General features: G+C 39.5%; 4 protein-coding genes across 4 annotated transcripts; 3 read left to right on the top strand and 1 right to left on the bottom strand.

The window, feature by feature from the left end:
* The first annotated feature begins 5,343 nt into the window (after positions 1-5,343).
* mmp20b (matrix metallopeptidase 20b (enamelysin)) lies at positions 5,344-12,886 on the top strand. Its single transcript, XM_030067953.1, has 10 exons — positions 5,344-5,472; positions 6,203-6,441; positions 8,259-8,407; positions 8,624-8,749; positions 8,836-8,994; positions 9,088-9,259; positions 9,625-9,758; positions 9,877-10,033; positions 11,904-12,007; positions 12,786-12,886. The coding sequence occupies exons 1-10, from the start codon at positions 5,344-5,346 to the stop codon at positions 12,884-12,886; spliced, it is 1,470 nt and encodes a 489-aa protein (XP_029923813.1).
* Positions 12,887-13,662: 776 nt separating this feature from the next.
* Positions 13,663-27,571, top strand: LOC115369687 (uncharacterized). Its single transcript, XM_030066359.1, has 21 exons — positions 13,663-13,782; positions 14,730-14,983; positions 15,249-15,397; positions 15,583-15,714; positions 15,938-16,099; positions 17,582-17,693; positions 17,830-17,972; positions 18,188-18,344; positions 19,622-19,725; positions 20,194-20,289; positions 22,592-22,665; positions 22,915-23,031; positions 23,298-23,425; positions 23,603-23,751; positions 24,129-24,254; positions 24,690-24,851; positions 25,939-26,125; positions 26,248-26,378; positions 26,511-26,676; positions 27,276-27,379; positions 27,468-27,571. Exons 1-21 carry the CDS (start codon positions 13,663-13,665, stop codon positions 27,569-27,571), a joined length of 2,877 nt encoding a protein of 958 aa, XP_029922219.1.
* Positions 27,572-29,916: 2,345 nt separating this feature from the next.
* On the top strand, positions 29,917-43,616 carry tbrg1 (transforming growth factor beta regulator 1). The gene is made up of 15 exons (XM_030067047.1): positions 29,917-30,203; positions 30,824-30,987; positions 32,721-32,778; positions 32,894-32,976; positions 33,377-33,413; positions 33,780-33,842; positions 34,150-34,380; positions 34,658-34,728; positions 37,370-37,611; positions 37,742-37,878; positions 38,144-38,290; positions 40,272-40,369; positions 40,906-41,016; positions 42,098-42,246; positions 42,859-43,616. Exons 1-15 carry the CDS (start codon positions 30,132-30,134, stop codon positions 42,945-42,947), a joined length of 1,752 nt encoding a protein of 583 aa, XP_029922907.1. The 5' UTR covers positions 29,917-30,131; the 3' UTR covers positions 42,948-43,616.
* Positions 43,617-51,453, bottom strand: siae (sialic acid acetylesterase). Its single transcript, XM_030067049.1, has 10 exons — positions 51,201-51,453; positions 50,001-50,162; positions 48,930-49,084; positions 48,124-48,262; positions 47,681-47,873; positions 47,382-47,464; positions 46,670-46,803; positions 45,984-46,138; positions 45,002-45,188; positions 43,617-44,439 (listed from the first exon to the last, which is right to left on the bottom strand). Exons 1-10 carry the CDS (start codon positions 51,247-51,249, stop codon positions 44,188-44,190), a joined length of 1,509 nt encoding a protein of 502 aa, XP_029922909.1. The 5' UTR covers positions 51,250-51,453; the 3' UTR covers positions 43,617-44,187.
* Positions 51,454-71,769: the final 20,316 nt, after the last annotated feature.

Here is a 71,769-nt window from a genome sequence, read left to right on the forward strand (position 1 = left end):
TTCTTAAGACAGAGGATGTTTGATTTTGGGTTGCTGTGTCTGCACTTGGCCGCTCCTTCCTCTGCCAAACTGCAGGCCTGTGAACCGGAAGGGTGTAGCTGTTTCAAAGGAAAAGCACTGGAACAGCTCCGTTTTTCAGAAACTGGCACCCAGCTAGAGATGAAGGCTCAATCAGGTCTGCACTTTGAAAATGTCGACTCCATACTCTTGTTTGATTTGTGATGGAAAATTTGTCTCTGCTAATATACCCACTTTTTTCTTGCAGATAGCGGGCGTCAGCAGAAGTTGATATGCCGACTGAGACTGGACTGGAAATATGTAGAAGTCTGCCATGCATAAAACCCATTCTTGTGGTCTTGAGATAAAAATTACAAATCACAAGATGTTCCCACGTACCAGTACCACAGAGAGGGGTATGCAGGGACATTTCCAGGTACTGGTCCAACCAACAAAACAGGGAACTGCTCCCTGAAAATGGGGACATCTGGTCACCCTACTATAAAAGAACCGTTGACCTATTTAACATTTACACAAAACAGAGTCAAAGTGTTTCTGCTCATCCCTATGCATGTCTTGCAGCTCCAAGAAATTACTAGCCTAATACTCAGACTGAATTAACATTCCATTCCCATTCCATTATTCAATCTGAAATTGCCTAAATGTTAACCAGAATGATTCAGTAAAGTAGGGTTAGCATAGGGCTAGGCCAACAAGTTACTTCCTCTGGCTAGTCTGTTGTTAGCATAGGGCTAGGTTAACAACAGGCTAGCCATGGAAACTAACACCCTGGAACAAAGCCAGGCTATTTCTAACAAACAGACTAGGGTCCTTTCCAGTGGGACAAGTTGATGAATCAAACTTGTGTTAAATCCTGTCAGCAGAATGTTAAACGTCCGCTCGATCGGCCACCTTCAGTGCAAAATGCTGCTCTGCTTTGAGGGTTCTTTAGTTTTAATTTATTTGAACAATACTGTCAATGTAATGTCTGTAGTGAACAATAGTGTCTAAAACTTTAACGCCTTGTATTATGAGCCATAGTTGGCTAATATGCTATGATCTCTCTGGCTCTAGCCAACCGTACAATGGTGCTAATTGGCCCAGGTAGTTTTTCAGCCAAAATCAAAGTTGAACTGAGCAACACCAGGCCCATATGGATCGCTTAAAACAGTGCACAGGTCTGGAACCAGGCCAAGAAAGAGACAGCAACGACTGTGAGGGGAAACTCAATCTCCAGAAAGACAGGTAAGAAAGTGAAGGGCGCGGCGCTCTGGTGGCTCACCTAGTCGAGTGTGTACTACATTATATCAAGGCTGCAGCGGCTGCATCTGCTCTTCTTGACATTACGCTGATGAATGATGTGGTGATCCTGGTTATTACAAGTCTGTAATAACGGCAGCTACAGCAACAGTTGATTTTACACAGATAACTTGGTGCTGCACAGCATCTTCACTTTGTATCGCAAGTCAGTCCTGCACATGAGGTAGGAAATTGTTCCCAGAGACATAGAGACTAAACACTCTGAACACAACTACATAGAATAAATTACTTTCACAGTGATTATCTTGGGTAAATATTAATCCTATATGTTTAAAAGTGAAAGAGAGAATCATTTTAGTCATGTGTCCTCAGAATGACTGAAGTGATGGATAACACCACTTGACATACTTGCTCATGGCACTTGAATGTTGGACTGAATAAGCGATGGATCCTGTAGTGTGACCAGGCCACAAGTGACCTGCAAGAGATATGGGAAAAAGTTGCCGCTTCAAGCAAACCAAACTGTACTGAATGGTTAGCATCCATATCTTCACCCTCAGTGCAAATGAAAGCAACACACCCAGTCTTTTCAGATCTCCAAAAAACAGAATAGGTCAGAATCTAGTGTGTTTGTGAATACGGCTTGTGAGCCTGGTGTCTTGCGCACTCGTTTCGAACAAAAACTATTAAAATTGACACCAATGCAAAGAGCACTACCCGGCAGAGCTCATGCAAAGAAATACAAATATACATGCCTTTTCACACCTTTTCACTTTTCACACCGCGGAAGATACAGTCTCCTAGAAATGAGAGACCGATTTTATATCTCCACTTCGCTACACTGCTATATAGTGAAATGTGACTTAAGCAGTCCTTGTGTCATAACCACTGACTACACCAGAAGTCTCCTCCAGAGGGGTGTGTATGAATTTGTGTAAAAATATTAAGGATTCACCACAAGGACCTAATGATGCCCCCCACACTTTTGGCACAAGACTGCAGAAAAATCACTAATGTTTAGAGTGCTGCGCTTGTCATAATAAACCAAATAATATTTCACAGTATTGCACAAACATGATGATATCATGATGCCTTTGCAAAAAAAAAAAAAAAAAAAAATGCTGTAAATGAATGGAAAGTGGATATGGTCAGCAAGCCTAAACAGGCATCAGCTACAATGAAGGAAAGACATGGCGGTGGAATCTATACTACTGCAATATTATGTAAAAGCAATATCATTAATTTAGTCCTCACAGATGAAATAACACAAGGGGTTTCATAATAAACAAAAAGTGAGCAACAACTTTAAAATAAAGACAAAATCTACTGCTGTGCTGCTGTGGTGTGCGCTAAGCAAATTCCAGACAGCATATTGATAACACAGAGCTACCACCAGAGGGCAGCAGCGACACATTATCAACAATGCCAGTGTGTGTTGAGGAGTGGCCGCATGCAAACCTCCAGCTATTTCTCTATGGCATGTCTCTCAACATGTCTCAGTGTTATATATATAACCTGATGCAAAAAGGTTGAACATCAACAGAGGTTAAAATAGAAGAATATAAATAGAGTACACAATTCTTTTATGTCAGATTTGCGCCACTGTCAAAACAGAAAAACAGGCTGTTTTTGTGACTGACCTGAGTTAACCTGATGAAAGGGGAAAGAGAGAACATAAACTGCTGTGTATAAAAGCACATTCCAGTCTTTTAAGGACTTGCAGAAATGCCTGCATTTCACGAGGCAACAGTGTTTTAAAACTAGAAATGTCAATATCACCACAAAATGAATAGCCATGATACAATGCAACACACTAAAGCGCTCACAAAGAGAAGTATCATCTTACAGTTGTTAAGTGGGCCGTAAAGTTGAGATTAAGATGCTCTGTGAGAAAAACATGAACTTTCAGGCGCATGCCAGTGACTGGGGGACATTTTGTATCAATGGTGAACACATGTTTTGCTGATGTTGTTTGCTTTCATTGCATGTGGTTAAAAGCAAGCTGACAGTGGTGCAGGTTGTGCAACGATGTACATGTGCAGTAGGTAGCATTGCATGCTTTCTGGCTCACAAGCCTCAGGCAAGAGATTGTGAAACTTCTGAGAGGAGCAAAATATTATGTTTGTAGCTATCACTGCAGAAAATCAGTGAGGCTTTTTGGGGACGAAGGAATCTCTTTACTGGTTAAGTTCTGGTGTTGGTATTGCTGTTTGATTAAAAAAGGTCTCCAATTGACATTCTGGAAAAAAATTTGAAACCCCTCTAAAATTTGTAATAAAACAGCAAGGCACTATGATTTGTATATTTGAATGTGTTTAGCAGGTTATTAGAGGCCCAAGAGTTGTGCATGTAAATGAGCATCCAGACACAATGACACCAATACTGGGTTTTTATACCTTTTATACCTTTGATTTGTTCAGGAGTATAGTTAATGGTGTGAAGCACTAACAGTTATCTTAGGACAAAGGAAGAAATAGGGCCATGAGAAAAAAAAAAAGTTAAAACATGGTGTGTTTCTGTTAGGACAGGATCTTTTTCAGAGCGAGGTGTGAGAGGCAGACATGAAATGGCATGAACAGATGAATATGTAGGATATGATGGAGGCTGGGACAGAGTGCTGCTGACTGTGGTGAGCGGGTATATAATTGATATTGGTTTATGTACTGCATGTAGGTTTCATTTCCATCCTGCATAGCTTCCTTTTGCTGTTTTTTTTCTAGTGATCTGTGACGCCCATATCAGAAGAAACTAATTTGTTTGCCTAATTTGTATTATTGCACACGAGGAAATATGCTTCACATGATAGATATTGTTAATCTCAGCTAGTTTGTGTGAACAGCTCTGGCAGCGTGTGAGTGTGAAAGTGTATGTTTGGGGCACAGCAGCAAGGCTTTTGCTGGTTTAATTACCATGGTGGTTGGAATGGTCTCTCCCCGCTTGTAACCTTGCAACTCCACGCTACGCTCTTAGATCACTACTGCCTTAAATGACTTCATTATCTCATCTGTTTGACCATAAAACCAGAGCAACAAAAATTCTTCAAATCTTTCTGCGAAAGAGCATGATATATCCTGGAAAAGTCAGCTCATGTTCCCCTAGTAAAGGAATGCTCTTGGTCCCATAAAGCTCCACAACGCCCAATCAACCCTAATTGTAACCTGAATTTACCAAGGCACCGCCCGTCCCACTCCAGCCGTCCTGGCTGGCAGCCATTTTCTTTTTTGAAGGCCCCAAATGTATCCCTACAATTAGAGTCAGTTTCAGTTCCTTTGCAGAGAACTCTGTCATTGAAAGAACTTACATGAACTTGCTAAAACAGGACAAGAATGGATTTTGATGGTGTTATTTTGGGAGAGCTTGCAGAATGCGTGGGACTGTGGCAGTGCCGCCCAGCATATTGTGTTGCATCAGTCTGGATGAGGTTTAGATGAGGTGGCCATTCTCCACAGGAGTCCTGTGAAGGAAATTCATTTATCACAGCTACTTGGTTTGTGACTGTGGAAATATCAACATAATTTTCTTTGCTGACCACATTCATAGTGACAGTAATGACAGTAGATCATGCAGAGTAAATCTTTTTATATCCCTGCATGCTGTAGGTGGTTTCGCCATTTCTTCGGGATTAGCAATGAGTCAGCAACTTGCTTTCTAAAAACTGCCAGCAAAAACACTCTGGGTATTAGAGACTTATACCCATCACAACATCAGCTATTAGCAAAGTTGGATGGTAACACATTATTTCAGTCCTCACTTTATATTGAAATTGAAATTAAAGTGTTGAGATTGAAATTGTAAAGTGAATAGCATATAAATGCAGTCAAAGGAGCACACATATATGACATAAAATGTTCAAATTTTCATTCCTTTCTTTTTTCTTTTCTTTTTTTTTTTTTTTTTCTTTTTGCTGTCCTTGGCTCTAAACCCCTCCCTAATTCCATAGTACTGTCTGAGGCTTCCTTGGCTTTGGCGTGGTATGAGTCACAATAACCATTTAAAAGGCTTTCTCATTAACCAGAACTTGCAACTCCTTGTGTTTAAACTAGGCCACTACAATTCCCGTAGTGTTAAGTCTGTGAAATGTATGTCATGTTGCTCTCTTGCTTCTGTGCCCTGGTCTTGGTTGTGCCTGGTCCATGTTTCACGGCTCCCACAGTTATCCCGGAGGAAGAGAAGTCTCCTTCCTCAGAACCACAGACTGACTTGAAGATCGCCACAGTAAGTGCGTAATTGCATGAGCTACATTAGAGATATGTGAGTATGTAACAGTGCATCTATTGTACAATTTCAAAACCTGTGAATTGTCATAAATTATACTGGATTAGGGCTAAACTAATTTGCATGGGTCCATGCTGCCATTTTCTCCTGCATGTGAGATATTGAGATAACGTTTTTATCTGTTCTTTTTTGTGTGGGTGGGAGGCGGAGGTAAATAAATGCACTGCCCTCTGTGTCTCGGTAGCAATTACACTGTATGGTTTTACTGATTCTTTTCAGCTACTCCATTTTTTTTTTGCTCTTGTCATTTTAATTGTATCATTTTTCATGGTTATAGTAGTTGTTGGTTGAATGTGAGTTGCAGTGTTAATGTTGCATGCCAGGTTTTTATTCTTATTGTAAGAAGAAGGATTTAAAAAAAAAAAATGTAATGAAAAAGACAAAGTATGGCTCTAAGTACTGGACAGTTGGTGCTGTGCATCTGTTCACCAAAAGGTTAATGCATTTATGTAAAAATTAGGAATTAAACTAACAGATGCAGTTTTAATGGATGCTTTTATCCATTTTTATAATACCAGGAATGCATAAATATTCAGGATGTGTAGCCTCAGGGGGAAATAATCCTTTTACCCTGGCATACTTTGTATTCACTTAGCTGCACAAGATCAATTGATTTCACTCACTCCTCAACACAATATGATAAATGCAATAATGTTGAATCTGCTGACAGGAATACCTTAAGCGATACTACAACCTGAAAAAGGAGCCTTTCGGGCGCAGGAAGAGGAGCTGGCCCTCCTTTACCTCCAAGGTAAAAGACATGCAGGCGTTCTTTGGGCTCAACACAACAGGCGCTGTGGACTCAGAGACCCTGGAGGTGATGCTGAGCCCTCGCTGTGGTGTGCCAGATGTGGAGGAATACAGTCACAACCTGGGAACACGATGGAACAAGAATGTCATCACCTACAGGTATCAACTTTTACCTCTGTTCAGCTCCAAAACGCAGAGATACTGATGAAACTTTTGCTCTTTTACTCTCTAGTGCAGGGCTGAAATACTGATTTAAATACATGCAAATCTAAGACTGAGTGATGAACAAGCTGAGTTGTCCTGCAAATGCAAGCTGTGCCAACTGTATAAAAAAAAACAAAAAAAAAAAAACAAACAAACTCAGGTTTACAGGAAAGATTTCTTTTTTTTTTTTAATTATTATTATTATTATTATTATTTTATGCATGGCTTAAATCATGCATGGCTTAAGCCTCCTGTTTTTTGTTTTTTTGTTGTTTTTTTTTTGGTTTCCAGTCATTCCACTAAAGTATGAAAATGAACTTTCAGAGACTTCAAACTTTTTCCACCCCGATATTCTATCACTGTAATGAAGACTAGGCAATATATCAATATTTTATCTGGTACCTGTCAACACCTGTCATATGGCATACGTGTGCAATACAAGGGTTCACGATACTTGGCTGCTGACTTTAAATGTATTTCTGTGATAACTGTGATTTTTCGAAGTATTGCCATTTGATATTGTAAGTAAAATAAAGTTAATAAAATGAACAAAGAAAATTTAATTATAAATAACACTAAAGCAATGATGTCACATACTACATGAATTAAATTTGTGGTTAGTTGGATGCAACTAATGTCTTGTAATTTAATTGAATTTTAATTTAATGTAATTATTTTATGTAATAATTTTAATTTTAATTTAATGTAATATATATATGTATATATATATATATATATATATATATATATATATATATAAAATATAAATTAAGGACAATATATTAAAAAAAACACGAATCATGAATTGTTTTTTTCCTCATTCCTGGTACATATTTTGTGAAAGCACCAATAGTCATCCCTACAATATCATAACAATATCGACATCAGGGTGTTTGGTCAAAAATACTGTGATATGTGCTTTTGTCCACATTGTTCAGTGATAATTATAATGAAGTCATCGGCAGTAATTTTCCTAAAAGCAGCAGCACTGTTGTGTTTTGATGTCTTGAATTTGGGTGGAGTGAAACGGTCCCTTCATGGGAAAATAGTTCCCTGGAAACGTTTACACAGCAAACTCTCAGCTCTCAATGGTGAAGGCCTTGTTAAGGGATTTTGATTATATGCTGTGAAACCTTTAGTGCCCCTGCATGATTTGAGAAATGGTTTGTTGCAAGGTAAAATGTAGCTAAATTGTAATAAATTTGCCAGACTTTCAAAATCATTGGAATGGTCCTTTAAAGGAATTATACATGGACATTTTGAGTCATGGAACAACAACCACTAATGCCTCTGGCTTAGATGTGGAACTGGCACAAATTATTAGGGCTTGAGATGCAGGCTTTTGTGAATATCTGAGGTATTCCACAATGACAACAACCTACTTTAAAGTCAATTCTATACAATATTCTGTGATCAACAGCTTCATCTAAGCTAAGTGGAACAGAAGTGTAATAGAGGAAAACTTGTCATAAAAAAGTTGAAAAGTCCTGAAAAAGTTGTCCCTTGTTCAGAAATGTTGAGTTTATTTGCAGCAGCTTCCATGTTCATACAGTATGTTGAGAATATGAGTGGATCTTGCCTGTAAATGTTTTGTCAGCCAAGGTCTTTTAGATTCCCTACTGTCCCTTAAAAAGTACCTCAAATTGTTTTAATGTTTTGCTATCCATCATTTTTTTTAAGGATGAAGAATACAAGCAGTGGACGCCTGCTTTTAGAATGACATTCATCAAACCTTGGCTACATAACATGACATTTCCTTGTTGCTGTTGCAGCATTGGGCGGTACACTCGAGATCTGCCTCGCGGCACCGTGGACTCTCTGGTGGAGTCAGCTCTCAGCGTCTGGGCCAGAGCCAGCAGTCTGACTTTTGTCCGATCGCCTACCCGCAATGCTGACATCATGGTGGAGTTTGTGTCCTATGGTGAGTTTCCTGTTTATTTAAAATGGGACACCTATAGCAGATATTATGGCAGATTTATGCATGTATACATTTCAGTGGACATTTTCATCCAAATTAGCATTGTGCCCTTTGCTGTGACCTCCTCAGATTTCTTTAGTCGAAGTGGTTTGTAATTTTCTTTTGGCATAGATGTTACATGTTTTCCCTATGGTTTCTATTTTATGTTGTGTCCTTCAGCACATGGTGATTTGTATCCATTTGATGGACCCAGAGGAACGCTGGCGCATGCTTTTGGTCCAGGAGAGGGCACTGGAGGCGACACACACTTTGATGACGATGAGCACTGGACCACTGGAGGAAACGGTACTGAACTGAGCCACCTTTGTTCTCCAAGTTCTTGTCCTGCAGGAATTTGACTTTTGATTTTTATTATTCTCTCTGTGCTGCAGGGTTCAATCTGTATCTGGTAGCTGCGCATGAATTTGGCCATGCTTTGGGCTTGAAGCACTCCAGAAACCCAGAGTCCCTGATGTATCCAACCTACAAATACCCCCGTACACTCAGTTTATTATCCAGAGAGGATGTAGCAAATATCAATACACTATATGGTAAACAGTTTCTTTGTTTCTTTCTTTGTTTCTTTCTTTCTTGCTTGCTTGCTTGCTCTCTATCTAAATGTCTGCTGATGTGTGTTACTGTAGGTCCACTCAGAGGTCGTCCACATTACTTTCCAAGGTACGGCTGGAGCTCTCAGTACAGCCCATGGCTCTCTGGGCCTCAGTATCCTCGACTAATGCAGAACAAATGTGCCCCGGACGTGACCTTCGATGCAGTGTCCACTGTCGGGGATGCCACCTTCTTTTTCAGCGAAGGGTTTGTTGATGATTTTTGTTTACTTGAAGAATTAATTAACAAAAAAGCAATAGATCCTCTTTGGAAAAAATCTAATGTTAATCTTTCAGTGTCCTTAAACTGCTCTGACAAATATAGTTTTCTCTGAAGGATTAGTCTTAGGAAATGAAGCTTTACAATGTAAAAATCTTGTTTTGGTCATTTATCATTCTCTGAAGAGGGACATCTCATTTCTAAATTCAACTCCCAGTTTCTTAACCATAATTTTTCGTAGTTGCATCAGCATGTTAAAATGTGTCTGTACTGCATTAAAACATTATTATTACTAATGTGATACACATTTATCTGAAATGTTTTCACCTAAATAATGATCATCTTCCAATAAGGTATCTCTGGATTAAACATAACGAGCAATATGACATCAAAGAAGGTCCCATCACCAACTTTATGCCCAAGATTGAAAGCAGCATCGATGCTGCGTTCTGGGTGCCTCGCAGGTCCACCGCTTACCTCATTCATGGTAGCTAGCCTGTTGCTATAAACTGCACTGTAGAATGCATCAATCTCTCGTGTCACTTATGGAAAAAACAAAAATCAGTTTGAACTTGAAATCTGACTTTTTTCATATATTTTGACAGAATCCATGTACTGGACAGTGAAAGGCTCCCTTGTTAAGGGAAAGCCTAAACCGCTCACCAACTTTGGCTTTCCAGTCTGGGTTCAGGACATTGATGCAGCAGTACACATAGTGAAAACAGGACGGACCCTGTTCTTTATCCATGACATTTACTGGAGGTAAGATAACATGTAAACAACACTAATCCATTGGTAATGAATCTCTTACTATTATTGGCCCATTGGCAGACAGGGTCGGCGGATGGCTGTGTCTGTCTGTCCATCCATTTGTTCAACACTAATGGGGCAACATATCTCAAATTGTGCAGATTGCCATAAATTGAGTGAGAACATCCATACAACCCATAGGATGAACCTTGTCAGTTTTGGTGCCACAGAATTTTCAAGTGTGCTCATCTGCAGCCTACAGCTAGTACAAAACACCTCCTTGCAGTGGGGCACACGCCCACATCAATACAAGAAACACCCACACAGATTGAGAAATGCCCATTTATGCACACAAGAAATTCCCAACCCACTGAGGTTAAGGTTAGGGCAAATTATAGGAGTCGGTGTGTCTTGTTCTGCATACAAGATATCAACAAATACAATTTGTGGATTGCCGTGATGTTTGCTGAGTGCAGTTGGTTCATACTGATTGTGGTTGCCCTGTGATCTTTGTTCTAGTCTAGCGCCATCCTCAGGTCAAACATTTGACTTGTACAGAGCACATTTCTGCTTTCATGGATAGTCTGTAATTTGCTGAAATTTCCTCTAGCACCAGCATCAGGCCACAATGTCAAATTTTCTATCTCAGAATCTATTGGGTGGATTACCATGGAATTTGATAAACTGGTTCATTCCCCCAATAGGATGATTCATCTCAATTTTGACCTTGTGATTTTTCCTGTAGTGCCATCCTTAGGCCAAAATCTCAGAATTTTGGCTACTAAATCACTAAATCTAATTAGCAGATTGCCATGATATTTGATGAGTGCACTCATATTCCCCAAAGGAGATTCCTCTTCATTTTGGTGACCTTACAACAAACTCCTTTGTCTCAATAATTGCTATTCTTCAACATGCACCAAGCCAGAAGGGCATCAGCCATGGCAAGCCTGCGTTGGTTCCAGACTTTTGGGTTGGATTCACTTTTCCTGACTCTTATTTCTACACTGACTCAATTGTAGATGACTGAGACTTTGACTGAGACTCAGAGTCAACATCAGACCTGTGACTGTGCTCATAATGGCAAAAGCTGCCAGGTGATGGTAAGGTTTTAACTGAGCATCTTTCACACTCACTTTGAGACCCATTCCTATTTACTGATGCACCTGGTTTGCTGATTCTGATCATGTATGTCAGTCGTGCGCTTGGGTGTGGATGCTCAAGTTTAGGATTGGGGAATATTTTTTTTTTCTGCAAGTGCACAAGAGGCCAGACTGCTGCACTGTGCAATAGTAAAACACAATATCACACATCCAAAATTGTGGTTTATCATGAGCTGCTGCTTTGAGAGATGCTTAGGGAATGGAAATAAATTACACTTTACACTTAAACACTTTGCTACTGATTTAGCCTCAATAAATTACTGTTTTGAGTTGGAATTGAATATCCCAAGAAATTGTGTTAAATAGAAATACTGGCCTTTGGTAAGTGTGCAAGGGGTTTCCACAAACATTGGTACCATAGATATAGAAGGCACTCAAGACTGGACTTGAACATTGAACAAATTGGCTTAGGCTTAACTGAGTACAAAGAGAGCAATTATATGCGCATCATGCACATTGGGTGCAAAGCTATCAAAAAGCTGTGTTAGTGAAGGAAAAAGTAACGCTTCAAGCCACAAATTTTATTAGAGACAAGGTTTTGATCTGAACTGGATTTGGGCATCACACAGACAAATAAGGGCTCAGTTTGAACTTGAGGTTTGATGACGTGACCATACTAGCAACTTTGAACAACTGTTTTTTATTAGAAAAAAAGACAGACCTAGATGATTGTAAGTAATTTCTTCTGATATACCCTGCTTATCTTATATTTTCTTCAGTTACAATGAAAACCGAAGAATTATGGATATTGGTTACCCAAAACTCATCAGTGAGGACTTCCCTGGACTCAACACAACAATAAGTGCAGCCATTCATAAAGAGGGTGAGCTTTTTTTTTTGTTTGTTTGTTTGTTTTTTTTGGTTTGTTTTGTATTGTTTTGTTTTCACTTCTCAATGTATATTTTCAGCCTACACTGGTTGTTTAGTGTGCATTTATTTACAGGATGTGATGTTTAGATAGCAGACGACATTGCCAGTGATAGAGAGGAAAACACCCAAAGCTATAATCTGAAAATGTTCCACAGCAAACCACCTAATATGCTTAACAAGAACTGGCAGACAGGTTGATGCTGAGCTTAGTAAGAGCAGTAATCCTATTTAGTTTTAGCAGGTACTGCAATTCTGTCAGTGCCTTTAGGGGCTTTTGCAATTCATATTATTACTCCTGGAGTAAGAATGCTGTTTCACAGATGTGCAACATCAGTTGAGTTGCTCTGAAATTGTTACCAGAGTCATTATCAGGTTCACCTCAATCATTTGACCTGTGTAATTTATATTTCACATATGTAATTTACTCACTTTATCACTTAAGCGACATAAAATGATACACTGTAATTTCAGCAAGCACATGCAGACAGTGCTTATTATCATTATCATTTTCATCATTAGCTTATCATCATAGTACTCATCACCACCATTACACCCACACCTACTAACAACAACAACAAAACAACATATAGCAACATATAATAACATATAATAATAACATATAAACACAGCACAAACTATGTACTGTTTTTATATGCATTTTATATGCAAAGCACCTTGCATGCTTCTTCATGATTTGTTTCTTTTTCTTTTTTTCTTTTTTGTCATCTTAGGTTTCATCTACTTCTTTATCGGACCACAAGTCTACAAGTACGACTACACCCACAAGCATATTGTTGGAGCTGAGAAAGCAAATACCTGGCTTGGATGTTGAAACATTTGTAAATCCAATGGATGCAATGAAGAAATTTAATGATAACATTTATTAAATTAATTATAGCAAACCTTGAGATAAAAGCTGTGTTTTTTCAGTTTTTAGTGAAGATTTATTTATCTATAATATCTGAAAGTGTTTTTTTTTCTTCTTTTCTTTTTGTCACAATAAAAAATTGACTTTAAAAGGTATAATATGTGTGTGTGGTTTTAGGATTTGCAGCACAGTATAATAATCCCCATGTTCCAGATCCACGTCTGTGGTGAATTTATTTGAAAACCGTCCAGCAAATCTGCTACACATCGTCCCTGTATTACAGGCTGATGAATGCACATTATTTTACACTGAGACTGTAGGATTGCCTCACCTTTAGCTACATTTCTTTGATCAACTGAATACATGAATATACAGAGTAGTCTCCAATGGGCTTTTGTTGAGATTTCTAATTACAATATGCCCAATCATAAATGCCAACCTCATCTGAAATCTATTGCAAGAACTGAGTCTACAAGCAAATGACGAACATCAGCTTTATCAAATAGTTCCTGTACTCTAAAACCCAGTGTGAACACATGGCAAATCGTCAGACAGTGTGTAGACACCAACTGAGATTGTGTTAACCACAAAACCTCCAGAAAATTTGGGAAGGTAGACCCAGCCATAAAGAGAGGATTGAAGGCTTTTGGGCCATGTGATTGCCCAATAACCTCAGGAATGCTTGTATATAATATCTGAAGGCAGAAGAAAATGAGCTTATTATGACGTTCATTTAAAAGATGAAGTTGTTCTGGACATGGATACCTGTGCTGGGCTCTCTGATGTTTGTGGATATCTTGTGGATGTTACCAATTGATCAGGATGAGTGGCTGAGTCCTGAGGACATGGAGCTGGCTGAGGTTTGTGTTTCTGAAAGACTTTATACTTGTAAGAGAACCATGAAGAAACAAACAAATATCACAAAAAATTCACAGAGATTGCAATTATATTAAACAGTAATGAATTTTAGGCTCCAGTAAAGAATCCAGTAAAGATATATTAAAGTAAAACCGTTTAAAAGTGTATGCACACGGTTTTGTTACTGCACATTCATTCAAGAAAGACTCTTTTTCTAACATTAATATAGATTTGGTGCGGGTTTAGCATTAGACGGCTTTCCTGAGTCCCACTGTGATGGCAAAGGGTACCTATAATTCATAAATAAGTTTATCTCATCATGGATCTATGATTCTGTGTTAAGGTTGTAACTTCATTTAGCAAAATAATGATATAGTTTGGCTATTTGAGTTTGCCTCGGACTAAAATGTAAAACATTTCTGTGCAGATACCATTAACAGATTTTTGCCAGCAAGCCAAACTCAAACCACAACATCAAGCTGAGACTTGCTATCTGTTTTTGCTCCATGTAACTGTCCTATCTATCTAAAATGAAGTATTCACAAAGCTTCAATTTCGGTCTGCAGTGATAAGCAAGGTCTTCTCAGGAGTGTCATTTAGGGTTTATGGCATTACTCTTGCGTCAAGCATAGCTGAGAATATACAGTGTACTATAAAATGTGTATGCTCTTGTATAAAACATAGCTAGTGGCAACAAAATGTAATAATTTAAAATGTAAGGAACATCACTTGCACAAACGACGGACAAGCCCTTGCAAGTCCTGTTTGGAATGACAGTGGAAACCACGCTGATGTATCTGAAGTATCTGCTGCACATGTATAACAAGACATAAATGATTCAGATAACTTTCAGGTAACTTTATAGGAGAAATCATAAGACTTCAATCAGAGAGTGAGATCTGTGAGAGTCTTTAAGTATCTCCCACACCTAAACTCCTTTCAAAACCAGGGCTACCTCAGGATGTTCTACAAACTGAAACCCCACAGCAGCAGTGGAGGCGCACGAAGAAGGGTCAGGTCCAGTTCAGACATGGAGGAGAAGATCAGGGAAATGCAAAACTTCTTTGGTCTGAAAGAGACAGGCCACCTGGATGAAGAAACCCTGGATATAATGAGGGAGCCGAGGTGTGGTGTTCCAGATGTGGAAAACTTCAGCTTCTACCCTCGAAAGCCAAAATGGAAGAAGCACAATATCACATACAAGTGAGCTGTTCTGTGTTACCTGTGAAACATGTCTGTCTTACTGTTTTCATCGGTTTCTTTTAAAGTAAAGCTGCAATACTCAGTTACTCTAAAGGGGCTCATTGGAACATGCAATGGTAGACTTTGTCCAATTATTCATGTATCTATTACATTAATATTGCAGAGGATGTGTGCCTGTCCTAGTAGCTTTGGGACTTAAGTCTCCTTTACTCATCAATCCAGATGTTTCATGTTTGTGTTATACACTTTTGTCAATGGCATGCAGGATTGTACAATACACTCCAGACATGAAGAGAGAGGAGGTGGAAAGCATATTTCGTTCAGCCCTGAAGATCTGGAGTGATGCGGCACCACTGACGTTCACCAAAGTCAACAACGGCAAAGCTGATATTGACATCTCCTTCGTCCGAAGAAGTACGACTTCAATTTTTGAGAAGCTGTTTTGTTGGTTAAGATACATGCAGTGCAAAATAGAGTAGTTTGTTATGTTTAAGATATGCCAAAGAAGATGAAGGTAATGCGATGTTTTGAATTAACAATGTCCATCGGACACTCTTATAAACCCTTTTTCTGTCTGGTATCTGTCTGGTCCTTTGAAGCGCATGGAGATTTCTTCCCCTTTGACGGGCCAAAGGGTGTGCTGGCCCATGCCTTTGAGCCAGGAGAAGGGTTGGGAGGGGATGTGCACTTTGATGAAGATGAAACATGGATGAAAGGAAAACAAAAGCAAGGTTTGTTGTAATCGAAACATCCTCTCAATAACATCCTCTCTTCTCTTATAACAGAAGCCTTGTTCAGATAGCAATTGAAACATGGACAATAAATGTAGGCCATGACCTAAAAACTTCTTGTGGTCACCAGCTTCTTGTTGGTCATCATGAATTTTTCTTGCAATGTCATCCTTCAGGGGACAAACAAGAATCTGTCTGATGAATGTGTTGCCTGTTATTTTAGGATACAACCTGTTCACCGTTGCAGCCCATGAGTTAGGCCACTCACTGGGTTTAGCTCACTCTAAAGACCGCTCTTCTCTCATGTACCCCAATTACAAGTATTTCAGCAGTGCCCATTACACTTTACCAAAGGATGATGTGCTTGGGATCCAAACACTGTATGGTGAGTAACAAGTAAAAAAAAATGTACAATGACCACTATCATACTAATGGAAGTGTAGTTTTTAAGGCATGGTGTGTATTATGGAGGTATCATGACATTCAAAAGTCTGACTCCTCTACCAAGAGGTTTTCTCCATCATAATTTATCAGAAAATAATGCAAACATTCAATTTATTGATATGTCTCAAAGGAGATTGTATGTATTTATTTTCTCAATATTTGCTATATCCACCATTTGCTTTAATCACAATGTGTCAGCATCAATTTAACATGCAGAATCTGAGAATCCACATTATCCCAGCTCGTTTTAGTGTCCCAGAAAGAGGCTGATCATGTTACAGGAAGTTTCGCCTTTCCCTTGTCAAATGTTCCTAAAGATGTTCAGTGGAATTGAGGTCTGGTGACTGCGGAGGGAAAACCATGCAAGTCAGCACTTCCTTGCTAAGTCTTGCACTTAGGCCTGGCGTAGCTTTGATCCACGTTTATGCTCACTGTCCTGCTGGAAATGAGTCCTGTTCGGCTCAACTTTAAGCCAGGAGGGATGGCATGCCTCTGTAGAACAGAATGGTACATCTCTGATCACTGTGTAGTTGATCCTGTGCAAGCCAAATGCTCCATAATAGACAAAACATCTCCACAACTGGATATTTCCATTACCATGATTAACTGTAGGTTTCATGCACTGTTGCATCAACCTCTCACGTGAGCGTCTCCTAATATATGTAAGGTCTCCAATCGAAGGTCATACTTGGATTCATCTGTTAACAAGATTCCCTCCAGTCCTCTACAGTGAAATTTTGGTTTTGTTTGGTACATGTTAAATGTTTAGGCTTGCTTTGTCATCGAAGATGTGGCTTGGAAACTGCTACTGTCCCATTAAGTTCACAGTTTGCCAATTGTCTTTCGACTGTCCTTGTGCTGGAGAGGAGCATTCCCTGTTCAGCTGTATCATGGATGCAGATGCTATTTTTGTCACATAAAGACGTTAGCTTGAATGTTGAGATGTTGTGGTCACTTTAGGCATACCTGGTCTTGCTTAGGATGGAAATGACTTGGTTTCTGAATATCTCTATGTTGTAATGTACTGTCTCATTAGACGCTTTCAGTTTAGCTGCAAGTTTATGCTGGGATAATTTTACAGATAAATATTCAATCAGTCTTTTTTCAAAGGACTGGCAGAGGCAACAGTAGCCTAATGTTCAGAGGTCCATATCAATTTAGTCAATATCTGGTTATTAGTTGCTAAAAGACCAAAACAATATATGGTGTGAGAACAGTTTGTCACAACCCTAGAAAATGGTGTTACTCATACATCTTTCAACTTCACATGAGCATTTCTAAAAGATCTTATTTTTTAATTTCCAATTAATATTTTCTTAAATAAAATAAGTGTTTACTCGGTTAAACATTAGATTCTATAAATAAATGAACTCAGACTTTTGGACGCTACTTGTAAATATACTGTATATGCATTGTTTCCTAGGTAAACGCACTAGCACCATGGAGGCACAAAAAAACCCCACAAAGTGTGAGTCCGACTTCTCTGTCGATGCAGCAGCCGTGATTGGAAACGAGATTGTTTTCTTTAAGGACAGGTATGTTTTACAGGTGTATGCATCGTGTGGTTGAGTGAGGTGTTTGAATATGCTTGAACAAAATGTAAGTCACACTTGATTCACATGCATGTACTGTTAATGTTTAAAACGTGCACGTTAACTTGTTTCAACACAGGTACATGTGGATGAGAACAACCTGGAAGACCTACTGGAATTACCTGAGAGAGGGGCCGAGCAGCACTTATTTGCCGAGCATTAACTCTCACGTAGATGCAGCTTATGACATCCCAGCCAAAGGCGTGGCGTACATATTCACTGGTAGTGTAATGGGCAGTCTGCAAGGCATCACTTAGGCCTCGGCATGACAAAGCTGGATTTCCAGTAGGAGAACACAATGTTGCACTCAAATTACAGCCTTGTGCAACTTAAGTGTTGCACTTCATGCAAGAGACTCATTGAGCTTGGCGGCCCTTGTGGTATGATGCTGTTTTTCAAATGTTTCAAGATGCGGTGACACGGCTATGTTTTTCCAGGTCGTAAGTATTGGGTGGTTCAACAGCTTAAGATGAACAGTCATGCTGGCTCCATCTATGAGTATGGCTTCCCCACCAAAGTCAAGCAGGTTGACGCCGCTGTGCATGTCAGTCAATATGGGAAAACACTCTTCTTCACGGGAGCTTTCTATTACAGGTAAATGTGTTCTGTGCCAACTTTGCTCGAATGCATCACAAAAATGCATCTGTCCATATCTTTAATAATAATTTAATAAAGTATCCCTCAATGCCTCCTACCTGTACAATTAGGCCTCCTTGAATAAAACAGGCAGTATCCCACCACCAAATAGTTAGACTGCCACCTAGTGATTTTTTGATGCCTTCTGACCATTGCCATACAAATTAATGTCACACTCCAGCTACTGATTAAACCTATAAAAAATAATTTCTGTTAAATAGTATTACTTTTTAGAACTTGTTTCCCATGAAAAACATCCCTTCATGCCTTCAAACAGGAATGATATAACTTATCTCATAATTTAACTTATATAACATAAAGTATGCATGTATCTATGAACATGCAGAGTCCCCACCCACCCCCCTGCTTGCTGGCACTCCGGCCAGTAACTTGTATCGAATTTGACAATCTATCCATGTATTTTTTTTTTTTTTTTTTTGGAAATAAAACGCTCTAGTGACTGGATGGGCTGATATTAATGATATGCAGAGCAACACCCTGTCAGTTGGGTCGGCTGAGGGATTTGTGCCGTACCAAATCAAGCAGGCCCAGTGTCCGTCTTAATCTCAGATTTTAGGGATGTGCACAGCCACCTCCACCTTCAGTAGAGGATTGTGAAAACACATCTCATGAAAAAATTTGCACAGACACAAGTCAGAATAGTCAAGGTCAGACATTTTAGGAGAAATGAATGGACCAGGTTAACTAATTTATACTTTGACTGGAGGCAAAATTAAACTAATGCTCAACATTTGTGAGAAATAATAATAAAATTCAAATCTGGTAACACTGCCATGCTGAAAAAGAAAACCCTAACCATTTAAATCCTTATTTTTCCTAAAATTTCCCCGTAACAAACTTCAAAGTTAGAAAGAAAAAAAAAAGAAAAAAGAAAAAACACATAGTACAACAACATCATATCCATATTCTGTGTCTGCTGGTTGTAATGCTGCACTGAAGGCACATACAATTTATATTGTGAAATAATCAAAACCAAACTGCTGGTCTTTTATAGCTGCACCATTACATCAAACAGAAAATATCTCCCTGTTTTGTTTATCATTTTCCCTGTAAGTCAGCAGGACATATCTGGTATGTCTGGAGGTCAGGGTCAAAGTAGTAAAATAACATTTGAAAATAAAAATAACACCTGGAAATTGTAAAACCGCACTAATCCTGGTTCGACAACACTCTAGCATATGCTTAGCTATATTTGAATGTATTTCAATTCCCAGGTATGATGAACACAGAAGAAGGATGGACTCAGGCTTTCCCAGACTGATCCAGATGGACTGGCCAGGCGTCCTAAGAGGAGTGGATGCTGGGTTTGAGCTGCATGGTAAGAAAGGCAACTGTGTCGTTATTCATCACGTTTGTATAATGTAGAGCCAAGCGACAGGATACAATTAGAATACAATAGAAATATTGTTTATATAGCTTGTTTTATCGTACGTAGGTGGCAAATGGTGGGGTTTGCCACAGAGGATAATACGGAAAATCATAGCACAGTGCTGTGAATTCAGTGTTGTAGCTGATAATTTAATCTGACAAATATAGGCAGGGTGTAGCCCAAGTAAAAATAAGCACATCAACAACAAATTAATAGTATTAAACCCAGTTAAACCACAACGTAATTCGTCGAGTAGAAATCATACCAAATACAGCTCAGCTTTTGTGTCCACGTTTCATTTCTAGTTAAACACAACATGAGGGGAGAATACACACCTCATAATTCAGCACATTGCACACGCCTTTGCATATTTTTGTAATTTGGAAAATTAATGCTTGCATGGTTGTCTGTTCACAGGTAGCATCTACTTCTTCAGTGGATCAAAAGCCTACCAGTATGACTTGAGGCAAAACCGGATGGTGAATGTGATTTCAGCGAATGCCTGGCTGGGGTGTTGATACGGTCGGCAGTGATGGCGGGGCAACAGGTTTAAATGATTAGTTGCAGAAAATACATATTCGCTGTATGTCATGCAGGTAATCAAGTGAAATTCTGTAAGGGAAAATGTAGAAAAAACAAAGACAGGAGGTGTTAGACTGAAAGATCCCATTACAATGTTTGTCACGTCTGAAACTGGATCATTACATTCATCTTTAAAGCAAGTATGTACCTGCTTTTTCTTCAGGCAGTTGCTTACATCCCTGAAGTCCCTCTGGGGTACGATGGTGCCAATACATCTCATGTGCAAGCATGTATAAAGTACTTGTGTCTTTATCAAATACAAAGCTCTTGCATTTGGGGTGTGGATTTAACTGTTGCACTTATGTCTGTTGCTTCTAAATTTTACACCCAAGCCAGGGTAGCTCACTAAATGAGACTTAGACATATATCTAAAATAAAACAAACAACTGCTTTGGTGATTTGCTTTTCTGTCTTCTCTTCTGGAATCTTAGGAGAAGATCAATATCAATTTAATTCCTGTGCATCCAGTGTAACAATACCAAAAGGCCGCTTGCTAACCGAGCTAGATCAGTGCAGGCACCAGCTTAACGGCTGTGAAATGATGGAAATATACCCTCCAGCATCTGCAGCGTTGACTTAATTAAAGTGATACTACCCATATAGTGGTATTTGCTGCTCCATCCAAGAGTAATAGATCCTCCATGTTTGATGCGTCAACACTTTCCCTGTGGCAAGAATGAGTGCTTTACCACAAGAGTTCTTGTCCAAAATGAATGAAGTGGATCCGGCTGAGCAAACAACATGATTTGAGCAGTGACTCAAAGTTTTAAAAATTGGTTTGAAGGATGCACAGTCACCGTTCTGATTTTATAACTCAGAATTATTAGTTGTTGTTTTTTTTTTTTTGTTTTTTTGTTTTTTTTTTTATCTTGCTTGTGTTGGGTTTGAAATTCAGAACTCTGAATTTTTTCCACAGTTTTGAATTTGAAACTCTGATTTTTTTTTTCTTTTTGTCATAGTTGACATGTTCTGTGCTACAAAATTTTCTACTGGCTTCCGTATCAGTGTGTGAATGTGTGTGTGAATGGGTGAATGTGAGGCAAAACATTGTAAAGCGCTTTGAGTGGTCAGTAGGCTAGAAAAGCGCTATAGAAATGCAGTCCATTTACCATTCCATATTAATTCTACGCCACATGTTGACCATACGCTATAGAAGAAAGGCTGTTGAGTTTGATTGGCAGCATAGAGTTAGTAATCACTGCACCCAGCACATGGATGGATTATTTGATAGCTGCATAGATCGGAGCCTGTGAAACAACTAATATCTCATTTTTATAAATTTATTTTTACTCATCATTCAGACACAAGGTGTGTTATTTAACTAGTTCAGCTTTAGAGATGCAGGGAGGTGTATTTCCATCACTAGGCTAGTGAGTAAGATTGCATGTTCATTTGATGTAGGATAACCACTTGATGTTTGTGTCTGGTACAAATAACCTTGATTATACTGTAGACTGCAATGTGTTTAGGATGCATCACATTTTATTTCAATAAAATTTTATTTCCTTATTTTTCTTCTGCAGAGTTTCATTATTGCCCTCCAGACTTTTGTCCCGTCGGAAAGTGAGGCCTATATGTAACCATTTAAGCAGCAGCATCCTGTCTGCAGAGAACATTTCCCCTTTGCACTGACACCTGATATCATAACTGTCTTTAATCACAGCTACAAGGTTTCAGTTGAAGGCTGAAGGGACGCTCTTCTCTGTTAAAGCTCCACTTTGTAATTTTGGCTGGTGTAAGTCAAATTTAGTCAGAATTAGTCTACATTGATTTATTAATTTGGGCATACACTGTGATGACACAGACAGAAAAGAGGAAGATGTTGAAGGAAGTTGTGCAAGTGGGATAATGATACCCTGAAAGCTGCTAACATCTTGCTTTAAAAAAATAAATTGAAATGACAGCAACATAAAACTCAACTGAACCATGCACCAGTTCCTCCTGTTCCTAGCACTGGAAAATAAGAACTCCTCCCACTTTATTATCAGAGGGGCCACTCTTTTCACCCCTTCCCCTCTAGCACAGGGGCTTGTCCTAACACTCCCTGGAATGCTCCAGAGGACACTTCTTTGGCAACTCGTTCAAGTTCTACAGGAACAATACACACCTCAGGCTATCTTGGTAAACTATATAAGCAGGTAGATGAAGAGAAAGAAAGCTATACATCACAAAATGGGCTCACTCACTACTTTTGGGATAGTGTTGCTGGCCTGCTCAGCTCTATGCCATGCAGCTCCCACCACTGCTCCAGAGGTGACAAGCAGCAACAGAGCATCAGCTTCACCAGAAGATGAAGAACTGGCTGAGGTAATGCACCGAACTTTTAGAGAAATTTAGGAACTTTCAACAAGATAGATTGTATCCAGTTTGTGTTCACCTTTAATTCTAATTCAAGTCACTGGTAGGAGCTGCACATGAAACAGGTTACACAATCTGTTTCAGCCTTTAGGAAGCTGAGACATGGATAGAGTGTTGTTTCCTATAATTCAGTTTACATGTGATTGAGAAAAACTATCCCATTAAAACTAAAAACTATCTTCTTTCTCTGGATATCAGCAATACCTTTCTCAGTTCTACACTGATATTGGGATGACCAACTCCTCAACGAGAAGCATCACCAAGTCCTCGCTCAGCGAGAGTCTAGAGGCCATGCAGGCTTTCTTCGGCCTGGAGGTAATGATGATGAACTGAGATCTCTGGAAGTTGAATCATAGGCTGTTGCATGTCATTTCAAAAGGCAGTCATAGAACAATATTTGAAGAAAAACACTGAAAAATACATCCTTTACTGTTTTGTGACTGAAGCTACCATGAAGCACGTTTTTCAAATGGTGTATATCTAATTTTAATCATTTTTTCTATCAAAAAGGGCAATAAAAAAAGACATGTAGATCTTTATGTAGTGGTTGTCTGACATCACCTTCTTCCACTGACCACCAGGTGACTGGTATTTTGGATAATGAAACTGTGGAGGTGATGAAAGCACCCAGATGTGGTGTGTCAGACATCAGCCGATATGGACACTTCCCTGGGAGACCCAAATGGACCAAGAGGCTGATTACCTACAGGTACTGTCACCCACTGTCACTGCATACCGCTTTTCTCCTTCAACCTGTATACTGCTATTAATACGGTGCACACCTGTACCTCTGCATAGTGAGCTCTCGGCTGCCAATGTACAGTCTAAGGTGAGCATAAATATAATTTCTATCCTGCATTAAACCATCATGACCTGGTTTGAACAGGATCACGCAGTACACTTCAGATCTCAGTCAGAGGCAGGTGGATGCAACCATTGCTCAGGCCTTCCAGCTGTACAGCGACGTCATCCCGCTGGACTTCAAACAGATCTACAGTGGCACGGCTGACATCATGATCCTCTTCAAGGGTGGATGTGAGTCTAGATGAAGCGGGGGGTCTTGACATGCATACAGAACCTCTCACAGGAAATAGATTGAAAAACATGCAGAAAATAGGAGCATTGTTTTGTTTGACTTATTTGAGTGATAACAACATTACTATGTTTACTATTCTGTCTTGTGATTATGGTTACACCAACAATGTCAGCTGTACTCACTTTTTAATGAATGATTTATACAGTTGGAATACATATTTGACCAATCAGATTGCTTTCCTAAATCTACATGTTGTCCTGGAATTGCCTTTTCAATACAAGTGACTCAATCTCAAGACTCAAGAGTCAATGCATTTGTGTTCAAGTATACATTCAAAGAAGCTACTGATTACATTATCTCCTTTGTCTTAAAACAGATCACGGGGACTTTTACCCTTTTGATGGACCAAATGGTGTGTTGGCCCACGCTAACTCGCCTGGACAGGGACAAGGAGGGGATACACACTTTGATGATGATGAAACATGGACTCTAACCCGAAGAGGTAAGGGTCCTCTGCCACGTCATTTTCGCAAAAGTGGAGCTGCCCTTACCAGAGATACTAAAGGAACTGTATCTCACTGAAATTATTACAATGGTGTATAATTACTTTAATTTGTGTAAATCTGCAACTAAGGCGCATGGATTTGTTCAAGTTGAATTTTCAGATTAATATAACTTTTCCTTCTTTCAGTTAAGTAGATGCTGCTCAACAAAGACCAGGAATCATTTTTTTTTTTTTTATTCTTAAATGCTGTACATCATTGGGGCAAGGCTGATGTCACACATGCATAGAGAAGGGTCACTGATTGACCTGAATTTGCCTCTTGTTGAAAATTACTTCAGAATCCGATGTCTTTTGAATGAAATCAGCATGGTACCTGACCATCTTTCCATCTTTGAGCCTTGTCTTATTAAATGTCACTGTGATTGTAATTAGGTGTGAATCTGCTGCTGGTGGCGGCTCATGAGTTTGGCCATGCCCTGGGCCTGGATCACTCCCGGGACAGACGCGCCCTGATGTTCCCCACCTATCAGTACGTCAACACAAACGGATACAAGCTGCCAGATGACGACAGGCGTGGGGTTCAAGCCCTGTATGGTAATGAAACCCATTTGACCCCATGACGATGATGATGATTCATTTAATTTAATGATCAATTTAAACAAAGGGTTCACATTTATCAAGTGTGCCAGAATGCTGCTGATAAGACAGAAACTAGTTTTCCCCAAACAGTGAACAACAGACCTGTTAATCACTATGCTGATACTGTAGTTTGCAGGAATTGTAAAAATTTACTAGCACCAGATTACTCACCAAGCTCTGATTGGGTGACTTGCTGCCTCTCAATTCAGTTTGCCGAAATTCAAAAACTAATTGTTTTTGAATCCAGCCGTTGCATTGTTTTTTTTGTTTTTTTTTTTTTGCTAATTTGGATGTAGTCCTAAATGGTTAGAACATCTACGGAGGTGATTGCAATGGAAAAGGCAGTGGTGTTGCCAAAGTCCTTGTTTTACACTGAAAGTTGCTGTATTGCATTGTATCAACAATTCATTAACAATGCTGGTGGGCAATGACTGGTGTCGCGGCATTTTCAGGAATGGAGATCAGAGGAGACTACAGTTTCAATTTGCTGATTTATGTTTAGAATCTCAGTTTAACACAGACCATTACAAAGTGAACCATATAAAACTATATAAAACCATATAAAAAGGCAGTGGTGTTGCCAAAGTCCTTGTTTTACACTGAAAGTTGCTGTATTGCATTGTATCAACAATTCATTAACAATGCTGGTGGGCAATGACTGGTGTCGCGGCATTTTCAGGAATGGAGATCAGAGGAGACTACAGTTTCAATTTGCTGATTTATGTTTAGAATCTCAGTTTAACACAGACCATTACAAAGTGAACCATATAAAACTATATAAAACCATATAAAAAGAAATCACTGTCAGTATTGCTTGGTTCCGGGCATTTATGATCACTGTCTTAATGCTCACACCACACATATGTTTGAAGATAACTAAGAGTTAAGGGTTTTAGTGAACAGTCTTTCACTATGACCCACTTGATCTGACACACAGATTGCTGAAATGGCAGTGTTTTTTGTCAAGTGCTTGTAACTGCTTGGTTTCATAATCATGCTCAGTCATTACTTAAAAACGTCAACATTTATTTTACGAATTCAGGCAGTCGTAGGCCTGAGCCCACGGCACAACCGAAACCCAAACCACCTCCTGTGCCAGAGCCAGAGCCGGAGGAGCCAACAGAGGATCCCGACCCTCCAACCAACCCCCGAGATGAGCAGTGCAGCCGTGACCTGGTGTTCGATGCCGCCACCTCTGTCAGGGGAGACCTGTACTTCTTCAAAAGCGGGTACATTTTTCATCTTTGTGCCTCTGTGGTGATCTCATTTATATGTGGAACTCAAGCACACATTGTTTCTCTGATCTGTCTTTTTTGTTTGGTTTTGTTCTGTTTTTGCTATTCATAAACAGTTACTATTGGAGGAAGAGTACAAATTTCCGAGGAATCCGTTTGACTAAAGTGAGCTCAAAATGGCCACAGATCAACCAGGTGGATGCTGCCTATGAAGTCCCATACAAGGACCTGGTGCATCTTTTCGAAGGTAATTTTGAAACTGTTCAGCTGTTGAGTTAAGTGAATATAAATGCACAATGAAATATCACGGGTCTGATTGATTCACTTCCTGTGAAGCTCCCACATGGCATAATTGCTTCCATTTTTTTTTTCCCAACAGGTCGCCAGTACTGGGGCATAAGAGCTTACACAAAGTCAAAAATGGCCGGCTATCCAAAGCCCATCACTAACCTTGGCCTCCCCTCCTCAGTGAATAAGGTGGATGCAGCTGTCTATGTGCCAAGCACGGGCAAAACACTCATGTTTGTGAATAAGCAGTACTGGAGGTGAGAGTGACAAGTTGTGTTTTCAGATTATTAATATTACAATAAGTATAAACAGAGTAGACAGTATACTGTACAGAGAATAATTAATAGTGGGAGTTAAGCAATGACTGAAAAAGGCACAGGCAGAAACATAATGCTTATGTAAGCCTGTCCTACTTTCTTATCAATTTAAGCTACCTTCCAGAAAAAAATAAATGAATAAAAATCATTCACACTTGAAACCCTCCAAAATAGCTTTATATATCATTCTTTTGGCAACCAAATGGGAGTTACACATTTGGAAATTTATATTAGCATTGTTCCCTAATTTAACCCTAATAGAAAAACATTTCCTTTAGCTTTTTGTACAATATTACAGTATTACGGGACATATTTTCACTCCCATATTGGAAAAAAAAAAGTTTATACACAGTCTGACAGTGGCTTTGTTTTAGCTCTGAAAATAATTTGCTTTATTTTATGATATACTAAATATTTGTGAGGCATAACTAACAAGCAAGCATTTCCATTAGTCTCTCTTTAGGTCTGTTAGTATAACAAAGTAATCTGTTCGCATTTAAAAAATATAATTTAATGAGACAGCTGATATGCTTTTGCAGCTATGATGAGCGCAGAAACCAAATGGACAGTGGCTACCCGAGAAACATCAACTGGGACTTCCCTGGCATTGGCTCCAAAGTCGACGCAGCCTTTGAGAATTTTGGTGAGAAATTCAAATGCACTCATGTTAACAAACTAATTCATTCCACATAAGTCCAACAACACACTAATAAAGTGAATATCCCCTGTAGGTTACCTGTACTTCTCAAATGGCCCACGGCAGAGTGAGTTCTACCTGCCGTACAAGAGAGTGAATCGAGTTCTCCTCAACTATGGCTGGCTCAACTGTTACTGAGGCCTCGTGGAAGACGCAAGGCCTTCTGTTCAATAAGTCCAAAATATAACTTGTCTTTGGACGGAATCCCATCAACATGAATCAAAGCTTCGCAGTAATGTGTAGGGCTTATTCTTGTATAGTGATCAGTTCTCTGAAACCTGCCAGAGGTGCAGTGTAGCCTACGCTTGGCTGTTGATTTAACAGGAATGAAAAGATTCAGGGTCTAACTGGGGAGCTGTCGTTCGGTAAATACAATTCTATCAATTCTGTAAATGATCTCTGCCCTGCTGTTTGTGCGTGTGTGTTTTGAACCTGCAAATGAATGGATTGAGGGTGACTGTATTTCTTGTGCCGAAAGGTTTCTGCTTGTTTGATTTACTATCAGTGAAGTTGCATAATTGGGGCTGTAACCTGAGCGGTAATTAGTTGTTTAGATGGCTCTGTCCCGATTGTAAACTCCTCTGAATATAGCCTAAAGATTCAAATAAATGTTCAAACAGAGTTATGTAAAACTGCCTGGGCATCTTTTTTTTTTTTTTAACCGTGCCCTGGAGCAACAGCAGTATGCAACTCGCCTGCTGTTTTTTTATTTGATTGTGCCATCTTGCCATGTTCACTCAGAGTGGAGGAGACTGACACCATCTGTGCCTCACCTCTGGACGGTTTTGTTGTCAATAACTCTCATGTGACTTGCGTGCACTCCAGCAGCTGCAGTTTTAAAAATGAGGACCGGTCAAACGGGTTGTTTAGCTCGGTGATCCACGCGATGAGGTGTACAGGGAGACCTGAGTCACCGCTGTTTTCAAGCACGTGCAAATACAATTTAGGATTTTATAGTGTTGTATTGCATGTGTGCACACAGCAGTATCCCTGTGTTGAAACAATTACAGGCCAAGGGAATGAGCAACTGCGGTGAGAAACAATAATCTGGGAGGGAAGGATCAACATTTTTAACTACTCCTGGAAATTCGGTGGCTTTAAGGAAAGGATGACAAATAGCTCCTTCAGATTCAGGGGGAAATTAACCCTGCCACCTCTACCTATGGATGATCTAACATAATGCTAGTATGGTCCGCTTGCAGAACGCCTCTCTCTTGGCAGCACAGTCACCCACAAAAATCATTTTATCCAGTATCAGCTTCTGACAGTGAGACAAATCTCTTTAAGGGACTTTCATTTCATTTGTTCCATCATGGGATCATGGCCCTTATAGACTGTAGGTGTGGCATATTTATGCTGTGCAAGATGTCCCTGTAATCTGAGTGTTGTTCACTGCACATAAAAACAACCACACAAGCATTTAAGTCTGTACCACATAAGTCATTTTGCAATGATGAAGGCTGGGGAGAGATGTGATTTGGAAAGAGTTCATGTGATTCTGAAAATGTGTTTTTATACACGTCAGAGGGATGATTTAGGTCACCGTCACTGAGATTATAGTGTTCCCATTCGGAGGTGCCAGATAGAGAACAACAGCACAAAGCGGGAAGAATGAGAGAGGAAGAAGTGGAGTATTTTTGAGTTATCTTGACCTCAGAGACAACTTTCCATACCATCACATTATCAGCTACTGTACAGTTACAGAGCAACCACAGCCGAGCATGAAGCTGCCGGCCTGCAGAAGAGGCCGAAAGGCTTCTGGAAACACTGACTCAGGCAGCTGCATTTTACTTCATTGTCTACAAAATGTGCCTATAAAAAGCAAAATAATAACTTTGCAAGAGCATTGGTACTTACTTTCAGTTATTTTGTGTTTCATGATCCAAGAATAATCCACAAATTGACTGACAAAATGATTCTTCTCGTCAAAGTTTTATTTACTAGTCAGCCAAAGACCTTTGTCAAAAATACCCTTTCTGAGGATATAATTTCAGAATTAGGCATGCTTTGAATTCGGGCAAGCCTGTTGGATATTGTTTGTTATTCAATTATATTTGTTGGACATTTATGTGCTTCATAAACAAAACCTCTTAGCCTCAAAGTGTGTGAAGTGAAGTTTTCAAAGGTGATTTCAGTAAAAAGTTCAAGTGCATTTAGTACCCTTAATTACTGTTACACTTAAACACCACACCACAATACTATATTACACACATATTAGAACACTATAGCTGATTACTATTACATATGACTATAATTTAGGTTACAGCCTGTGCCTGAGGACCTTTAACCTTGCAAAACAGATTCATACGTTGTTCAAAAGTTAATTTCAAACCTGCAGTGAACAATGTAAGTATTATATTCTCAGTGAGTTCAGTAGGAACTCCGCATTAAGGCTTTTCTGGTCCGTTTCTGAAGAAAACTACATTTCCCTGCACTAATGAAACGGATATCCGGGGAATCAGTGTTCCCGATTAAACGTCCGGTAAAACCAACCAACCGCCTTGTTTAAGTTCCCTGCAACAGTTACTTTCGATTAAGGGCTCTTTTGCTGTCAACAGTCGATTTTGAAGCCAAATTATTGTAGCAAAAGCGAAGAATTGGCGTGTTTTGTCCGTAGATTCATTTGGAAAACACGCATTTCAGACGGAGGCGTCGTTAGCGTGTAGCTAGCTCGGTCGCACCGTATGTAAACAATGAGATGGACACAAGTGAGGGCTCCCCGATGATACACGGAAAAGAGCAAGCCAGAGCACGAATTGAAAGAAGTGGGGTAAGCTTTGGTAACACTTTTATCCAAGTGTGTGTGTGCGTTTACCTGTAAGCCAAACCCTTGGCCTTACATACTGTAGTAACATTAGTTAGCAACAGGGTAACGTTAGTAACACTGTAACGTTATCTGAGCTAGCTTACTGTGTTTCTGCACTGCTGCAAAGCTAAACAGCAACACTGTGAGCAACGGTGATTAAACTGGAAAAAAAAAAAAAAAATCATATCAAAATGTATTTTCTACCCTCATGAAAGTGCTGTCGGCACTCAGATACTGTATATCATTAAGTGGAATTAGAGTTTGTGGATGTTTTGTTTTGATAAATTTAAATTTAGCTACGTCTGACCATTAAAAAGTGTTAGTATTACAAGTGTTAGCCTTTCAGTGCAGTTTTTTGACAGTCTGTCTACCCGCAGGGACCCGGGAGAAGCTCAGCTTGCCTTAATAAGACATGAGCTCCCCAAAAAACATGATTTGAGACATTCTGGGGGGTCTTTAAAATATGCATTGACAACATGCAGTGTTTTTTCTTCCATACCTCTAACGTTAAAGCTGTCTCATTGTATTGCTGCTAGTAAGCCATGTGTGTGAGAGAGACTAATGAATGCGTGTTACTGTTTCAGCCCTCCACCAGCAGTAACCAGGGCAGAGGCACGGCCCTGTCTCCTATGGAGTCACTCAACACTTTTGAGTCGGAGATAGAGGCAGATGGACAGGGGAACTATTCTCTCTTCCCAGCTTTGGACAGCATTCCCAGTCTGTCAGGGACATCTGAAACCCTTGAAAGGTTGTTGGAAACAAGTTTGATTATAAAAATGCTATGAAATTGAGACTTGTAAAGCATTTTCAGCTTATGCTGATTGCTTAAACCTATACTAGGCAAGATTTTGACTAGCATAGGTGTAAATGCACCAATTTTTTATCAGTCTTTTCCTGCTTTTGCCTCACAAAGGCTCTGTTCCCACCTGGTATTAACATCTGCCACGATAAAGCACCTCTAGGTACAGGTGTAAACAGCAGCAATGCTTCCTCAATCCATCCTGAGTGATCGGATCTTAGGATGCATACACAGGTGGCCTGGGATGCTGTTTTCCACATAGTATTTGAGGTGTAAACAGACGTATGTCCTAGGATGCATGGAAGGACCACATACTAACCTGACGTCCGCTGTCTTGTCCAGCCTGACACCCCCAACACCAACCAGACCGTCACTTTTCCAACAAAGAAAATGTCTTGCCTGACTTTGCCCAGCAGCTGCACTTGCAGCTGATGGATCAAATGCAAACTGAATTACAGGTCAACTATAAAGCAGCTGTGAATAAAAACAAACTGTCTACCCGCAGGGACCCAGGAGAAGCTCAGCTTGCCTTAATAAGACATGAGCTCCCCTAAAAACATTATTTGAGACATTCTGGGGGGTCTTTAAAATATGCATTGACAACATGCAGGGTTTTTTCTTCCATATATAATTCGGAGGCCACAGCCTTTGTTAAATTTCATGCCCTGGAGCAATCAAACACATTGTTTCTAACCCTGGATATGACAGAGTTACTATAGGAATGCTACAGAAATATCAGAGGTGGTCGTGTGAATGTGCATGTTGCAGTTACTACAGAAATACCACAGAAATATTACAGGTTAATTTAACGTAATGGAAGAATGAAATAATCTGAGCCTGAACGTGATCAGATGTGAAATGCATCTTCTGTGATTGACAGCCACATTAAAATGAGGCTTGAGTGTGCAAGGATGTTCCTTTTGTTAAATACCTGATGGCTGTTAAATGCCATTTTATTTTTATTTTCTGCATGGAAGGAGGACTAGCAAAGTAAATTTCATTTTATGGCCCCTCTCTCTCTCTCTCCTTCTCTCTCTCTCTCTCTCTCTCTCTCTCTCTCTCCCTCTCTCCCTCTCTCTCTGTAATGATGCGTGTTTATTTGCCCATAGAGCAGGAAAGTGGGCAGGTGAGACGCATGTGGAGACGCATGTTAGACTGAGAGCTGTCCACTTGTTTTCAGATTACCAAAGAGACATTTTAAATCAGTTGGGAAGATAGTCAAACTGGGGCTTAAACAGGAAATAGTTACCCCCCCGCTGCATTGTGGAAATGCCAATGTAAGAAGCAGGTCTAACATTTACTAAACCACTGATCAGCACATGCTCCAGTCAAGGCAGGGCAGGGCATGTTTGTTTATCTAGCATCTTATTGCCCACAGAGGTTATTCAAGTTGCTTTACAGGCAAAAGATAAGGAAAAAGAAAATAAAAAAAGATTTAAAAGTATGAAATACGATAAATAAAAGTAAAGAAAATTTCATACACATTAAAAACCAAGCTTTAACAAAATGAATAAAAGCTGTGATTACTCTAAACCGTTACTAGTTTATTGCACATTACTGACATGGTGAATATGTAATTTTTGAATTGGTACCATATTCAGTATTTTGGATGCCTGTGTGAAAAGGACATGCACAGGATTTGTGTGTTACACCAGATGATGCTGAAACTTTTCTATATGCAGTGAACCTCCCAGTGATATCGCGGAGAAGCCAAACCTCACATGGCTCGATGCAGCACAGGTATCTTGCATTTCCTCAGTACGTTTCTGTGCAGCAAGGGATTTTTTTTTTTTTTTTTTTTTTTTTTTTGCCAACCATTGATAACCACCCCCAACTCTTTTTTCCCTTCATGTAGATTGTCTTGGAGGAAGCTGGACGTCCTATGCATATAAAGGAGATTAAACAGAGAATCATCGACAGGGGACTCGTTCAATCCAAGTACAGCATTCCTATCAATTTACTACACATCAGCTTACCCAGATTGTCTTGTGAATATCTGTGCGTGAAATTCAAATCAGGAAACAATGACCCAGGCTGTTCTGGTTGTTCAGCTTGCATTTTCGATCATTTAAATCTACATAGAGATTAGGGTGGTAGTGAGATGCAAGAAATGTACCCGGAAGTTTTTCTGTGACAGTGGGAATGACATGAGAGAGTGAAAACAGTGTAATTTAAGGGCAATAAAAGGGTCACTAAATTGTGGTAACAAAAGGGTCACTATATTGTGGTAAGGGTAAAGCCATAGGTGGTTCTGTCTGTCCTGTCTGGTCTGCAGTACTAATAACAGCTATCTCTAAGTCTGTAGTTAAATAGGTTATTCTTGCTCTCCTCTTGGCAGTGCAAAGTCAAGCCTGGAGGCTGTTATGTACCGTGAGGTAAGAAAAATGACCTCTGCTGTTGACTACAATATATTACAAGTACAATATATTGCATTCTGCATTTCCGTTGGATCAGTTAACACATTGCTCATTTATATTTTTTACTTATGATTATATTTCCTTTCTCCATGTTTTCTCATCCTGTTTCTTTCATGTTGCATCCCTTTTTGAAAGAAAGTGAGACATTCATGTGCTGCAGTCAGAAAGAAAAGGATGCTTTGTGCTCGGTTGCACAAGCCTTGAACCTGTCTAATTCTGGTGAAATTTGAACAGACTTTGGTTTAGTTCAATCTCAGCTTCTAGGCATCGAAGTTTGGCTTTTCCAGCCATGTGCCTTGGCTTCAGTGTCCCACTATGTTTCAGACTCAAAAAGGCAGCAGGAGATTCAAGAGGATTGAGAACAGAAACGGAGTCTTTGCACTGTTGGTGAGTTACGTGGGATACCAAGAGGGAAATGCTCCTTAGACTTGGTCAGACGTAAAGAGAGAGTGGAAAGAGATAACATTAGAGTAGAATCAGAATAGAGAGAAGAATGGTTTTAAGTTTTAATTGATTGTGTCCATTTTTTCAGAAATTTTCATTATTTTGTCATGTTTAACAGGTTTTGTTTTATCATCCTCATTTTACTCTGAAGTCTCATGTGTCATCCTGAAGGCAGAGGCATCACAAGCTTCCTGTTGCACCGGGACAGATCTTGCTCTCTCTGGTTCTCTCTCCCTCCATCCCCTCACAGAGCAATGAGGAGCGTCAGCAGGCTCTTCAGGCCTTCAGCACCCAGTCTTTCCTGGGCTCCCCTCACCAGACGACCAGCTCCGGCTCAGCTGCCTCGGTGCCTGCCTTCCCCTCCCCCACCAGCTCAGCCGAGCATAAAACCAAGATGAAAAGAGGCCCACGCAAAAACCAGAACGAGAAGTACCGGCTCAAGTACCTCAGGCTGCGCAAGGCAGCACGTGCCATGATATTTGTGAGTAAACTACTGTGTTTATTCAAGAAATAAGTACTATGGTAAATTTCTAAGTATGTTTCTTTCTGGTAAGCATTTATAAATGTTACTTGATTTTTTTTCTAGTCATATCATTGACTGATTCCTCAATCATGCATGAAAATGCAAGAAAATCATCAGTTTTAAGTTTTTGCTGCATGTGATGCTTTGTACTTTATATTTATATAAGTTTTCTGATACACATATTAAGCACATGCTTAAAGGAGTTTTCAGTGTCCTAAAGGTAGTTTCCCTGCAGGAGAATGCAGCCCTCTGTGATGAAGTTGCTCACCTAGAGGAGAAATTTCTGAGAGCAAAAGAGGAACGGAGGTGAGCAGTTCGCCATAATAAGGAGGAATTAGTAAAAAATGAGTTTCTATGTCTACTAGTCTGAACATGAGCTTACGTTGGGTTAGAAGATTCGCTAGTAATTCTGGTCAATGAGCAATTCTTGTTGCATCATTTATCAAATAGCAAATACAAACTTTTAGTCAAATGACATTTCTCAAACAGGATAACATTATGTCTTACTAATTCAAACAATATCCATCTTTTGCCTTAATCATAGCTTGGTTATGTTTGGTGTTAATTAAACACGTAGAATGTAAGAATCTGCATTATCCCAGCTCTCCTTTACAATGTGTTGTGTTTTTTCCTTTTTCAAATGTTTCTAAAGATGTTCAGTGGAGTTTAGGTCTAGTGAGGGAAAGCCATACCAGTCAGCACTCCTCACTCTGTTTTGGACAAATCGGCCTGGTGTAGCTTTGATCATGTTTAGGTTCATTGTCCTGCTGGAAAATGAATTATCTTTGCCATTCAACTTAAAGCCAGCAGGGATGGCAGTGCCTCTGAAGGACAGAGTGCTTCTTCTCTCAGTCGGCTCTGTACAAGCTGCAGACTTCAGAGTAGATAAAACATTGTTGCATCTGAATATCTGTACCACCATGTTTGACTGCAGGTTTTATGACTGTCACTCAGACATCTCTCACACAGCTGTTTTCTCACATAAAATGTCCAGTAGCAGCTGTAATGTTCAAACTTTGATTCTTCTGTAAACAAGACGTCCCGCCAGTTTTCAGCAGTGAAATTTTGGTATTGTTTGGCCTGTGCTAAACCTTTAAACTTGTTTTATAGTCAAAGAAGTGGTTTGGACAGTGCCACCCTCCTACTTTGGAGTAGGGCGTTTTTTATTCAGTTGGTTTGGTATCTTGGATGCAGATGCTATTTTGTCATGAAGTTGTTAGCTTGATATATTGTTCCTCAGATGGTGTGGTCATTTTGGTCTGCCTGGTTTTGCTTTGGATGAAAATGGCTTGGTTTGTGAAAATCTCTCCAGTTTGCTGCCTTTCTTAGTTTGGCTTTAATTTGGTACTGGGATAGTTTTTCAGAACTCAGGAGAAACATTTTGCTCCAGAATGTTGTACTAACTTCTTTTGATATTGTTGAAACAATTGGAAAATTTTACATCAGGAGTCATTCATTTCATCAGTATCTGTTATTGGTTATCCAAAGACAATTCAGACTACACCGTTCTGCTTTGAACGAAACGCATGATGTGACAGCATTTGTGCCAGGTGCCATGTGACAGGGAAAACCTTAGCAAGTGGTGAGCAAACAAGATACTCAGATATATCTCAGTTTCGTACGAGCATTTCTGATAGATTGATTTGTAGCATTTATAAAGAATATATTCTTGAATAGAGCATAACACTTGAGTACAAAAATTGTTTTAGTCTTTAATAAGTAATGAAGCCAAACTTTTCTTAGTAGTGGACTCACACTTTTGAAAAGCAGTCAACATATGGACTTACAGCATGGTCCAAAACTTTTTAGATGGTCCACAGGGGTTGGTAGTTTTCTTAAATTGAAGCCACAATAGCTTAGACAGCACTTTTACAGTGATCGTTCAGACTTCAGACTCCAACAGTCTCATCGCTGTCATATTCACCACAGTAAAAAACACTCTTTCTGGGTTTTTAGGGAAGTTTAGGGAAGCATTCTTTGCATGTTTTTGAATGGTGTGTGGTGTGAATAATGCATGTTTGTTGTGAATGGGACTTTCAGTGTGTTTTGGCCCTTTTAATTCTAGAAACACTTCTGTCTAAGTATGAGTGGACAGGAATTTGTGATGGTGGCACAAACATTGATAGCGTTATAAAGTTTCATAGTATGTCATGGAAAACGTATAAGGAGAGTTACAGCGGATAGCAGGCTGTTTATGCCAGTCAACATGTAATCTTGCTTTGAATTCAAAAACATCAAGGCATATATCATAGTTGTAGCTCTGGAGGGAAGTATAGTTTACTAGTTGATGTAAGTACCAATCCCAAAGGGTTCGGTTAGGACAGGGAACTGTTTCATCGACTAGCCTCAGTAGATCCCAGATTCTCTAACCATTTTCACTGTTTCAGAATCCTGGTACACTTAAACCAATCTCTTTATAGACACTGCTGAAATTTACCATTATTTGGTGGGTGGCTGGTATTAATCTCCCTACCTTGCACGAATCACACTGTGCACTAGGGATGGGATGATATATTGAAATTCAGTATGACAAAATTGGCCACTATATATCATGGCGCAGGAAACTTATTTGCAATATTAGCTACATTTTGTTCTGCTGTGGTAATCACAAATGAGACAGCTCACCCATCGTTATTTCTCAAGTTCTCCGCTGAAATTAGATTATTTGCACTTCATAATGACAACATTTCAAAAATTTTTACATTCCAATAAGCCAGTGCAGTCGCTAGAAAGATTCACAGTTCAGAAACAAACATAATTCTGCGCAGTCTGTTGCTCTGTTGTTATTGAACTTTTATTGATTACATCATATCTTGCGAAGCCCATATTGAGTACTGAATTGTATCATGTGATAATCACATTTCCCATGACCACTCCATGTTTACTGTAGTCTCTGTGGTACAGTTTTTGCCTTCAAACCTGATGAGAGACTGGTTGTAATTTTCAGGTTCTTACTGAAGTCATTGTTGCAGTACCAGTCTCTGTCAGAGGGGGAGCTCTTGCCTACACCTAGCACAAGTTCCCATCCACCTGTGCCACCTGTGTCCTTAACCTCTGGGCCCACCGGGGCATCAGGCCTGTCTGCGGGGCATAACCTGGGCCCAGCAGTGCCAACAGGGGAAGAGGGAGCTCAAAAAAAAACGAAGAAGGAAAGAAGAGAGCGAGGCAGGGAAAATGGAAAGGAGGAAGGTGAGTTGTGGGTTCCTTATGCTTTGAGAGTTTTTCAGATTATATCACTAGTGTTAAAACTTTCTAAATTGCCTCATTACCTCATTCACAACCAGATGCAGTCTAATTTTACCTCTTTGTTTTTCTTTAGTTCCCAAGAAGATGTCTAAGAAGAGAAAGCTCACAGACGGCTCTCGCAAACTAGTGCAGCCCATCCCTCTTGACTCATCAGGCCGCCCTGTCTTCCCAATCGTCCTGGGCGGCCTGACGGTCTACAGCCTGGGAGAGGTCGGTGACTCACGTTGCAGGGACTGCAGTAGCTTTGTACACTAATGACAATTTGCTTACCCTCATGCTCATGTGTTGTTTGTGTCATCTGATATCCTTTTCATGGTTCAGTCGATTGACACAATGCACAACTCAGATTTCTAACTATATTCTTGACTTGTTTTGTGGTTTCAGTTTGAGGTTTTCTCATGTTTTACATTAGTTTAGCACATGCTCCTGTTGTGTAAATCAATAAATACTAACATAATATTTTGTTGCCGTCCAGATCATCACAGACAGAATGTTGTTTCATGACCAATGTGCCATCTACCCAGTGGGCTTCTGTAGCACACGGGTCTTTGCCAGTATGAAAAACCCAGACCAGCAATGCCTCTACACTTGCCAAATCAAAGATGGGGGAACAGGGCCACAGGTACACACACACTTTTTTTCAGTTTTTGTGATTGTCACCACTGCATGCTAATATGGACACACATAGGAAGGGGAAACTGATAAAATACACACTCACTCACATGTAGATTCCCATTTAAGCAGCTGAAGACTCAACAGATTTAAAATATTTAGAATTAATTATGCTGTAATAGTAACAGGTGGCAAAAAAATTGGTATTGTCATTGGTATTTTCTGATGTCTCTCTCTGTGGGCGAGGTTGAGTTTGCTGTTAAGATTGGCAGTTTGTAGCACGTGTGTGATCTGCACCTGTTGATGCTGTGTCACAGAGGTCAGCATTGAACTGCACACATCTGTATTGACTGTAGTCGTAAGCTTTTAGGCCCAGCCGATGCCTCTGTTAGATTAGTGTATCTGTGTCCTCGAGCCTGTGGCGATAAGCCCTGCTGCCCTGCAGATGGTACTGCTTGACCACCGGGGCGGTAGATATAATCAGAGAGACACAGCACAGAATGTTACATGCTTTTATTTCTCTGCAGGAATCTCTCTTTCATACTGTGATAACCTGGTAGCATGCAACTGTGACACAATTATACAGTGTCTCACAGTAATAAGTCAGTAATCAGTTGTTGTTTATGATAAAAATCAATAGGAGTAAGGTGTGTTTATTTTATGCTCTTGATGTTTGCCAGAAATCACAGGTAGTGTTATGTAAAGAAACTCCTTGTTACTGGCTACTTGTTCTTCTGAATGTAAGTCCGGCTGGACTCTCATTAACGGGTCGTCACTGACGGTTCCATTTTTTAAAATTCTCCTGGCCTACTACAATTCGTTCCCAGCGGTAGTTGCACTTGATGTAGCACTACCAGTTTTTGCATTTTTTATGTTTTGGGGATTGTAAGCACAGTTTCTCAAATGCTTGATGAGGTGAGCGCTTGAGTATGATAGTGGTAACACTTTATAATAAGGGTACACAGCTCATGCTTAATGCATAACTACATGCATGACTTCTCCTGATTTAATTTATGAATTAATGCATGCTATATCATGAACACTTGTGGTTCAATATTAATAAATGATAATGTCAGTATTAGTTTTACTGTGATTACTTAGCACTTAGTGGATCATCAGTTTAGTTCAGTCATACATCATTTAACATGTCATCAGATTAACTATAAACCAGTTAGGTGAACCAAAGATTCCCAGACCAGTGCATTTGATCAGCCTCTCCGAAAGCTAAGCAGGACCACATTCTTCTCCTGCACCAAGTACGAAGCCAAATGCACTGGGAGGCTTTGGTTCATGTTTACTTCTAATCTGATGACATGTTAATTGATGTATAATGAGCTACAGGAGTTCACAATCCTACATTAATCCATGCAGGAAATCATGATGAGTCATGCATCAGTTATGCATGATGCCGATGTTTTCTCTTTGTTCAGTCAGTAGGTGCAGTCGCTGGTGAAAAATCACTTCGGTCGAATTTACTAGACTGTGAACCAAAATGTAACATCTTTCTATTCCAAACTCTTTATTGTCTCAAGGAAAGGTATTGCTGAGGTTAGAGGTACTGTCTGTATTCAGCCATTAATAGAAAACACAGTTATTACATGAGTTGCTGAGATGGACACGTTGTTACATGCAGAAAAGCATGTAACTAGTGCTAAACAAATGTTGAACTGTTTTATTTATTCTTTAACACATTTAGAAATACAGCAATCCCTTGTATCAGACTGTAGACTATTCCTGGCAGACTTAGTGCTGGACCAACTGTACAGAAATATTGGCAAAAAATACATTTTAATCCCTTTTGTGCTGTGTACTAAATAGTCAGCAGACATGATTTTTATTGTAACATTTTTGTTTATCATCAGACCATAATATCCAGTCCTCAATGCAGTCATCTGTTGCAACACACGCAGGAGCTTTATGTTAAAACAGGAATTTGTTTGAATGTGTTAGATGTGATAGCTTTAAATTGTTTTTCAACCTTTTCCCCCTAGTTTGAGATTGTGCCAGAAGAAGATCCTCAGAATGCCATTGTGGCCTCCTCTGCCCTGACCTGCCACTCCAATCTGCTGAAGGCCATCGCATCTGTCAGGTGCCGTGTTCAGTACAAAGGCTGATTTTCTGAAGCAGGGCTGGTGGGATACAGCTGCTCTCCAACTGGTCTGACCTGGGTCAACTTTACTTTAAGTTCAATTATTCATTCAGTATCTTAAAATGTATGGACTTTATAGTTCTTTTTGCCTGTGCAGTTAATGTAATATTTATTAAAGCAGGCTTTAACTCCAGAATGCACAGAAAAGGTCAGTGTATATTTTAAGAATAGAAATGGTTCAAGACTGCAGGTTCCTACATTCCTTGTTGTCAGTTTGTGTTTTATTTTTATGTATTATCTCCTATATACAAGAAAGGACTAAAGCAGAACAGACTTTGCTTTTCAAAGTGATATTTTAAATACATTTTAAAAATTCAGTTACTTTTTGGGCTGATTGTGACCAGAGGAAAAGAAAGTTAAATACCACATTGATCTGAAAACCTTCCAAGTCAGGCTTGTTTTTTGTCTTGCAAGCATACATTACATGTCAAAGACAGTTTGGGACAGCTAAGTCCATTATTTTTTTCCTTCCCTAGGTCCAAACCTGTGGCGCCCATCGTGCCATCAGGAGCAGACTTCTTTGGCTTCTCACACCCGACCATCCAGAACCTCATCCAGAGCTGTCCCGGAGCTCGCAAATGTAGCAAGTAAGTCCCACCCTTTTCACTGAGTGCGATTTGCCAGCTACACCGTCAAACTTTCATGTTAGATCTCCTCTTATTTGGAGATTTTAAATAAGAACAGAGATGAGCTGGATCTCAAAGTATCCAACTTTTATAAAGCTCCACTGAGTAGTTAAAAAGAAACAAGACCATGCTCAGTAGTGGCTGCACCATGTTTGACAGAGTTCTTACTTTTGAACATATACAGTGAGTTTTATAAAATGGTGATGAGTGTACTTTGAAGTTTGCAGATGGGTGTTGGTGTGTTAAAGGTAAATAAGGCAGCAAGGTCGGTTTAGTGTTAACAGTAAACGGAAAAGCCAATGAAAATGTTTTCTAGGCTCAACAAAAGGTTCACTACACAGTTGTAGTTCTGGACACACACAGAGGGCTCAACCTGTGAGCGTAGAACTAGTTACCATACATATTTTAATTATTATATTTCACACAAGCCTCTTCCTTTAATGGGGCTCTGTTGGCTTAGCCACTCACCTTGCCTCAGTGCACTGAAATTTGCATGCACGTCAGTCAGGATGAGCCGACTCACCCTGTGGCTTCTTGCTGGAAATAAGGTGAGTTTATCTCCATCCTGTACCCACTAAGCCTTCAGCGACTTCTGGAGCAGCAGGGTAACTCGTTACCGGGTCCACTCACAGAAATAGATGTGGCGATGCATGATTTCATCTGAATTTGGCGGGGGAGTTTTATACTGTATATGCAGGGTGGTGAGCTAGGGAAGTTGACCACACAGTCATGCACATACCCATGAGTGGCCACCCACCTTTTCTCTGCATGCTGCAGCTGCTGACCCTGAAGCAGAATAGCAAAAAGGAGACTACACTACTCTATTGACTGTGTAGTTGTTTGAATTTCATGTTTGTTTCATGTGATTATTTCACCCTGCAAACTAGACTGCAAAATACAGGGCATAATAAATATATATTTAGATCAAGGCAACATTTCACTAGTTCAAACAACCCCTGTCCCTTTGTTGTTTAGGTGTCCATATACATATTCATGGTGACTTATTTTAAGACCTTATTGGCTTCCTATTCTGTTTCCATAGCTACCAGTGGATACGCTTTGAGGTGTGTCGTCCCGGCGATGGACAGGTTCCTCACAGCCTATCAGAGGATGATGCATCAGTCAACTTTGAGGCCTACCAGAGACACCAGGGCTTTGATGAGAATGTGAAGACTGAGCACAGTATCACAGGTTGGTTGGATGTAAGATTTCTTGGCTTGGCCTTAAGCCTTTTTTAATGTATATTGCCTCTGTCATCTATTTTATTGTGCTTACTACATTTTTGTTGTTGGGCCTCTAATACAGCAAGTACAGGAACACATTTCACAATTACTAGGTTGTGTTAAAGCCTATTTGTCCCTCATGTAATAGGGGATTGTACTGTGGCAGTGGTAGATTGCTGGGTAAACACTTGGGATGTTTGGGAAGTCATGGTGTCAACAAAGTTGCTTCTTTGGAGCCACTCAGTGACTGCCAGTGACTACTAGTTGTACACATGGCACTTTTCAGATGTATTTAAATGTGTGTAACCCTTCCCACCCTTGCAGCTGCTCTCACAGGTCATTGCTGTAAAGTAGAATTTATAAATCTGGTTCAACAAAAAAGAAAAAAAAAGTGAGTCTCTCTGCAGTTACAGACTGAAGGAATTATTAAAGTATCACAATAGTTACTATTTATCCTTTTTTGTGAGTGTGTGGATCTCTTTACCATATTACTTTAAAAGCCAACCAAGATGTCAGATAACTCATCACTACACTGGGTAATAAGGGTTAATGACATCTGTGTCTGGTTGTCTTTCCCCAGGGCCGACACCACAGTCTCCTGGCTCCTCTCATCAGCACCACCTGACCTCTCCCACCATGAAGCCCTCTACCTCATACTTCAGCTCTTGAGATTCAAGTGTGAAAGTGCGTTCAAATCAAGATCATGCCCATTGTAATTCTCCGAGACTTCCATTCTAATTTACAGTGCTCCCATTTTTCCTTCAGTAATTACCTACATATTTCAGTTATTAATGAAAGTGAAGCATTTAGTGTGGTTATTTATTGTCATCATCTTGCATTAAGCACATGGATGTAATGCCATAAGGTGTCTGCACTTGCATTGCTGAAGCTCATGCACTGGATGTGGCTACTGAGATACTCTTCTGCTGTACTTCCCTCTAGCAGCCAGCATCTAACAGCTCTATACTGAAACATGCAGATTTTTGTGACAAACATCTATACTTTATTTTACAGATCATGGCCAAGCTGGTTATGTTAAGCTTATATTAAATAAACTTTTTTCATGATGAGTGATTGTACAAACTAGGAGCACTTGACCTCTGCTTTTCTCTATAAAAGATGTTCAGTGCATAGCATACTATGTCAGAAGCAGCTGTTTGTGCCCTGTGTAACTGTCGCAATACATAACACATTAAGCTGATTTTTTTTTCCTTTTCTTTTCAGTTGAGGTATCTGTGAAATTCATCAGACTGTATGTTTGGATAAAACATGTCCGTCTGCTTTCATTTTACACAAATGGTATCGACTTCAAAAAGAATTAAAAACTCCACATACACATTTTAGTGAATTTCATTTATTTATGAAATTATGCAACTTCTTAAGATATAATGTTATTGTAAACATCAAAATCTGGAACAGCATCCCTTTTTGCCCTTGATTAGACTAAATACCACAGGACATGTTGGACAAGAGGCAAAAAAAATGAATAAAAAAATTATACCCATCTGCCAGTGTGGCAGATGGATTCTAGCCTCCACCAGGCACTTTGATTATGTTACAAGAAAAGTGAATTTTAGAGTGGCAAAGAATCCTCAAATGATGTAGGCGTCCTGCCAAAGTGACTGATAAAGCAGGAAAACTTTCCAACTCTAGCCAAGAGTTAAGAGTGTTAATTTCCCACTGTGATCAGAAAATAAAGGTAACAGACTTGGGCATGGAGGTATGACACATGGTCGATGAAAAATGAGGCCACCCTGTAAAACGTACATTCACAGTAGATAGAAATATTCTTGTGCAGACACTGAAAACCCAGAACCTGTGAATAAAAATGTAAAGCCACCTTATTCTAACAGCACCACACAGAGGCAGTGTGTTTTTGGCCACTATTGTGTGACAGGAAGTCCTGGGATCAAGGTGTGTTGCCAGGCCAGCGGTTGACTTGAAAAGGAGGTGCAGGCAAATCTCCCCTAGCACTGTAGACTGGACAGGATTTAAAGTCACATGGCCAATCTTTCCATGCATACCGAAGGGCAGCTACTTTGCTCATGGGTTGACAATAACTGGTGGACACCTGGACACTGGCGGGACCCCAGTTTATGATGGGAGCTGGAACCCAGGTGGACTGAGGGCCACATGGAGCTGTAGCCTCTGAGCAACAGATCTGGGGTTGAAAAACAAGACAAGGGAAGGGCATTTTCTGGAACAACATCACATTTACAAGTGGTTGTTATTTGATTAAAATTGACCTGTTTTACTGGTTTTGTGGTGTTTTAGCAGTGTTAATGGTAGTGGTTTTATTAATTTTTCAAGAAATAGGTCTGTCTTGGAAGTGATAAGATCAAGTATCAACTACAGTTAATGCCTATCTAACAGATTTTAATCTGCATGATGCGGTGGCGTCTTATGTGTAGACACATTCTTGTGAACACAGTCACTGCAACAACTGTTTAATACTTAAAGATTCTGAGTTCATATTGCCCATGTGACTTGGAATGAATACAAGTATGCTGACATAGAAATATTTGCTAATTACAGCATTCATTAGCTTAATTACCTCAGCAGTATAATTGGTTATGTTTGATAAATAACTAATTATGGCATTTCATGAGGCAGCTTAGGTGACTCTTGTTTCAAACTCCCTGTATCTGCTATTTAATGCTGTGCCAGCATAAATATGGTCAAGAAATGCTATTTAACACTAAACTTGCTGCTGTCATTCTTACCTCAAAGATGTCATTAGATGAGGTCACAGAAACTGTCTGGTCGTAGGTGATGTTGAGAGACGCCTCAGTGGTCAGAATTTGGCCAGGAAAAGGCCCACGGAAGTGTACATCCTTCTCTTGATACGCCACTGCTCTCGCTCCCAGCGTCAGTCTGTAGGCTACGTCCTGCTTGTCTCGGGGATGGATGCTGGAATAGAAATCAAATGACATCTTTAGCATCAATGGGGTATTAGGGAAATTTTGTCGGTAGACAAGGTTTAAAAAATGTCCAGGGAATGACATTATACCATTCAAATCCACATAAAGGAAGCATCAGTTGCTAAACTGAGATTGAGAATAAAAAAGTCAATATGACACAAAATATCAAAGTCTTGTAACAGGTCACATCGTTACATTTCCATATTAAGTAACCTAACAGCTGTGAGACTGAATGAATCCCTGGCTCTGGATAAATCTCTGATGATGGCTGGCTTTTGCCTTCTGCAGCACAAATCACTCCTGACATATAAACATTTATAAGAATTGCTAATCAGGACTACAGGGATAGTGAATTGGACATAACTGCTCTGTCTGTATTCCTGTCATGAAATGTGTGGGTAATGGGTGGCATTTCATTGGCAGTCCAAGGAGTTCTTATCATGTGCTAATTTTCATCTGAGCATTTTGCACATCTGAATGTATATCTGTACGACGGTAGAGTGGGCAGATTTCCTATGCCTAGGGCAGCAAGTAAGTTATTTTTATTATTGATTTGTCTATTATTTTTTAATTAATACTAACTGATGTCTTGAAATTAATCTGAGCAGCAGCCAAACTGTTCAGAGTCTGCATGCTGAGTACACAAACAACACAACGACATGTATGTAACTATTCTTTACAACTAAATACAGATGCTAATAAATCCTGCATGTTCTGATGTGTTACCAGCTTAGATATGTGAACATGTTACCTCCTGTTGTGACAACCTATTAAAGATCCTTACGTGCCATACGGTGAATGATCATCTGGCAGGTCCAGAGACACAGCCATGAAGGTTCTCTTCATCCTGCGGTTGGGAACAAAGCCAACGTCCGCTGTTTGGTGCCAGCGGATGTTAGGGAAGCCGTCATCTGTGGAGCCTTTCTTGTAGGTGCAGAGCTGCAAGCATAAGGGCTTCATGGATCAGATCTTGGTCAAACAGTACTTGAAAATCAAATTTCTTCTTCTCAGGAACTAAGACAAATTACTATGTGTTAAACTTGACGACATGCAGTTTTGAGTTCATCCATCCATCCATCTAAAACCAGAGAAGCCACTGAAGTTCAACTATGAAAATCTACAAAATTGGAGTTATGAGTTTTTCATCCGGCAGCAATGACCTTCTCTTTGATCTAGGTCTGCCACAGCTTGTAGAAGACAAGGTTATGCTATGTTAGGTAGTGTTTAAATCTGGCAGGATGAATTATAGTAGCATGTCACAAAGATTAATAGTGTTGTAAAAATACTGAGATCGCTGGGCAAAGTAAATATCTGAAAAAAGGTGATATGGCACATCTTATACATCTCACACACAGTGCTTGTATATACAAATATATTCCTCAAGTAAACAAGTAAATTAAACAGCTACACTTGTACTTTTTTTACCGCACAAATAAATCAATAAACACTAAAATACTAATGAGAGCATACCTGGACAAATCCAAAAGGGAAGTCTGGTGCCGTCTGCCCTCCTGACCCCTGGTGGAAAGCGAACCTCCAGTCATCAATCATGGCAGGGAAGGAACAGTTGTACTTGTCTGGATGATAATCTGCATTTTTCTCACCTTTGGAAACAGACAACAACCACTTTACTGTAAGTGGAGCTTGCCAGAGCAAGGCCATCTTCCAAATAGAGAGATCACTTTCCAGAAACTGATCTCATCAAAAATGTTGTTTATTTGTTTGAAATAATGGCAAATTTTCTATGGAGATGAAGTTGTGAAAAAATACAGAAATTCTGCTTTGGGAAAACTGAAGGATATACTTTGAGCAAGTAATTCTTGATTACCTTAGATCATGTAAGGAAAAGTGGACCATTAGCAAATAATCCCAGTATGTATGAGGAAGCATAACTGCATGACTCCGCCATCATCTGGAATGTCAACTGCTATGTGGTCAAACAAGTTTGACTCATGACTGTCAAGCAGAGTTGTCACATATAATAATTTAAACTGTTTGTTTCTCATTGTTTAAATATGGGTGGAGGTTACCGCAACAGCACAAATCACATGTTCACTGGGCTTTCCTGTATCTCAACCAGCTATCGATGACATAAAGATGTATCAATATTGCCTGTACTGACCTGCTGATACCTAGGCAGGAAAAATCATGCTGTACTAACTGGGCTAAGTCATTTTGTTACCTTGGTACCAGATGGCTCCTTTCAAGGTCATGTTAAGCAGCGGGTGGATCATTGAATTCCACAGGACGGAGTTAGCACTAGGACTAAGATCATAACATGGAGAAAGCAAAAGTTCAATTAACAAAAGCTAACTTTGTGCAGTAATTACACAAAATTGTACACAGCACACTGAAATACAAAATGAAAGAGTAAAGAGTGATTCTTTCTTGCCTTAGGTCTGACATTCATGTTGTATAATGAGATGAGTTAAATACCATACATTCCATACTTCAGTAAATTTTAACAGCTTTACACCCTACCCATTTTCAGCTTCATCTTCATCTGTATCTGTATTGTCCTGCAGCCCACAATGCTGCAGTGCTCTGGAGGAGGACCAAGCTTCAACAGATGTGCCGCCCCAACAGGACTCCACCAGACCAATCGGGTATTTCAGGTTGTCATACATGTTACGGCCAAAGAGCCAGCACACAGCAGAGAAATTGGCCAATTGCTCTGGAAATAGTGAAACAATTAAGTTATCTGGTAGTGTGATCACAAATAATTCAATTTATAAGCATTATCATCAATATTTGACAGTTTATTGTGTTCACTGTGATTACTACATGCTCGATAGAGATTACTGTACAGTTCTACAAAAAATAAGGATATTCATAAACAGCTGAGAAAAAAAATCAAACACACAAACAGTTAGCCTCAAACAACTCTTTGAACTCTTAAAAACAAGAAAAAAGTTTCCCCTCACTTGATGCGGCCGTGGACCAGGGCACTTCCACTTGTTCCAAGTCAATCAATTCAGTTTCACGTTCCCTCATTGCTGCCATAAAAATCCGTACCTGAGTGTAATTGGCTGCATTGCTAATCTCCTTTGATGCATTGAAAATCTATTAGGGTAAATAACCAAAAAAAAAAAACTTTGTCAGAATGCTTCAAACTACTAATCTGTACAACCATTTAAACTACTGAAGCCACATTAGGAGTGCAGGGATTCCAGACAGGGTTTGACTGTCTGCTTTTTTTTCCCCATTCAGTTTCTTGAACTAGTCCTAGGTCAAGCCACTCATTACATGGAAGACTTTGTTCTATAGAAACTGATGACTTGCAGACTCAGTTCAACCATCCACTGCACCAGACCTGGCTGGCTATGTATTAATAATTCGTACTGTTTTATGTTTTTTTAATCCACCTGAAGCCCCAGCCAGGAAGGGTTTGCTCCGAATCAGATAAGCTATCATTCACAGAAAAGTAGAGAGTACACTCAACCGACTGTCAGATACCCAGAACTTTCTGGGATCATACTGTCCTGTGAGAAACACTCCAACTCTGGTCCACCAAGCAAGTTTCAAAAGACAATTCCACATTTTCAATGCATAGGCTAGCACACCTGTTAACATTTCTGAATGTTTTTTTTTCCCCTTAATATCTAGGCAGTCATCCATTTCCATTCATTTCATTATAATTAGGAAAATCAATTTGCAGACTTGCAACTTGCTTGAGATTGACTCCCCAGTTAACAACACACCAAAGGAGTGTTACCATGGCTTGTCTCACCTTGAACATTTCGAAAGCCATGTTGCTTTGCCCTCCACACAGCCAAACATCTCCAAACAGCACATTAGTTAGATTGACTGTGCTGGACTGAAGGATAGCGGTCACATTGTAGGGACCTCCAGCTTCAACAGGGTCAAGGGTGACTCGCCAGATGCCTGTTTGTGTTACGGAGGTTATCCATTAGAAACTCCTTCATCATTTGAAAATAGCAGTTATATACACTGAGCACCTTTAGACAGACTTTGTCTCTGTGAAATAAACTGACCAGATTAAGTCACATGAAACCTTAGAGCACTTACAGAAATCATTTCAACAAAATGCAGATGCATGGGAAGAGACAGGTTAAAGAAGCATTTTTAGGTTGGTGTTCCAGTTTTATTTTTAAATTCTGGCTAAATTCTTCAAAGCTGTGTTCTCCAAATATGTGGAATCAACCCCAATCAGTTCTCTTTGGGATCGACTCCCTGCTACATTTTCTGTGTAGCGGCTGTCTGTTCAAGTCTTCTCTGTGCCAGAAGGTAAGAAATGTGTGTTTAAAACTCCACAACCTGCCTCACAGTATATAAGGAGATTGGACTCAGCAATTGGAAAGGTTGACAGGTTAATAACACTTGCTTAACACAATTATTATGTAAAGTCTGCAGACAATGGTTAATGATTGACTTCATACTTTGATGAACGACAACATGGCCTGAAATGTTAATATTTTGCTCACAGAAATGACTCATATTATGTTGCAAGAGCACTGTGTAGAATATTCTTCACCATATTTCCCCTTACATTTGTACCAAGACTAGTGGATGTGCAAATTAGAAAACTGTTTCCCCCCCAAACACTGTTTTCAGGTTGCACCCAAATTCAGGATTTCCCAATAGTGGTGTGCAGTACCACAAATGGGTTTTTCTAATACAAAAAGGGGCCCTTGTGATTTAGGAACGGAAGATAGGAATGGCAGAGTGTGTGGACCTCGTGTTCCCCTGCTGAAAAAAGGGCAGGGCACTTCTGCTTTAATTCGGCACTCAGCAGATGTCAGCACAAATGTCTGTCATAGCAACAACTGGCAGCGCTCACCTTTTGTCACCGTGACTGGTGGAGTTTTCTGTCGTTTGGGTCCTGACAGCCACAACGTGACCTGTGCCCCTTCAGGCCCGTAGCCCCACAACACCGCTCTCTCTGGAGCCTTCTGCAGCACCATGTTGTCTCCATAGTAAGAGGCAAAGGCCAGCCCCCCATCTACAGGCAAAAAAACAAGTCTGTGGGTTGTAGTGGAGTTCCTCAATTTTCACTCGTCAACTTTTGCCTCCAAAAAACAACTGTAATAATAATTGTTACAGGTACTTTTTGTGTCTTGTTAACTACCTAAATAGCCCTTGAAATAAAACATATCCGCCCACACACACACACACTATAATCAATCATGTTTTCCCTCCCAAACCCCAAATCGGAATCAGAATCAGAAATAGCCTATATTCAGAGTCAGAAATGCTTTATTGTGCCCCAAGGGCAAATTGGGTCATATGTATTCCTCAGTGTCATCCAAAACCACTCAAACAAATGTGTGTAAAATGTTGATGTTTCTCATGTGTTTTACAAAGGTAATGAAAAGCCTGCGGTCAAACTGATCACACGTATAAAATGTACCCAGGAAATTGACAGTGTAGCATCATGTTAGTGACATTAAACATTATATGGAGTCAAATGGACCTAAAAAATAATAGGAATATTGTCCTATAACCTTATAGGCAAGGCAAGGCAAGGCAAGTTTATTTGTATAGCACATTTCAGCGACAAGGCAATTCAAAGTGCTTTACATAGAGCATAAAAGCATTAAAACAATATAAAAGCAACACAAGAAAACATACATAAAAACAATTAATAAAAGAAGCTAAAAGGGGACTAAGATGATAAAGCAGGACATTAAAAGTTACAGTGCAGTGTAAAATATTAACCCTTAATGTGGTCTAATGGAAGGCAGCGGCAAACAGAAAAGCAATGTGTGACATAATGAAAAAATATTATTAGAGGTAAACACTGCAGAGTAACTTGTGTATCGTCAGCTAGGAAGATGTTGGTATAAATAAAGACGTCAAACGAACCAAAATCAGGTATGAAACTTAAATAATTAACCGGCTAACCGTTTGGAGGAGCTCAGCAGACTTTACATACAGTTTGACAGTATTTCATGGTAGGCAGGTCAGTGTTTTGTCTCAGTGTAACACAGAATGTGTCCGGAACAGTGTGTGTCAGCAGCAGGTGATAAATGTCACTCACCACAGGTGTGCAGAGAGGCGAGCAGTGCCAAAAAAACACAGCCGTACATTGTGGCTGCCGCAGCTCGGCGGCCTTCAACAAACTTCACCGCGGTTAGCTGTGATAAAAACACCGCTGCTGTGATGATACCGTCGGCAAAACTGTGGCAGCTACCGGGTCACATGCTTTGGCAGCGCGATTCTTCATAGTTAAAAGCAGGAAATCATACTGTATTGGAGATGAACAGGAAACAGTACTCAGCGCTTTGCCGCTAACGTCCCGAACAGGACTTCCGGTTTGGCCGCCCAGCCTTCAAAATAAAAGCAGGAAGAACAGCTCAATCGTGTGTTTGTAAAATCTAAACAACACATGCACTGTTGTGATTGTGAGGGGAATCTATTGAACATGTCTATGTAGGTTGTTTTCATAGTACTTCTTTTTTTTTTGTTTGAGTCATAGAATAACTGATCAAAAAATGTAGAAAAAGATTTCTTGCTGACAAATACCGACAGCCTCTATTGCTTCCTCCTTTAACATTTTTTATAGATTTTAAAGCACATTTGAGTCAAATGTGACTATTTGACTATTGCAAATTTAAAACTAAATCACAAATTGGCAAAAACTATTCAACTATTCATAGTTAGGCAAATTAGTTAGCAGACCCTTAAGGGGGGTTTCTTTCCCTACATTTTGTTATTTATGGTTGTAATTTATTTTTGTATTATTTTGATACTGAAGTATATTTACAGCAGCTCTTCTAATGTAAAATGTATGCAATATTTTTACTTCATGTACTTGACTTGAATTTAATGAAATAAAGGAGAATATTAAAAAAAAAAAAAAATCACCTAGTCATCAAGATCATCACCACAGAAATTGCCCCAGTTGCACCATTTTACACTACAAAGCTGCATATTATTAGCCTGCATTAGATAACAGCCTGCTGAACATATGCTAAATTGGATCCAGGTGTCCGGGTCACCTTTCATTGTTACTGCAAAAAAAAAAAAAAAAACACCTGGACATTAATACGCAAACATTTAGGCCCAAGCGACCACAGAAAAATTTATGGCACTCTGTCAAAATTAACCATACAACAAACATAGCCTAATGCATAATTTGTCTTTATCAGATCAGTTATAAAAATAAAAATAGCCTAAAAGATAAATAAATAAAACTAAATAAAATTAACATAAAACACTAGCAGAAAAATCAGAACATGATTTGAAAATTGAAACTTTAGTTTATTTAGAGCCCAAAAATCACAATCAAGTTTACAACAAATAAAACAGGATGATGTGACACAACAGATTTAATTCTCATAGGAGGCAAGAAAAATCTCACAGATGGGACAGGTGAGATTTCTGAATGAGACACATTACAGTTTATAGACCTGTATATTAGATTTAAAATAGAGCAGAGGTTTCCTTTTTATGTCTTGTTTTGGATTGTGAAATTTAAATTTTTACACAGGAATGGTAAAAAAGAAAAGAAATCAAAGAAAATCAGATGTGCATTTTTTGGCACGTGTCCATCTTCTGTGGGACAGTAAAACTTTGTGTTAATTTTAAACACAACATATGATAATGACAAAACATTGTAACTCAAAATTATGCTGTGCTGAAAAGTTTATTTGTCATAATAATGACAAAACATTGTAACTCAAAATTATGCTGTGCTGAAAAGTTTAGGCCTAACACAAAGAAGACACACAAATGGATCTAAATGATAGGCCTACATCCTTTTTTAGAGTGATGATAAACATGTAATACCAAAATAGATAGTCACTGGGAACTAAATGGACAGGTAATCTTCTTTTATTTTATTTAACTTTTGAATAATTCCTGCTCCAAAACATGGATGATCTTTACTGACATAACTAGCCTATATAAATATCTTGCTGTCACTGGATTTGAGCTCCTGTATTGGACAAAAAATGCAAAATATAAACCACATGACTTCTCAGCCTGCAGCATGGTGGCACTGGCCTTGCACATTTCTGAATTAAATAAAACGTGGCTAGCTAAAACAATGAATAAATAAACAAACTATCCTACAGCCGCACACACACAAAAAAAGTCTTGGCAACTCAAAAACTGTAGAAATTGATGATAATATGATAGATGATAAAACATAGCACCCCCCAAATTTGCCTTTCAAACATCCAAAACTGTGCTGTGAGGTGAATCCCCATGAAGGCCAAACTAATTAACATCTATACACTAAAACAACGGTGTGAAAAATGAAAGCAGGTGTACCGTTAATTATCTGACGGTTTACCAGCCAGGTGTTTATATAGCGAAGCTTTTTACATGTTTGCCTGTAGTAAAGACAAATGGCCCCGCCGTCTTCTGCTGGCATGCAATTTAGCAAAAACCCTCACCACTACTACAGAGATTAGTGATGGATATGGGCAAGATAATAGGAAAGCTGTTGTTTGGGGCGATGAGGAAACCTGAAGAAAATGAATAAATAAGTGCAGTTATGCCAAAATCTATATGTTTATATGCATGTATGGAAATATGTATTAAAAAAAAGCCTTGATTTAAATTATTTTGACTTCACAGATATGCCTCATAGTGTGACCTTGCAGCTTGTATCCATCCAGTCAAGAATCCAGTCAGGTTTTATTTTATGATGGCTCAGTGTACAAGTATTGAAAATAGTCTGCAATTAAATATATTTGTCCTCAGGTAAGGCCCCAGGGTTTGTCTAGGCATGAAGAGGAGTCAGTGTCTTCCTTGCTTTGTGAACATGCCTCATATACCAGGGTGCAGCACTTTATTCCCCCCATGCATTCGCCTTTTACTGTCAGTCTCGTGGGCTTGGCTAATCCCCATCAATGTCTGCTAATTGACACAGCTGTCAAATCCCAGCACAACCTCGTCGGTGCATCTGTGAAGCCACTTCCACCGCTAACATCAGCTGAAGATGCTCCATTCAAAACATTGTCACCGTGATGAAAGGGAACTGAAGGAGGACGCGTCTCTCGGTGTTGTCTTACACACGTGTGAAAGACGTTCGCTCTTTGATGTCACGATGTCTGAAATACTGGATTTTGATTGGAAGACATCCTTTTCGTTGTCTGTCCTTGTTCCAGCTAGAACACAGCACGTTTTCTCAGCCGTCACACTTTGACACTCGCACACATTTTGTCAGCCATGATCATAAACCATCCTGAACACGAATGGGACACAGATCCTTCTGATCACATTGTTGGTGTGTTTGATTTTTAGGCTGCAAACAGAAATATGGAAGGGAAATGTGCATTTTTCATGACTAAAATCTAAGCTTGACATGTATTTTACACTTTAAATGGTTTATATACATTTATTTGTGAATGCTGGAGAAAATCGACATGAGTTTGGAATCAAAAAATCATGAAATATTTACATATTTGAGGAAAATCGAAGTGTGTTGGACCGATTGGCTCACCCACATTATGTTACCCTCATGCCATTTCCCTTTGCATGTTTACTTTATCTGCATTCAGTCCACATGCACTGAAAGATAATATATTGACCACTGCTCCCTGCTGCCTGAGTGTTTTTATTTATACTGTTGAGCAATAAAAATGAAAGTACAGAGGCTTCTGTTCCAATTCACTGTTCCAATTCAAACTATGTTGTTCCAGCTCACTGCATCAAATCGGGCTCTGGGAACTCGCTGTCAGCTATCAAAGTCACTGACTGAAATCAACAGGGACACTTTATGTAATCAAAGCGGACACTGTTCAGTTAGCAGAAGTGGTTTCAGAGTGGACTATAGCAGGGAGGCATGTTAAGAGGAGTGACTGCCGCTCATCCGTCCTGCTGGTGTGTCCTTAAGCAAAAAACTGCATCCCTACCGGCCTGAGTGCTGCTGCTGACCTGACCTCTGACCTCCCTGTGCAGGCGGGCAAGAAAAAAGAGAATTTGTCTTGTGGCATCAATAATATAAAATGTAAACATTACTATAAGCAATGAAGTACATATATACTGATCTTGAAAAAGGCTTGATAAATTATGGCTTGACGGAAATCCTAGGTTAGTTTATTTTTTATCACTGGCTTATCTTTACCAGTGATACTAATAATTCTGCCAAGGGAATTATGCAAATTAAAACAAATCCTGTTGGACTCCACTTTGTAAAATATTTCAGAATCCTGCAGGAAAATGTATTTTGTTGCAATGGAAGAACTGCAAAGGATGTGTTTGTCAGTAGAATTGTTTTCCAATAGTTTTTGATTCTTGAGCGATTTTGTTTTTGGAGAAACTCCCAGAAAAAAAAAAAAAAAAAAAAAAAAAAAACAGTTTTGGCATATTCAATTTCATTCAGTGGTGATAGAATCTCTTTTATTCTACATGAAATTTGATTCAGTTTTTGTGAAATTGCCAAGTCAGTACAAACACTCAGCCACAACACTATTGTTTTGTTTTTGTGTGTTTTTTATTTTATAAAACCTGGATCAGTAAGTTGTCAAAGAATTTTAAAGCACACATTATTGAAAAGCAGAAGTGCAGTTAAGAGAACTGTACTAGTCTCGGTGGTGGTTTTCTTTCGTCTTTGTTTCCCAGCAGGATATATTTGCATACTGTGACATCTTACTAGTTAAAGCAAAGAGGCCGCACTTGAAAATAAACCGAACATAAACCTTTTCCAAAGCAGTGTGGTTTTCTGAACATCTTAACATCATCATCTCGTGTCCTTCACTTGACTGTGCACTACAACAGCCTGACTTATAAACATGAAAATAAATGTTTTAGAGGAGAAAACGTTTTTCTCTGGTACGCAGTTGGACTTCATTTGCACGGTCTTCAGTGAGAACACTATTTATTGATAAATCTATTATGAATAGAAAAGGAAAATTAAGCATTGCACAATCTTTCTTTTTGCATTGTGTAATTTTGGTAAGCAAGAAGTTGGAGGAGCACTGAACTGTACAGGGGAAATGGCAAATGCATCATTTAATGTACAATATAGAAGAAAAAGTTTAAAGTGAGATGATGATTTTTATGTGTTTTCTTCTTTTGAAATATTATGGAGCTATGCACTCCATTCAGGACTCTAAAATGATGTGCTACAAGCATTATTTTATTTTCTGTTATAAATACACATAGAGTCACATTTTCCCACACACACACGCACGGACATGCACACACACTCAAGTCAATACAATAGAGATACATGACTGTTAGAGGTTTTCTAATGCAAAACACTGCATGCCATCACGGACGCTTCCAGATCTGTAATTTACTCCACGTTTCTGTACATGCAGACTGTATTTAAGTAATGTGACAGTGCTTTCCCGTGTGAGTAATGCTTCAATATCAGCACCACATCTCAGACTCCAAGCCAGTGCTTATATTAGATTGCAGAAATTGGGTAGAAACTTGCTATCCCCTCACTAGCGATCCGTGGAATGGATTCTGGTCTATTCCATCACATTTTACAGCTAATTTCATGTGGCGAAATGAGAGATGCAAATGTGTTTGTGGTTTCATGCATGAACTAAGATTTATGACTGTTGTCTGGGACCCTCACAGGTGTCTTAACACAGCAGCTCCAATCCATCATGTGATAAACCCCACAAATTACTGCCTCCCTTTAAGTCACTCAGCAGCTATTAGGTGCATGAGAGGAGCCAGAGTGTCGTGTCCACAGCCTCTGTTGTATACGTTATATACAGCGTGTCTGCCGGCTGCCCTGCTCCAGCTAATGCACTCTCCCTGGCACCTAAATCAGCTCTCTGTGTCCAGGTAAGGACACATTCACCCTATATTAACTCAGTTTGAGAAATTAATTTACGTTGAAATTCAAAACCCCTTGTGCCATAAAGATGTTCATTCTCATGACTAATATATAATAAAATCACCGAAAATGATGGTTGTTAAAGGTCTAGTAAATTCAGGGTGAAAAGACTTTGTGTTTCCCAGGTATGACCAATACAAAGAGACCTGCATTAAAAAAGATGTGATACCACTTCCATTTTGTCATCTTTATCATTTGTTAAAGGTATCGGGAATATTCACTATATTTTTACAATGGGATTTTTATTGTATTTATGTAGATTGTATATGTTTTTATGTAATGTAGTATGTATACTGTAACTGTTGCACATAAAATAATGCAGTCTGTTGCCTCATGAAGTGTGCTCTTATATCCAGCACAGAAAAGCATTAAAAATATCCCTACAACCAGTGAATTGAAAATGACAGAGTCAGTTGCACAGCAGCCTGACTCCTAACCTCCTGCGCACATCTAAGTAGCTTGATGATAGATTGAACGTTGCGGCATCTTTTAGTCATGCTGCTGTTGCTGGAGGAAACATGGCTACTCACTGATCAGGGAGTAAAGGCGTGTCAGGAGTTTGACACTGTTTCCAGGAATCAAACCGGTTCACTCTTGGTGCTATTTTTGTATTCTTGCCTGAACAGTGAGCATGCGGCATTAAAAGTGTGCCACAAGTGAGAGTGTAGAGTTTAAAAGGAATGCAGGTTATGTCTGCCTGCTGTCCTGCATTCAGCAGTGAAGAAAATGCCCGGGATATTATCTAGGTGAACCAGTTCTGTCAAAGCAAAACAGCTGCTACAATAAACAATATAATAGATACAGATGCAAATTATCAAGCCAAACATTTAATTTTAATTTGCCCCTTTTACCAAGAAACAGTCGCAATGGTAAATAGGCCCTTCCGATTTCTATTCACGTTGCACTGATGACTATCAATATATTATGTATTAGGAGGACCAGCTCCTTGTAGTATCATAAAATAATGTGGATAAACAGAAAGACAATGTACATATATCTACAAAGCAAAATGCAAATGGGCTTTTACACCATTATTGACGACCTTTTCCATTTCAATGACAAGCCATTCGATCATAAACAGAAGACCACATTGGTGCAAGCCTCGCAGGAACAATTCTACAGAAGTGTCAATTTAATAAATGGAGCTGTCTGGCCCATCAGCTGCTGTGATTTTTGCTTTGGAGCAAATAGCAAAAGTAAATATGCCATACCCATTGGTACCCATCAAGTAATCACCCATAAAAAGCAATGGAAGAGGTGCTGTTTTATTATTATTGGACAGGGTTGCAAACAGTATGCTTTTACATCTTTATCACTGTCACACTTTTGAAATAAGCAGTATTATATATATATATATATATATATATATATATATATATATGTATAATACAGTATATCATTGCTTTATTTGTGACTGTATTCATTGTCAAAATCACTTAAGTTGCAAAAAGTACAACCAGTTGAAATGAATCCTTCACCCAATTTCCTCAGTGATGAATCAAAGTTACGTTTCCAGACACCCAGCAGCATTTTTTATGCATTAAGACACTGAAGCTGGTAAATACAAACTCATTGACATTTCGATGCAAACTCATCTTCTTGGCAGAGATTAATAACAAAGTTTATTTTATTATTATTTTTTCTTTCTTTCTTTCTTAACCTCTAGATGAGCAGTGTTGCTTGGCAACCACCTCTCGGCTCCTTGGCAAAACAAAAGGCTACAGCGCTTTAAGATTGCCAATAGCATTATTAGACAATAGCATGCATAGGAACAGACGGTACATACAATTACAACTAATTGTGCTGGCTTCAATTAAGTGCCCATTGACATTTCAATCATTATTTTTCCTGAGAAACATGCTGTTCCGTAATAATGGAGAATGGGAGCATGTGTGGTTGAAGAAGCACTTGTAGAGCCACATCATGAAAGGGAACACAAATTTTGTGTATTTTGTGTGTGTGTGTGTGTGTGTGTGTGTGTGCAGGTGGGTGGGTGTTAGGGAATACTGACATAAAAGGATGTTCTTCAATTAAGGGCTGTCAGGATTAGCGAGCCTATCAAAGCATCTTGGTGGGAAGAGGCAAATTGGACCACTAGTGAAGGATACCTTGCTGGTGTGAAGCATATATAAAGTGCTCATACATAAAACAGAGGAACCTACAAAAGAACCTCTTGATAGAGAGACAAGTCTTTATCCACCATTGTTATTTGAACTTCCTTTGTCTCCCTTTGAAACAGCAGAGAAGAAAGACAGAGGGAGTGATCTTGTTTTTTTTCCCCCCTTTTTCCAGGTACGCTCTCCAGAGTTTAATCACGCCTGCTGTGCCAGCCCCTCCCTGCCGTCTGCTCGACCCCTCTTCCTTATAAAAATGAAACATGTCTTCAGCTCTGTCATCATTACCAAGCTGCAGCAAAGCCACCAGCAATTAGGTTGTGTGCATTCACTTTTCACTGCTACCTTCCCCACCCCCGTCTAATTTGTTGAGATATCACAATATCTCCTCCCCAGACGGTGTATGATTTAGGAGCTTTAAAATAAAGAGTCGACCAGGGGCGTTAGTGTAACAAATTGATTCAAAAATAGCTGAAGTTGTTGTATCCCTGCTCTGGGTTGATTTTACTTCAGAGTGGACACATGGAGGGGGTGGGGGTGGGGGATGGGGGGATTATACTGGGGATGTCAGATGGGTGCTTTTCCCACTTCACATCAGCAGGTGGCACTCTCACAACAGCTACAATATGAAGCGAAGGACATGAGTATGTGAAGAGGGTGCAACTTACAGGGAGCTGATGTGTTTTTGCCTTCCAGTTTGCCTTAAGCCTTTCAGAAAGAACAAGCTCCACCAACAGGGCTACAAACATCAGCTGCTATCAAACTGAATCACATGGATAGATTGTTTTTTGTTGTTGTTGTTGTTGTTGTTTTTTTTTTGTTTTTTTTTATGGGCAGATTGATGTTATTTGCAATATTCAAATACTGTATTGATGAGCTGGTGCATGTAACTGTCTATATGTCCTGTTTATAATGGTGTTGATAACCTCCTAAGCCTCAACTGCATGAGAAGAAGCCTCAATATATGTTTTTGGAATGACAGATATAATGTTGCATATACAGTAAAAAACATGCTCCTGTTTAATATTGTTTTTGTTCTGTTTCTATAGTAAATTTATACTGTTTAATCATAGGGAAGTCTGTCAGTGAGATATAAAATTGCATTGCTTGTGCCAAATTCGAGCATTACAGTATGAACTGGTATTTCGAATTGTCAGTGCATGTAACATGCAACACACTCGTTCCTTCATAATGAAAATGGAAAGGCATCATACAGTATGTCCTGGTTTCACTTCATACATATTACAGTTTCTGGAGTCTTGACAAGTACTTCTGAAAATGGTTCAGGGAAAATTAAAGATCAACTCATTGGGCAGGCTAGAAGCTGTGCAACTAGTCACCAAAATGCTCCACACATCTTCAGCCATCTGTGAGGTGCAGTTGGGGCGGGCAAACAGTTGCAGCTGATCATTTGTAATCACATATCTGTCCTGCCTTATTGACCTGCCACGTATATGCAAAATTTGCAGCGTACAGTGAAACTCAAATTACGCTAGCATTCCCAGCACGCCGCTGTGCTCGGGCAGAGGACTGACATCAGCAGGAATAATTGCTTCCAACTCTAACCCTTGATGAAATAAAGGCAATAAAGTTGCAGGGCATGGCAAAGGTCGTGCGCTGGGTGAAATTAGCTGGGTATTCCAATTTTACCGGGGACTGTAACTCCTTCTTGTTAAGAGTCAGGGTCATATATACTTCTGCCCCCTTTTGCAGTTTTCCTTCAGTTGAATGCTCAAGGGGTTCCCGGAGCAATTTCCTTCAAATTCAATCAGACCTGTGTGAGGTGTAGCAGAAAGAGAAAAAAAAAAACCTCTCCGACTGTCTTGCCCAGACATCTCTCAACATAAATGAAGTCCTTGAATGTGTAGCTCTTTTTAAGAATAAAAACACACTCATCAAACTTGGTCAAAGTCTGTCAAGGTATAAGCTGGTGCCTTGCATGCTATCAGTATGACAAAGTGCAAAAATATGTCTCAGAACAAATGCTTTCTAAAGTGATTCAAATTTAATACCATGCAGCACAGAGAGATGCGCATTTTTAAAGGCAGCCTGGTGAATGCCTGTCTCCTTTAATTTACAAAATGAAAGATGCAGCCCCTGCACTTGCATTTTTTTTTTTTTTCAACTGCATACACATTTCTTGTGAGCGGTGATGGCAGTGAGATTCAGAGAGAGGGAGAGAGGGAAAGCAGGGATGCTAATAGCTTTATCTGAGAGACTGACTTTGAACTACATCTCCAGTGAACAGTCATCGAAGTCCTCACATATCACCAGGAGTTTCTTTTTTTTCCCCCCTCGTGCTTTTAATCAGCTCTAAGCGTGAAAGATCACATTCAAGATTTATTTTTATTTCCATGAAATTGTCTTTGAGCATGCTCACATTAAAAAAAAAAAAAAAAATGCACCTCCCACATTTATGGATGGATGGCCACCACGGCGGTTTGCTTGTGGACTAATTATCTATCTGGCTAATGGAACGTGCAGCTTGTGGTAATTAGTTGATTAGTGTGTATTTAGGCCTCCAGCAGAGAAGCTTAAATACTGCCAGGGTAAACCAGACAGGAAGCCTTTTTTCCCCCTTGTGATGCACTTTCATTGTGTAAGCAGAGCCTCCATTTTGATCTTAGAATAAACACTAAAAAGGTCCAGACAAGCATGACTGCTCATTTTCACTTAAAAATAGCAACTAAATCTCATTATTGTGCTTGGCTTTTCCATATTAAACACATTTATTATCTATTATTTAAATATTCTGCACACTTGAGAGGTAAAAATGGACAAAAGGAGAACTAACGGTTTAGGGCTCCTTGTTCATCTGTTTAACCTAGGATGCCATCTTTAGCGTTTTTCACTTTACTCACTCAACAAAGCAAAAACGATGCAATAAGACCAATAAAAGATATCATTTATTGTAATATGGATATGTTTTGTGCCTCAATAGAGTGCTCCATATCTATATGCATGTTCACTAGGCACACTAGTATTCATGTTTGTGTTACAGCAGTATTCAGGAGGCATTTAAATGCTGGGACGCTGGATAGAAAATGAATAATACCTCAGGTTTAGTTGAGATGTTTTATTTCAAAACATCACTGTGAAGAAACTGAACCCCTACTGAGAGATCTGGATTACTGTTTTTCAAAATTTAATGTCGCATGCTGTGAGTTTAGAGAGCAAATTTCTGTATTGCCTCCCCGTAAAGCAGCAAAGCATTTACACATTCTCGCACACATGCCTGCATTCTTTAACTATCGACTACTAACAATATTTCAGACATTTTAGCATTATGCCACTCAGATGGGCTGGCGACTTGAACAACATCCCTTATCACATAGCCAGCTTGTGTCTTGTTTGAGAAAACCATCCATACAAGATTAAATTACAAAACACCCCTGTGTTTTTTCTCTCTTCCATCGTCCACAAGATGATGGGCCTTCAATCTTGTGAATTTGAATTCTGAATGCACGCCAGCTACTCAAAGCTCTGGAGATAGTCCAGTGGAGATGTAATTAATGATCAACTGAATCGCACTGTGTGCTTCTGGATCCACTTCTGCGTTTGAAAAGGATACAGCGTCACAAACTGCAACGCCGAGAAACTGCAGTGTTTTGAATCTGGCATGTGGGCTCGTGGCTGTCAGGTTGCCGGTTCTAATCTAATCCTCAATCTGACTGGGAGGAAAGTGAATTAGTGACATTTCCTGTGGCATTGAGCAAGGCAGTTTATTCCCAGCAGCTTCAGGGAAGTTGCTCTGTGAACAATGAAAGGCTATACTTTTGCTGGGCAGCTTTCAGGTGGTGAGAAAATGAAAATCTATGTGAGTGTAATTCAGAGTGTTGCCTCACACAGATTCACACATTCCCTGGATAAATGAAGTATGACCAGCATTAACCCTCCCATATGGTGGGGTTTGGGTTATATTCATCAATTAAAGATGTAGTAAGTCAGATTTTTACTGCCCAATTGCATAAAATGAAATATACTGTATCTTAAGGGGATGATAGAGCTGTTGATCAATATCAGTGACTCAATAACTAGAGACTTCTGGTTTTCAAAAAACTCATTTTCCAGTCTGCTTACTGTTTTGTAACAAAACAGCACAAGCACACAAGAAGAATTGTAGTATTGTTATCACAGCATTTCATTGCATTATATAACCTCTTACCAAATTTTACCAAGTAAAATAAAGTTTCATCAACATTCATGCTTCCATATTGGTAGAGTTTGGGTTCTATGCATGAATTAAAGATGCAGTAAGTACATATTTTACTGCCCAATTGGACAAAATAACTAACACTGCGCATCTTCAAGGGTTGATTGTTGATCAATATCAGTAACAACATAATTAGAGATTTCTGGCTTTTAAAACCTTTGTTTTCCAGTTTGTTTTATGATTTGGAAAAAAAATAAATACTGAAAGCAGGAAAAGAGCATAGCAGCCCATTTTGTTCACAGTCTAAAGAGGCAGTCGTATCATCACAGTATCATATTATATAACCTTTTCACTGGACTGGTCTGGTATCTAGTTGATGTGCCTCTGTTGTCAAAACGTGACAGTTCAATTTGTGTCGATGTTGTTGCAATTCCAAGGTCACCTGCAGATGTTGCTAGAAGTCAGATTACCTGATGTTACGCTTGATTAGGTCCATTTCCTTAGAAAGGTCTTCAGTAAGGGGAGCACATCAAAGCCTGCTGAAAACATGACAGGCCTTCATATACAGAAGTGCAGCATTGTGTAAGGTGAGCTAAAGCAGGTAACACATGTGCTGTTTACAACGCTACCGGCTGATACCAGTGCAGTCCCTGACACACACCAATCACAAGCCTGAACACTGATGTGGCATTTCATTTCAGATAACCTGCTGTTACACTAATTAATGTGTCAGTGTTGCTGCTGATGCTCAGTGCCGGTAAACACTTTGCCTCCATCACCCTAGCTGCCTCAATCTTACTCCTGCATGGATTCCTTCTTCCATTCAGTCCAGTTCAATTAAAAACAATTTACCAACAAGGTAACTTTGGTTTGCAGACATTGTTTTTGGTAAAAGATCTCATGAAACTTAAAAAAAAAAGACCAAATCTAAATAAAAAAACAATAATAAAACACATGGCACAGACCTGATGGTGCATCTACACAAAGACAGATTTTTTAAAAAACACAACTTTTTCTTTAAGTTTTGATCCCTCTGTCTGCACAAAAATGGCATTTCATTCAGGACCACTTTACTCAAAGAAACTTTACTGCTATCTATTGTAAATTATATTTATATGGCTCTGTTCTGGGACCTCCCTGTCCAAAACAGAGCCAATAGCATACTTGGAAAGCCCTTAGGCAGGCAGGGCACATCTCCCCGTACTTCCATGTGCCTATGAGGAAGGCTTAAGGCAGGGAGAGCAGCAGCAAAGACCCCTCCACAGGATACAGAAGAGGGCTGGCATCAATGACAACAGCAATGAAGTCAGATACAGTATGGCATAGCATAGCTGAAGCAGCTTAAATGCTGCAGTCAGACTCAATTGAGCTTGACTTCATGGCCTGTCCAAACTAATGCTATGCTCAATTTCTGGTCACCGGAAACGCCCTGTAGAGTCTAATTTTTTTGAAAATGACTTCACTTCTTTGAGGACTAAACAAGTATTCATCTGTGACTTTTAGGAGGAACTCAAACACCTCCTCTGTCCATGTAAACCTTTATCATTCCACTTTGTTCTCCATATAGTTTTGGATGGTGATGAGATGTTTGTAACCAGATTTACACTTTCATTTGCAGCCGTTTCACATGTCAAACATGTCACTCCTCTGCCTCCTGGTGCATGCTCATATTATGAAAATGAATGTGTTTTTGTATTCCCGAGTGGACAAATATTTTTGAAAAGGCTCCTGTGTGGACTGAGATTTTCATTTTTTTTTAATAATTAAAAAAAAATCTGTCTCTGTGTGGGCATAGCCTGAGTAAAACAAATCTCTGTAGCGTGTGCAACACAAACATCAGTTAATAAGACCAGACAGGGAATCAATAGTATAGCATCACTTATCAGTGAGAGAACAAAGCACTAAGACGGGTGCACGAGGCTACATCATCTCATGTCCAAATTAAGCAGTATGACTGAAGTGGGGTTAATGAGCCTCTGATTATTTTCTTCTTGAATATGGGCACATTCAAGCAGCGAACAGAGGGCATCGCTGCCTTCCAAGGTGGAGAAATAAAGAGTCCTATTCACATGACACACACAGACTTTGGTTAGTAGAGCTTGGTGCACATGAGCAACTTACTGGCTATTTTCAACAAGCTCTTCAGTCTTTTTTTTTCTTCTTGAAATCACTGCCACTATAAGTTGAAACTCCTTGAGTCCCTTAGGGGTGGTATTTTAGGACAGCAGTAGCAAAGAGACTCGACCTCCCCTTTCCGCCCACTCCTGCTGCAGACTGCAGAGAAAAGACCTGGATACAGAAGAGGTTATGTGGAATTGTTACAATGCAAACTGAATAATAGAACTGAACTAGAATAAATTTATGTAAGACCGAGAGTTATGGTGCCTTCATGCAGAACTTGGTAAGTCCTGTTTATGCATTTAAAAGTGCGATGCGGTGCATGTTCAAGTGGGCAATGCAATAAATACCACAAAAATGGATGCCACTGGAAGGGAATTGGTCATTCTGTTGCTGATCTGGTACTACAAAACAGAAATACCGACCTATTCTCAATGCAAAGAACAATATGTAAGAATGATTAGCTTGGAACATTTTAACCTGATTGTAAATGACCTGTAATCCCTTAGCTCAGCCATCAGCTACAGAGGACAGAAACCATTAGTGCTATCAACCTATAACAAATTACTAAACATAGTAAACAATTACCAAACAAAAACAAACAAACAAACAAAAAACAAAACTCCATTAATTTATTAATCAGCTGCAATATGCCCTTCCATGGCTGACATTTTGGAAACATCAGCTTTTATTTTTATCACAAGCATGAAATTAACGGTGTTCTCACCTCATATTGCTCCTTGATTGGCAGCTGTTCGGTAAGATGCACAGACTAAATAATGTGAAACAAAATTGAATGTAATTTGCTGTAGAATATTTTAGTTACAACTAGACTGAACAAGTAAAGCATTTCAGGAAACATAGTAAGTGCATTCAATGTTAAGAACACACAGGGCTCGCTCGTTTTGTCTTTTGTAACGTTTGCTCTTCTGATGGTAGTGTTTGTATTACAATGCGGGTTTGTAACTTGCTGCATTGCATTTGAAGTGTAAACACACATGTTCCACGACAGATTGAAGGACCGCCTACTCACCTGACGTCCTAAGGCCAGACCCAGGGACGGTTTCTGCTATGGGCGATGTGGGCAACCGCCCAGGGCGCAATCTACTTGGGGGCGCACAAGCGCTGTCCAAAAAAAAAAAAAGTGCGTCCGCAAAAAAAATAAAATAATTCAGCCTTAAGGCGCCCCTACTATCACGTCAACTTGCTGCTGAGAGTCATGTATACAGGTCGTGTGTCTCAGAAGAAAAGGCAAGGGGGAGGGGGGCGCGGGGGATCAACTTGTGACTGCAGAGGCTATGGGCAGTTTGTGAGTCTCAGGAAAAGCAAAGGGGAGGGGGGCGGGGGATAGACTAACCTCTGATATGAAAGATCCCAGGCCAAACAACACAAACTGCTGCTTCCAAATAAATTGTATTTCATTCATAAAATTAATATAGACCCCTTATAGCTACATGTAATTTATTGGGTTATGTGAAAATGCCAAACAACAACAACAACAACAAAAAGTCATGGACAAAAGGCCAAAAAAAACATCAGGTGCCCAGTTCAGAAAGAGAAGGAGAGAAGAAGAGGAGAAACGTTCAAAAGATAAAGGTATGCAAGTCTCTATGCGTGACGTTAATTGTGCATGTAATGAAACAGTAGCCTATACCCTATTTATTAGCCTCTTGCTAATATGTTGCCACTTAGCCACAGAAGTTTTTTTTTATTTATTTATTTTTTTTGGTTTTTAGTTTTGCTGAACTAGCAACTATTAGAATTTTAGGCATCATGTCATGGAATTAATTTCACCCATAGGCTAGTTTGTGTTTGCAACACAACAAGTGCAAGTTCACATTGGCCTGTTAGTCTGTGGATTTGGTAAACAATACGTCCTGACTGTGGAATTTTTAATTTTTTTTGCTATACGTGGGTCTATGGTAACCTAAATAACTTCCTATACACTGACATGACATTTTGTAAGCTATATGTGATATAGCTTTATGAGTAATTTCTAGTGTGTTATTCTTAGTTAATAGGATGTTAACAAATGATAGGCCTGATGTGGTGGGGGTGGGGGACGGTTCGCCCAGGGCGCAAAACTAGCCAGGACCGCCTCTGGCCAGACCATCACTTTTCCAGTAGAAAAAATCTGAATCTGCCCAACAGCTGAACTCTCAGCTGATGTAAGTCGGCTATAAAGCAGCTGTATAATGAATAAAAACACAAACTGTCTACCTGCAGGATGGGAACTACAGGGGAGCTAGGAGGCATCGTGTTTTTAGGGAACTCCCCGAAAAACATGAATTACAATGACACAATTGAGTTACAGTAGGAATTCCACAGAAATATTACAGGCAGCAGTGTGAATGTGCACTCGTTTAACCATTCTCTGGGTTTTGTTTTCTTTTTTTTAATCTTGTCTGTAATTTCTGACACACATCAGAACCATGACAGTGGGAGAGTCCCTACCTACCTGCACATTCAAATTCAACATCAGGTTCTGCTTGATGGGAGACCCTCTCAAACCCGCTGGAATAATTAAATAATCTGAGCCTGAATGTGATCAGCTCAAGCCTGTGATAACTACCAGATGTGAAACGTGTGTTTAGTAATTGACAGCGCATCAGAATGAGTCTGGAGTGAGCAAGGATGTCTCCTTTTGTTAAATGCCTGCTGCCTGTTAGATGCCATTTTATTTTTCTTATGTATTTATTTATTTATTTATTGCATGGAAGGAGGACTAGCAAAAATTAGAATTTCATTGTATGGTGTAACCATTTGTTGCACTATGCATATGACAATCTCTCTCTCTCTCTTCCTCTCACAACTAAAAAAAACAAAAACAAACAAACAAAAAAAAAAAACATCCTGCAAATTTGCATATAGAGCACAAAAGTGAGATCCAATCACAAGTAAGCAGGTGAGACACATGTGGAGACGCATTCTAATGCCAGGTGTGAACAGACGGACTGAGAGCTGTCAACTTGTGATCGGAATATCAAAGATGCTTGTGGGAACAGCCACAGTGAAAGACCAAGCATGGGTCTATTCTTTCTGACAGTACATTGGGTAAATAATGTGGTGTTTGTCCTGTATTTTTATTGTTTTGTTTTCCAGGATTACGATGGTGGTAGGTGGTGTTACTCACCTATGGGTGCTTTGGGATGGATAGAATTTGGATCGTACCTGTGTTTCCACGGTCCTATGTTCACAGGGCCCTAAGTTCCCAAGGTCCTATCCCAAAGTACTATGTTCCCAGGGTCCTAGGTTCCCAGGATCATATGTTCCCATGATTCTATGTTCTTAGGTCCAATATTCCCAGGTTCCTATGTTCCCAGGGCCCTAAGTTCCCAAGGTCCTATTCCAAAGTGCTACATTCCCAGGGTTCTACGTTCCCATGGTTTTACGTTGCCAGGGTTGTACATTCCCAGGATCATATGTTCCCAGGATTCTATGTTCCTCAGTCCTATGTTCCCTGGTCCTATGTTCCCAGGGTTTTACATTCCAAGGGTCCTATGTTCCCAGGGTCCTACATTCCCATGGTCCAATGTTCCCTAGCTGAATATTTTGTTAACACAAATTAACTTTAATCCTTACCTCCCAAATGAAGAACTGGGGAACATTTTTCCAGTTCCCATGAGCTATATAGAGTTTAGGATATGGGGACATAGGACCATGGGAAAATAGGACCCTGAGAACATAGGAATGACTCCCAATACCATTATCTTTAATTTAGTGACTGACTTTAATGTACTTCAGTTTCTTACCAAAGTAGAGAGCCATTAATGAAAGGCTTTTCTAAAAACACGTTAATGACCATTTCAAAAGTGATCTCATTCAACTGTACACACACATATGTATATATGTGCACTACTTTTCACTCTGCTGGCACATGTGCAAATGAGCAACACCCTACACCAGATGTATGTCCGTTGTTCAGATATAATACCCACGGTGGCACAATGACCATGTCCTTAATTTTGAAAACACTAACATACAGGAAGATTACATTCACAACATAGTCATCAACAACATGGCCATGCTGAGTAAGATGAATTTTGGGCAAGTTGAGTAAGATGATATTTTTCTGTATCCTGCTAAACTTAAGTTTGTAAACAGCATCCTGAAAAGCACAGACATTTAATCCAAATAAAACTGTGTAACTACCTAATTGAAATATATGGTTTTAACATTATGCTGAGATAGCTTCCTTAGTGCATGTGGAATATAAAGCACGGGTTATGTGGAGATTCATCATCGTTATGAATGTCTCATAATAGCAAACAATCAAAAATGATGGTCACAGCCAGCACCAAGGAATTTAAATCACCCTTGTCTCAAATAAATGATTCATGAATTTTTGCTTTTCTCATATCTTCCATTAGTTACTCATCAAATCCAAACTCTGTTATATACTCACAGAGAGGAGATAGAGGGGGATAAAACCAGAGGCTGGTTGTATAAGAAGACAGGATTTAGCCATAATCACAGTGAGAATCCCTGTAGATATGCTCGACATAGCGCCACTTTATCTTGGTTATATCTGACAGTGCTATCATGTAGGCAAATACCACAAACAGAGATAGGCCATCATAAATCAAACGAAGAGGAATAAGCTGGTTGATCCCCATCTAACAACTTCTATGCAGCTCATGAGGCAGGCAGTGATAACTGAGGAGGTTGCAGCCGCACTCACCCAGATAAAAAAAGAGGAGCTCTGTCTTTGTAACTGTTTTCTATATCCTAAAAGCGATTCTTGACGTGTTTCACCAAACAGTAATAAATGAATAAAAATATAAATATAATATATAAAATTAATTGGAACCATCTCCCAACTTGGGTCTGAGAGGAAGACACCCTCTCGTTGTTGAAGAGTAGGCTTCAAACCATCCTTTTGATAAAGTTTATCATTAGGACTGTCCCACAGTTATGCTGCTATAGACCTAGACTGCCGGGGGCCCTCCCATGATGAAAAAATTCTTAAAGCTGACATTCTTCTGCACATTGCACACATTGTGCTGACCAGCTGAGATCAGTCTCATGCCTGGCAGAGTGAAAATCTCATCCTGAATGCAAATATGTCATTTACTGAAGGTGGTGAAACTTCAAAGAAATGGCGTGGGGAGGTAAATATCATGGTGTGTCAATAATGACAGTAGGTCCACGCTGCCTGGAGCACACGCTGTCGGCACTTGTTTGAATCCAGGGACTGGAAGATCGAGCGCAGAAACAACAACACTTAATGATAATGTTGTTATTTTTAACAGCATCTGTATCCATTTTTAAGCTCGTCATTAGATCTCCACAATTCTGGTTTGCGTATTGGGAGGCTCCTCATTACCATGTGGAGACAGCATTCATGAAGACATCGAGTACTTTAAGAAATATGGTGCCATCTCATAAAAAGTTACTTTCCAAATTTTCTCATACAACAGATGTTTCTGCAGCAGTCTGACTGGTCGAGAGCCGTGTGTTTTAACATCTCAGGAGCCGCCTGGATTATCACTCCCACAGCTGTCAAACTATCAGCTGATTATGTCTCGCAGGTGATTCTGCTTCTGTTAAACTAACCCAAGCATCCTTCTCTGTGTTGTTAACAATGGATATGTTTCCAAATATAACTTTTGGTTTGGATTATGAGCAGTGAGAGGCGGTAATATTTCTATTTTTATGCACCGAGACCCTAAATTTGGGGCCCAGAGTACATTTTTTGGTGGTCCAAATGTAAATTTATGCAAAAATAATGCAGAAAATGTAATTTAATGCAGCTTTCCTTAAGTGTGATACTGTGAAAAAAATGAATATACCATAGAAATAAAATAAGAAGTTGACAGAAAAAGAAGAAACTGATATATTTTGGGGATGATATTGGAGTTTTAGCCAATATTCTCCAACTCTTTTGGCTGATACCAATTTATGCACATATTGCTTCTCCACCTAATTGCAGAGAACATCAAGTCCCTCCTGCAGTGGAACTAACATTTTATCATGCCTGCTTTTATTGTGAAGGCCGACTGGCAGATGCAGACATAAAATACAATGCTTTTCAAAATCTACACACTCAACTGGCCAAAATAAGAAAACTACTTCAACTTAGATTATGTAAAACATGCCATTTTTTATATAACATTTTCTTTCAATCAAAACTGTAAGAGTCATCCTACCGAAACAGATATGATATGATATTTCATTTCTAAAGTCAGTATCAGGTCATTCTGATGTAATGCTGATATTTTTGTGAATCCCTAATTAATTCATATATTTATTTCTGTTAATATATCAGGGTCACAGAGGATGAGCTGAATGAACTGGATAAGAGCATGAAGAGCTACAAGAGAGACGGTACGGACCCTTGATTTTTTTAAAAAGTTGGCTAGAGATTAAAGTTGATATTCAGTTTGGCTTGGTTCGACTATTTCACTGGGAGCTC

This window comes from Myripristis murdjan, chromosome 13 (genome assembly GCF_902150065.1).
Source record: "Myripristis murdjan chromosome 13, fMyrMur1.1, whole genome shotgun sequence".
NCBI lineage: Eukaryota > Metazoa > Chordata > Actinopteri > Holocentriformes > Holocentridae > Myripristis > Myripristis murdjan.

What these genes read in the sequence shown, in the direction of transcription:
- mmp20b (XM_030067953.1), top strand. Translation starts at nt 5,344, where the DNA reads ATGTTGCTCTCTTGCTTCTGTGCCCTGGTCTTGGTTGTGCCTGGTCCA. An exon ending in CTGGACCACTGGAGGAAACG is followed by an intron (nt 8,750 to 8,835) that starts GTACTGAACTGA and finishes TCTGTGCTGCAG; the next exon opens with GGTTCAATCTGTATCTGGTA. An exon ending in TGCAGCCATTCATAAAGAGG is followed by an intron (nt 12,008 to 12,785) that starts GTGAGCTTTTTT and finishes TTGTCATCTTAG; the next exon opens with GTTTCATCTACTTCTTTATC.
- LOC115369687 (XM_030066359.1), top strand. Translation starts at nt 13,663, where the DNA reads ATGAAGTTGTTCTGGACATGGATACCTGTGCTGGGCTCTCTGATGTTT. An exon ending in TGCTGGGTTTGAGCTGCATG is followed by an intron (nt 19,726 to 20,193) that starts GTAAGAAAGGCA and finishes GTCTGTTCACAG; the next exon opens with GTAGCATCTACTTCTTCAGT. An exon ending in GTGAATAAGCAGTACTGGAG is followed by an intron (nt 26,677 to 27,275) that starts GTGAGAGTGACA and finishes ATGCTTTTGCAG; the next exon opens with CTATGATGAGCGCAGAAACC.
- tbrg1 (XM_030067047.1), top strand. Translation starts at nt 30,132, where the DNA reads ATGGACACAAGTGAGGGCTCCCCGATGATACACGGAAAAGAGCAAGCC. An exon ending in ACGGAGTCTTTGCACTGTTG is followed by an intron (nt 33,843 to 34,149) that starts GTGAGTTACGTG and finishes ATCCCCTCACAG; the next exon opens with AGCAATGAGGAGCGTCAGCA. An exon ending in ATGGGGGAACAGGGCCACAG is followed by an intron (nt 38,291 to 40,271) that starts GTACACACACAC and finishes TTTTCCCCCTAG; the next exon opens with TTTGAGATTGTGCCAGAAGA.
- siae (XM_030067049.1), bottom strand. Translation starts at nt 51,249, where the DNA reads ATGTACGGCTGTGTTTTTTTGGCACTGCTCGCCTCTCTGCACACCTGT. An exon ending in ACCAGTCACGGTGACAAAAG is followed by an intron (nt 49,085 to 50,000) that starts GTGAGCGCTGCC and finishes TAACACAAACAG; the next exon opens with GCATCTGGCGAGTCACCCTT. An exon ending in AGGAGCCATCTGGTACCAAG is followed by an intron (nt 46,804 to 47,381) that starts GTAACAAAATGA and finishes CTGTTTCCAAAG; the next exon opens with GTGAGAAAAATGCAGATTAT.